This window comes from Budorcas taxicolor, chromosome 21, assembly GCF_023091745.1.
Source record: "Budorcas taxicolor isolate Tak-1 chromosome 21, Takin1.1, whole genome shotgun sequence".
Lineage (NCBI taxonomy): Eukaryota > Metazoa > Chordata > Mammalia > Artiodactyla > Bovidae > Budorcas > Budorcas taxicolor.
The window spans coordinates 21973773-22042280 of record NC_068930.1 but is presented as its reverse complement, the minus strand read 5'-3'; the positions used below and the strand labels follow the sequence as shown (position 1 = coordinate 22042280).

At 50.5% G+C, this 68508-nt stretch overlaps 3 protein-coding genes across 4 annotated transcripts; 1 reads left to right on the top strand and 2 right to left on the bottom strand.

The window, feature by feature from the left end:
• The first annotated feature begins 8579 nt into the window (after window positions 1-8579).
• LOC128066981 (myeloid-associated differentiation marker-like) lies at window positions 8580-24809 on the top strand. The gene is made up of 5 exons (XM_052660109.1): window positions 8580-9527; window positions 23571-23661; window positions 24019-24021; window positions 24350-24492; window positions 24687-24809. Exons 1-5 carry the CDS (start codon window positions 8580-8582, stop codon window positions 24807-24809), a joined length of 1308 nt encoding a protein of 435 aa, XP_052516069.1.
• A 697-nt stretch (window positions 24810-25506) lies between these two features.
• ISG20 (interferon stimulated exonuclease gene 20) lies at window positions 25507-42539 on the bottom strand. Of its 2 annotated transcripts, none has more exons than XM_052660005.1 (4): window positions 42417-42539; window positions 41873-42124; window positions 26910-27110; window positions 25507-25710 (listed from the first exon to the last, which is right to left on the bottom strand). In XM_052660005.1, exons 2-4 carry the CDS (start codon window positions 42098-42100, stop codon window positions 25624-25626), a joined length of 516 nt encoding a protein of 171 aa, XP_052515965.1. In that variant the 5' UTR covers window positions 42101-42124; window positions 42417-42539; the 3' UTR covers window positions 25507-25623. The 2 variants fall into 2 exon arrangements, with proteins under 2 accessions (XP_052515965.1, XP_052515966.1); XM_052660006.1 differs by having other exon boundaries at window positions 41873-42236; window positions 42417-42442.
• A 4039-nt stretch (window positions 42540-46578) lies between these two features.
• On the bottom strand, window positions 46579-58078 carry AEN (apoptosis enhancing nuclease). The gene is made up of 4 exons (XM_052659467.1): window positions 58000-58078; window positions 53097-53700; window positions 50115-50315; window positions 46579-49285 (listed from the first exon to the last, which is right to left on the bottom strand). Exons 2-4 carry the CDS (start codon window positions 53640-53642, stop codon window positions 49049-49051), a joined length of 984 nt encoding a protein of 327 aa, XP_052515427.1. The 5' UTR covers window positions 53643-53700; window positions 58000-58078; the 3' UTR covers window positions 46579-49048.
• Between the last annotated feature and the right edge of the window lie 10430 nt (window positions 58079-68508).

Sequence of the window (68508 nt, the reverse complement as noted above, 5' to 3'; positions counted from 1 at the left end):
ATCAGACACAGCATCCTTGTTCACTTCCAGTCCCTTCTTTCCTGGCTTGGGAGCTGCTGACCAGTCTCCCAGGCCAGGAAAATCCTCACTCAGGTAGGACTTCTAGATCTTTCCAGACTCCCACCTGGATGGCAGCGTTGGAGCCCAACACTGTGTTAATCTATTCTGTGCTTCCTCAGTGTGGCCCCACCTTGGAGTCATGCTGAATTGGGGTCTCCCTTCCTCAGTGAGGAAGAGTCACATGTGAAGGCAAATATGGGGGAGGGGATTCACAACAGTCCCTACTTCCACGTCCCCACAGCCTTGCTCTCACCCCAGGGCTCCTCCCTGTGCACCCTTGAAGCCGCCCTCCTCTGCTGGGGGCTGTGTCCCCTCAGATGGCAGCTCCTTCTCGTGATGGCTGCCGGGTGGAGAGGCCAGGACACATGTGTCTTCAGGGGCTGTGGAAGGAGGTCATGGCCCTGAAGCATGTCCTGCATCCCGGAGCCCAGGGCTTCGGGCCTTGGCTCCCACCCACGGGCCCTGCTGATGTGTGGGCTGTAGAGCAAAGTGTTCAAACTCACAGCTTTGGCATTTCCATATGGGGTTCCCCTTCCAATCTTTTGACCTTAGGGAAGGCACTTGATTCCCCAAGCCTTAGTTTTCTCATCTGTAAAATGGAGTTAGCAGCACAATCCACAGTCCCTTTCCTGAAACCCTTGGGGTCAGATACTCTTTAGAATTTGGAATTTTTCAGCTTCAGACAGGTGACATGGTACATCTACTCTCTATGACATCAGATGAAAGCACCTTGTAATCAGACACATTCGTGTTTCTACAACTGAACTTTTGAATAGTCACAAGTGAAATAACAGAGATCATAACTTGTCTCATGTGTCTTCAGGTCAGATTTTGTTAAAAAAGAATTTTTCAAATATTTGTTTTCAGTTTTGAAATATTGAAGGTTGGGATTTTCAAATATCTCTTTTCAGTTTTCAAATATTGAGGGTTGAGACTTAAAGGGTTGGGATTAAAGATAAGGACCTTACTACCCTGTATCTCCATGGATAATGGCACTCACAGCCCAGAGAGATACAAAAGGTTCATGTCTGAGGCCAGACCCAGCCCAGTTGTGGGGTTGGGGATAAGACAAGCCTCCTGATGAGGTCAAGGGTGATGGGCGGGGAGAATCATTCTGGAGTGGCTGTGGTCACGGTGGTGGTTTAGTCGCTCAGTCATGTCCAAGTCCTGAGACCCTATGGACTGCTGCCTGCCAGGCTCCTCTGTCCATGGGATTTCCCAGGCAAGAATACTGGAGTGGGTTGCCATTTCATTCTCCCAGGGATCTTTCCAACCCAGGGATCAAACTGGCATCTCTTGTGTCCCCTTCCCTCCTTCTGCTCTGTCTCCTTCCTGCTTAGTATAGCTGCCCATGTCCTGTTTTGCCTCTTTCTCTTGCTTCTTTCATCTTTTCTACATTTTCTGCTTTTTGCCCCTTTTCTGGTCACCCTTGGTTTTCTCATCTCCTGTGTCCTGACCACCTCTCCCCGTCTTCCTTCCAATCCATCAGGACCTGAGACCCCTCTCTTCCCTGTCCACTGCCCCCTCCTGCCTCCTAAGGTGCTGACTGCACAGCACACAGCCCCCTCTGTGTGACTCAGCCCCCCATCTCCCATGGGAGGGGAGTGTACAGGGCACCTGCCCTTTAACTTCAATTAAAATCTCTGAAGGTCTATAATTTTCAGTGGCAGGAATCTTGAAGCAGGGACCCTGGGCCCTGGGCCCCACCTGGGTCTCCAGGTGGGGTGTTTCAGCCCCACCTGAGGTTGGCTCCAGAACTTTTGCAGGCTCACCAAACATCCACTGCCTAGAGGCCATCTTAGAGGAAGCCAGGGGTAGATACTGTCCATCCCAGCTACTCTCTGGGGAATCAAAGCAGGAGTTGGTGAAGCAACACAAAAACTTTAAGACACCTGTCTGCAGTGTTGGAGAGGGGCAGCGATGTGGGCCTCCTGCCTCAGTGATCAAAACAGCAGGTCCTGCCTCTGCAGGGAGAAGAGCAGGGCCACTGCAGCCTTAAGGTGATGTTAGCCTGGAATTTTTTTTTTTTCTTTCTTTTTATATCTTCTGGTTAGGAGACCAAAACTTATTGGGTGACTTGTTCTTAAAGAGAAAGTTTCTTTTCAGAATTTCTTGGGCAGGTGGTTTGGGGGTTGGGGGTGGGGTGGTTGCTGCTGCCTCCATTGTGAGAGGAATTGCATTGTTTGAGTGTGAGGTCACACGCATGTGTGTTTCGTGTACCTGTTGCTTTCTGCTACAGCTTCCTGATTTTCTGGAATCAGGTAAAATAAGTAGATAATTAAAATTTTTCTTCTACGTCTTTTTGTTTCCATCAGGCCCTGCTGTCAATCATCAGGAAAAGCCTTGTTGATGGAGGTCTTCCCCATCAACTGTGTGTGCTGAAGGGCTGGGGGAGGCACTGGTCACCAAGTATGTAGGTTTGGGGGCCCCAGTTTCCCTTGCCCAGACCTCTGGACCCAAGCCATCTGCCTTCTCTCTGTCTTTGGAGACAGGCCTGTGTGGGCATCTCTCAGCTCCTCCCCCAGCCTGTCTGCTTTGGCGTCAGAGCAGATGTGACTGTGAATCCAGTCACGGACCCCAGATCTGCCTCCCTTCACTCTGGGCTTCTGTTTCATCTTCCCCTGCTTATGGTCAGCTCTCTATATGCCCAGCAGGAAGGAATTTCCTTTTCTTAAAGGAAACACGAGTTTCCTAAACAAGGCAAGAGCATTCAGGCTGCTGAGCTGGACTCTGAAGAAGTGGAAAGTCCAGAACGTGAAGGAACAAGGGAGTCTGGGAGACCTCAGACTGTGGGGGCGCCTGGATGTAGTTTCTGGTTTTGACAAGAATCACTGGAGAGCTGGACCCCTGGGAAGTGACTGAGGAAACTCGGTTGTGAGAGAGAAACATGGTCCCCACCAAGCAGAGGTCGTGGGGAAGGAGGGTCTGTGTAATCAGGGAGGGATGTGACCAATAAACAGGACCCAGCAGCCAAGAGGAAACAAGCAGAGAGGGTGGCCAGAAGGGAGGGAGCCGGCTGCCATCTCCACCTCTGAGTCTCCAGGACTGGCAAGTCCAGGCGCCCCGGGAAGAGGGGGGCTGGGAGGGACCAGGGGTCTCTGGCACCCCTCCCCCATTTAGCAAATGAGGAAACTGACTCAGCAGCAGTGAGACCCTCCTCAGCGGACGGGTCAGGCTTGCACAGAACAAGGGTGGACGCGACAGAATCCCAGCCTGGAGGATGCTGCCGCCACACTTGTCACAAGCAGCGTGAGGCTGTGGACAGCCAGCCCGGGGACAGGGCACCTGGTCCTGACTCTGACTCTGCCCCACACAGGGTGACTCTGGACAGGTGCTCCCATCCCTGGGGTCCAGCTGTACCTCCTCTATGACGAGAAGACTAAGGGGATCTCACTCATTTGTGTCTGACTCTTTGTGACCACATGGACTGCAGCCCACCCTGCTCATCTGTCATGGGATTTCCCAGGCAAGACTACTGGGTTGGGTTGCCATTCCCTTCTCCAGGGAATCTTCCCAACCCAGGGATCAAACCCGGGTCTCCTGCATTGCAGGAGGAGTCTTTACCATCTGAGCATCAGGGAAGACCCTGTGATGAGAAGCTTGAACTAAATACAAGATGATTGCACTTTCTTTTGAGTGCCACAGTGAGGGAACTGGACCGGCCTTGGAATTGTGACAAATGGCCCTTAACCTCTCAGTTCGGCTCAGTTCAGTCACTCAGTCAAGTCCGACTCTTTGTGACCCCATGGACTGCAGGACACCAGGCTTCCCTGTCCATCACCAACTCGCAGCTGCTGCTGCTAAGTCGCTTCAGTTGTGTCCGACTCTGTACGACCCCATAGACAGCAGCCCACCAGGCTCCCCTGTCCCTGGGGTTCTCAAGGCAAGAACACTGGAGTGGGTTGCCATTTCCTTCTCCAACGCATGAAAGTGAAAAGTGAAAATGAAGTCACTTAGTCATGTCCGACTCTTAGCGACCTCATGGACTGCAGCCTACCAGGCTCCTCCATCCATGGGATTTTCCAGGCAAGAGGACTGGAGTAGGGTGTCATTGCCTTCTCTGACCAACTCGCGGAGCTTGCTCAAACTTACGTCCATTGAGTCGGTGATGCCATCCAACCATCTCATCCTCTGTCATCCCCCTCTCCTCACACCTTCAATCTGTCCCAGCATTGGGATTTTTTCCAATGAGTCAGGTATTAGAGCTTCAGCTTCAGCATCCGTCCTTCCAAAGAACACTAAGGACTGATCTCCTTTGGGATGGACTGGTTGGATCTCCTCTCTGTCCAAGGACTCTCCAGAGTCTTCTCCAACACCACAGTTCAAAAGCATCAATTCTTCAGTGCTCAGCTTTCATTATAATCCAACTCTCACATCCGTACACGACTACTGGAAAAACCATATCTTTGACTAGATGGACTTCTGTCAACAAGGAATGTCTGCTTTTTAATATTCTGTCTAGGTTGGTCATAGCTTTTCTTGCAAGGAGCAAATGTCGTTTAATTTCTTGGCTGCAGTCACCATCTGCAGTAATTTTGGAGCCCCAGAAAATGAAGTCTCTCCTTGTTTCCTTTGTTTCCCCATCTATTTGCCATGAGGTAATGAGACCAGTTGCCATGATCTCAGGTTTCTGAACGTTGAGTTTAAGCCAACTTTTTCATTGTCCTCTTTCACTTTCATCAAGAGGCTCTTAGGATCTTCTTCACTTTTGGCCATAAGGGTGTTGTCATCTGCATACCTGAGGATATTGATATTTCTCCCGGCAGTCTTGATTCCAGCTTGTGCTTCAACCAGCACGGCATTTTGCATGATCTACTCTGCATTAAAGTTAAATTAGCATGGTGACAGTATACAACCTTGATGTACTTCTTTCTTGATTTGGAAATCTTTTCCCAATTTCTCAACAGGAGGAATAGAGCAGCCATCCCATGAACCATGAGGCTTGGACAGTGAGCCCGTCATGTGAGCCCACCCTCGACAATGTTTTTATTGAAGCACAGAGACATTTCCAGAGAAGGCAATGGCACCCCACTCCAGTACTCTTGCCTGGAAAATCCCATGGATGGAGGAGCCTGGTAGGCTGCAGTCCATGGGGTCCCGAAGAGTCAGACACGACTGAGCGACTTCACTTTCATTTTCACTTTCATGCATTGGAGAAGGAAATGGCAACCCACTCCAGTGTTCTTGCCTGGAGAATCCCAGGGATGGAGGAGCTTGGTAGGCTGCCGTTTATGGAGTCGCACAGAGTCGGACACGACTGAAGCGACTTAGCAGCAGCAGCAGCAGAGACATTTCCATCCTCCTGGGAAGTGAGGTCCCAGGGTTGTGTTCAATTTGATTTAGAAAAATATAAGAATATGAGGTTCTTGCACTGAGACTTGCAGAGGTCAACGCATACTTGCTTTCGTGGATGAAAAATTAGCCAGTAGTCAGGCAACCTAAGAAAGAATTGGAAATTTTATTGGAACCAACCTGAGAAGTTTAACTGGGGAGACAGTCCCTCAAGAAGCTCCAAGAGCTGTTCTGAGGAGATCAGGGTTGGAGGTCAGTGTTTGTGTGATTTGGGGAAGGACATGAAACCAGCCCACGCCTTGGTAGATTCACTCAGCAAGAAGAGATATCATGGTTCATGCTTTTAGTGCTTCCTAAGCCTGGACAGAGGCAGGAAACTGGGTTCATAGCAAAGCCTCCTGAAAATATCCAAGTATGTGAGGGCAGGTTCTGCCAGTTTTCTCAGAGTACAAAGTACAATCCCGACCTTTTTCATGACTTCCTTTCAGAATGGATTGTAGGTCAGTGAATTGCAGCAGCTAGTGACTTGATTCTTGTAGAACTGGGTGGTGGGCAACATTCTTTATCCCACAATCTATTTGTTTCCATCTTAATCTCCATCAAGGTTTGGGAGGAATTTTCCCAGGTCAGGTGAGGATTCCACTGATGGGCCACTCGATGTGCAGTTCTTCTTCTAGTTCTGGTAACAGGAGCCCAGATCCTCTGGAACAATTGTCTTACTTGTCTGTCAGGCTTCAGAAACGGTCCCTCCTGTTGCCTCTTCCCATATTCGAGTCATGGATCTTATAAAATGGTATGTAAGGTCACCTGGTCATCCTGTTTATCAGAGGCTCAATGACACATTTGTTAACGCAAGAAACAACACTCTTGTAAAGTGGTAGACTACGAGTAATATGGCTAGTGACATTACTAAGGTCATAGGAGGCAGTGTCATATAACGTCACAAGGCTGGGGTTAGAAGAGCAAAAACGGATCTTTCTATTGGGTCAGGTATTTCTGCCCTTCGGAAGGTCTGGTTAACACATACTGCGGACGCACACTGCACACTTCAGGGCAGGGAGGAGGTCAAAACAGGCAGAGAACTTTGTTTAAATTTTTCTTGTCTTGCCTTAAAATATGAATTTTATTTCATTGCTCCTTAAGATTTGCCTCCCAAGGGAACCACGTCCTGAGCCCTCCCCATCCACCCCGCCCACCCGCGGGTGAAGACTCATGCTTCCTCCCAGTACAGGACCGAGGGGCAGCAGGAGGTTGTCTTCCCCTGTCCCACCCCCTCCCCTGCCGCCACAGCTCTGATGCCTGACTCCTCCAGTCCTGGTGACTCCAGGATGCTGGGCTCTGGGGTTTGCGGCTGAGAGAGGAGACTGAGCACAATATTGGTGGCTTCCTGTCTGCCAGTTATTGTAAAGGCTGCTGGTCCAAATGCACCTGTGAGCACAGACATACAGGCACAAACACAGACAGACACACACGCTGGGCAGGCACGCAGGGACACACTTTTAAATACAGTAAACCGGGCTCTGGTCCTTTAAGCGCTAAGGGGACAGAAAGTCTAGTGTTGGGGACACAACTGCTTTTTGTCTTGGGCTGGGCCTTGCCCCCAGGTCCTGGGGAAAGGTGGGAGTGTGGAGACATTTTTAAGGGCTCCAAGAGATGGGGGCTTGGGTGAGAATAAAAATCTGCTCCATCCTTCCCAGCTCTAAGAAAACTTGGGGCAATTGGCGTATGTCGGGTTTGTGGGTTTTTCCCTTTTATCTTTGTATTGAGGTTAAATAAGAATATTACAGTTGTAGGAGAAAGGGCAAGGCTTCATCTATGACTGACAGCAGGGTTGATGGTATCCAGAAATTCCAGAGAATTAAAAAATTCATGTATATTTACATCTATTTAGATCATATTATGTGTGGGTCCTGGAGAAGCAGGAGGCAGCATCAGAAAACAGCCGACACATAGAAACACACGTTTGTGCAGCACAAACTCAAGCAACACAGTTTCCTCGACTGTGGCATCAGCAGTGCCCGCCCATCCAACACCACCCATCGACAAACTTTGAAAAGAAACTTTCCATGTAAAAATATAGTCACCCAGTAATTTTTCCCTTGAGACAATAAAATTTAAAGAAAAATTAAACACCCAGGCTAACATCACCTCTAATGCTAGTAGTGGCGATGCCCTTCTCCCTGCAGAGGCAGGACCTGCTGTTTTGATCCCTGAGGCGGGAGGGCCACATCACTGCCCCTCACCAACTCTACAAGCAGCTCTCTTCAAGACCCTGAAGTTCGTCACAGTTCATTGTTTATTCCTCAGAGAGTGATTGGGGTCACAAACACCGGCCAAGGCCACCCGAGATCAATACCATTAATTTAGTCCCCTTGTTGGAAGAACCTTTATTATAGAGTAACAGGAAAGCTGCCACTTACCAGATCTTTAACAAATCAGTTCTAATTGCCAAAGAGTGGAGGAATTTAGAGACCCATTCAGGGGGTACACTGTTCTTTAAAATAGAAAACATACATGGGTTAGGATGTATGAAAATTTAAAACTCATTTTTCTTCTTGGTTACAGAGTCATACTCTAGTTTTGCCAATCGGCCAACATGCGTCCCAGTGGACTTCTAGAAGGGATAGATATGGCCCCCTCACTTCACTTTACTTGCTCCCCCAAGACATATTTCAAATAAACAAATCTTCTTCCGGGAGAGGCACACACAGAGTCATAAACAAGCCATGTCCCACTCTTGCAGTGTCCAAGCTGACCCCAAAGTTCCAAAGGGCAAACAATTTGCCCAAACAGGAGGGAATGGGGGGCTCCCAGGGCGCACACCCTCCACTCACTCGGTCAAGAGCTCAGCCGCTCCTTCAGAGGTCAGTTTGCTTCTCTAAATAAAAAGTGAAAGTAGGCTATGAGCAAGGAGGGAAGCAGGAAACAGCTGCAGGCTACACGCTGAGGGTATAGGAGACTTCACAAAACCACCAGGCGCCTTACTGGGGACTGAGAACCTGTGGCCTTTACTTTGTTAAGATCAGCACATCTGTTCTAAAGATCAGTGGTTGTATCCTTCTGAAAACTCAAGAACAGACAGAGGGAGAGCTGAACCGGCTGAGTGAAACAGGAAACAACATCCAACTCCGGAGCCGTGTTTAACTATCCACAAGACCTTGCGTGGAAAACAAGCAAGGTTACAAACAACACTGCTGCCCGGGACCTACCTGACCATCACGAACACTATGAGCTTGTTCTCAGGTCTGGACGCCAAGACCATCATGAACCTCTTCCTCCGCGTGGGGCAGCTGCTCTCCACCCTCGTGCCCATCTGGCTGACCAGTGAGGACACTCTGAAGGTGGGTGTAATCAACTGGTGCCTGTACATCTGGTGCATCTGCTTCGGCCTGACCTTTCTCGGCTTCGTACTGGAGTTGGGCAGTCTCTTCAAACTGCCGTTATGTAACATCCAGTCTCTCCTCCGCCTGTCTGATAAGTTCCAGTACCACCTCCCCTTGTCTTGGGATGGCGTTCTCCACGCCTTTGGCTCTTATTTTGCGGTGTTCTGCCTCTCAGCTGCCGTCATCTTCGGCCCCACCTACATCCAGTTCTTTTCTCCAGGCCCCGCCCGAAATCGCGTCGTCACCGCCACCACCTGCTCCTGCGTGGCTGCTCTGCTTTACGCCATCGAAGTGGCCTGGGTCTGTCGCCGACCCAGTAGAGTGTCCTGCTTTTGGCCGACCTTCCCAGGTGTGCTCAGGAGGCTGGAGAACTATGTGGCCAACATCATCTTTGCCTTCATCAGCAACACTGACCTGTCCCTGCATCAGCCAGCCCTGGTGTGGTGTGTGGCTGTGTACCTCATCTGCTTCCTCCTGGGGGCCGTGAACTACTTTGTGAATGGGTGTGACTGTGACAATGACAAAAAGCTGCCTCTCCGCGTCCCCTGTTTGCTGTGGGTGCAGACTGTGGTCTCTGTCCTCCTCTACGCCACCGCAGTGATCCTCTGGCCCCTCTACCAGTTCCAGGAGAAGTTGGGGGAGCAGCCCCAGCGATCCAGCGATATGACCTGCAGTGATCAACTCAACATCTTTGTCTGCGTCTGGGACCAGCGACTGGCTGTGGCCATCCTGACAGTCATCAACCTGCTGGTTTATGTGGCTGACCTGGTGTATTTAGTCCGAGAAGCTTTTGTAGGTAGCTCGAATGGTAAAGAATCTGCCTGCAATGAGGAAGACCTTTCACTCACTGAATCAGGAAGATCCCTTAGAGAAGAAACTGGCAACCACTCCAGTGTTTTGCCTAGGAAATCCCATGGAAAAGGAGTCTCAGTTCAGTTCAGTTCAGTTCAGTCACTCGGTCGTGTCTGACTCTGCAACCCCATGAATCGCAGCACGCCAGGCCTCCCTCTCCATTACCAACTCCCAGAGTTCACTCAGACTCACGTTCATCGAGTCCCTGATGCCATCCAGCCATCTCATCCTCTGTCATCCCCTTCTCCTCCTGCCCCCAATCCTTCCCAGCATCAGAGTCTTTTCCAATGAGTCAACTCTTCTCATGAGGTGGCCAAAGTATTGGAGTTTCAGCTTTAGCATCATTCCTTCCAAAGAACACCCAGGACTGATCTCCTTCAGAATGGACTGGTTGGATATCCTTGCAGTCCAAGGGACTCTCAAGTGTCTTCTCCAACACCACAGTTCAAAAGCATCAATTCTTCGGTGCTTGGCCTTCTTCACAGTCCAACTCTCACATCCATACATGACCACAGGAAAAACTATAGCCTTGACTAGACAGACCTTAGTCAGCAAAGTAATGTCTCTGCTTTTGAATATGCTATCTAGGTTGGTCATAATTTTTCTTCCAAGGAGTAAGCGTCTTTTAATTTCATGGCTGCAGTCACCATCTACAGTGATTTTGGAGCCCAAAAAAATAAAGTCTGACACTGTTTCTACTGTTTCCCCATCTATTTCCCATGAAGTGACGGGACCAGATGCCATGATCTTCGTTTTCTGAATGTTGAGCTTTAAGCCAACTTTTTCGCTTTCCTCTTTCACTTTCATCAAGAGGCTTTTTAGTTCCTCTTCACTTTCTGCCATAAGGGTGGTGTCATCTGCATATCTGAGGTTATTGAGATTTCTCCCAGCAATCTTGATTCCAGCTTGTGTTTCTTCCAGTCCAGCGTTTCTCATGATGTACTAAGCATAGAAATTAAATAAGCAGGGTGACAGTATACAGCCTTGATGTACTCCTTTTCCTATTTGGAACCATTCTGTTGTTCCATGTCCAATTCTAACTGTTGCTTCCTGACCTGCATACAGATTTCTCAAGAGACAGGTCAGGTGGTCTGTTATTCCCATCTCTTTCAGAGTTTTCCACAGTTTATTGTGATCCACACAGTCAGAGGCTATGGCATAGTCAATAAAGCAGAAAGAGATGTTTTTCTGGAACTCTCTTGCTTTTTCCATGATCCAGCGGATGTTGGCAATTTGATCTCTGGTTCCTCTGCCTTTTCTAAAACCAGTTTGAACATCAGGGAGTTCACGGTTCACGTATTGCTGAAGCCTGGCTTGGAGAATTTTGAGCATTACTTTACTAGCATGTGAGATGAATGCAATTGTGCAGCAGTTTGAGCATTCCTTGGCATTGCCTTTCTTTGGAATTGGAATGAAAACTGACCTTTTCCAGTCCTGTGGCCACTACTGAGTTTTCCAAAGTTGCTGGCATAGTGAGTGCAGCACTTTCACAGCATCATCTTTCAGGATTTGAAACAGCTCAACTGGAATTCCATCACCTCCACTAGCTTTGTTCGTAGTGATGCTTTCTAAGGCCCATTTGACTTCACATTCCAAGATGTCTGGCTCTAGATTAGTGATCACATCATCATGATTATCTGGGTCGTGAAGATCTTTTTTGTGAGCCTAGCAGGCTACAGGCCATGGGCTGTAGTCAGCCACAACTGAGCAATGAACACCTTCCCTTTCACACAAGGCTAGCCCGAGGACACTTAATTCTCTTCACGGCAGTTTCCCCACCAATTTCTGACATCCCCTAACATCCTCTTCCTGGCTCCCTCTCTCCTCTCACATCCTTCCCCATTCATCTCACTCTCTTTTCTCTTTCCTTCCCCACCCAACTCTGCCAGTGCCCTGGACTTGTCGGTCTTGGAGATTCAGACGTGGAGATGGCAGCTGGTTCCCTCCCCTCTGTCCACCCTCTCTGCTTGTTTCCTTTTGGCTGCTGGGTCCTATTAATTGGTCACATCCCTCCTGATTATGAAACAGTCTGGAACCTGAGACCCTTTGCTGCAATGCTTGTATACGGACACATGTCTCCTACAGCAACAAAATGCAAACAAGTTGTGTGGGCCCCCAAAATAATTCTGTGCACGTGCTGCTGCTGCTGCTGCTGCTGCTGCTAAGTCGCTTCAGGCGTGTCCGACTCTGTGCAACCCCACAGACGGCAGCCCACCAGGCTCCCCCGTCCCTGGGATTCTCCAGGCAAGAACACTGGAGTGGGTGGCCATTTCCTTCTCCAATGCATGAAAGTGAAAAGTGAAAGTAAAGTAGCTCAGTTGTGTCCGACTCTTAGCGACCCCATGGACTGCAGCCCACCAGGCAGGCTCCTCTGTCTGTGGGATTTTGCATGTGCAGTTGGGGCCAATTCCAGACAATATACAAAGAGAACAACAATTATGAGCGGAGCACATTACTATTTCCCGATGCTGTCATTGCTATTGTATCTTGCCTCACAGTTCTTCCAGTTCTTGTTTTATCCACATTGTCCAACATGTTAATAGCAGCCGGTAGATACGTTTGGCTACTTCATTTTTAGTTAATTAAAATTAAGCAGAATTGAAAATTCAACCCCTCAGTCCTACCAGCCACATTTCAGTACCTATTCCCACATGTTGCTAGCAGCTTCTATATGGGACTGGAGGAGGAAATGGCAACCCACTCCAGTGTTCTTGCCTGAAAAATTCCATGGACAGAGGCCTGGACGGCTACAGTCCTAAGGTTCGCAAAAGTCGGACACGACTGAGCTGCTGAAGACGCCCTGTGTTGGACAGGGCAGGTATTGAACTCTTCCGTCACTGTAGAAAGCTCTCGTGGGCTGCCCTGCTGCGTATATTCCAAGGCTATGTTGTCAGATGCATATATGTGTGTGCTTGTCATGTCTTCTTCACCTATGTTCATTTTATCAATTCATAAAATAGTTCCTTATCCCATATAATGTTTGTGACCTTAAATTCTATTTGTCAAAATTTAAATCTGTAACCCAGGCTTTAGTCGATTTACATTTACCTAAAGAATCACCTCTGCGTTGCTTTATTCCCTGCCACATCGGAAATTTTCATAATCTACACAAATGTTCCAGGTTTCTGGCCAATTGAAGTGATAACAGAACCACAGAAAAGGAGGGGTTTATTCACACAAAATGGAGCCTGTCAACTTCTTGAACATGTCCACTAAGAAATTCATGCTTGTTGATTCAAGTCAGTTTCACTTTCAGATTTATTCAGCAATTTCTTTCCTGCTCCAGTTGATTTCTTACTGAATGTCCGCATCTACTGGTAAATAGTGAGAAAATATACTGTTTCCTTAAATCCCATCAGTCCCTCTTGTAGGCTGAAAAAAATATATATTCTCCAGAGAAATTTCCATGTCAAATTCCTGTACCTTACAAAAGTTACTTCATTTGGGGGAAAGAACATTGCAGATCTGATTAAGATAAAAATCTTGAGCTAAGAAGCTAATCCTGGATTTCTGGGTGAGCCCTGAATGCGATAATAGTCATTCTTATCAAAGAGATGTAGGACTGTCCCTGGTGGTCCAGTGGTTAAGACTCTGTGCGTCCACTCCAGGAGGCGTGGGCTCAATCCCTGATTGGTGAGCTAAGATCCCGCCTGCCTCAAGGTGTGGCCAGTAAAGAAGGAGGTCATAGCCCAGCACACACGGAGGAGACGGTGGTGTGAAGATGGAGGCAGAGATAGGAGTGATGTTGCCAGGAGCCCTGGAACACTGTGGAAGACCAGCAGCTACCAGCAGCTGGACGGCAAGGAATGGGTTCTTGCTCAGGTCTTCCAGAGGAGTGGGACCCTGCTGACATCTTGAGTTCAGATATCTGGCCTCCTGAACGGTGAAAGAATAACTTTCTGCTATTTTAAGCCATCAAGGTTATGGTAACTTGTTTCAGCAGCCCAAGGAGACTACAGTAAGTCCCTACATATAAATGAATTCTGTTCTGAGAGCACATTTGTAAGTCCAGTTTTCTCATGAGTCCAGCAAAGTTAGCCTAGGTACCCAACTAACACAATCAGCTATATAGTACTGTACGGTAACAGGTTTATAATATTTGCCACATAATCATACATAAAAAGCAAACATGAAAATAAACATTTTTAGCCTTACAGTACAATATCTTGACAAGCACTGTAAAACTTGGAAAGGTCAGTACAAGGCTGGCATGAGAGAGGCTGGCGTCGACACAACAGTCAAGTACCAGCTGCATCTGTGCTGCCTGTACGCTTGCTTCCGGACGTCCTGGACTTGAAATAAAGGTAATGCGCTACCGTACCTTGGGCTTCCCTGGTGCCTCAGCAACAAAGAATCCACCTGCAATGCTGGAGACCTGATCCCATCCCTGGGTCGGGTAAATCCCTGGAGAAGGAAATGGCAGCAAACTTCAGGATTCTTGCCTGGGAAATCCCATGGACAGAGGAGTCTGGCAGGCTACGGTCCCTGGGGCCGCAAGAGTCTGACACGACTCAGCGACTAAACCACCACCGACACCACCACTGCACCCGATGCAGCACTATACGGTGAAGCACACAGAGCTCAAGCCCTCGGAGAGGATGCAAGCACGTGACGCTGTGCGCCAGACAATGAACTAACTTTTGTAAACGGGCATTCGTATCTTTGAGTTCACAGCATAAAGCTTCATCTGTAGGGGGCTTCCTATAATATATTCCCATGACTCTTCTATCTTCTGCTGAAACCCAGAACTACAGCTGTATTCCTGCAGCAGGGTTTCTAATTTCTCAACTTCTCCCAGCTATAATCTAAAATATCTCTGTACCTCTGCTTTTTCTAACTCCTCTTCTGGCGTGGTCATCACTGTCCCTCCTTCTGTCCATGATTGACTCTGCATTTTTATGCTCTTCCCCGTCTCCTACACTCCGCAACCCTGGACCTTCAGTTCAGTTACCTTCTCCGAACAGCATTGCTTTGCTGTTGCTGTTTAATAATAATTATAAAATATTTTAGATATTCAGAAGCATATAAATAATATAACAATCACTTGCGTACCTGTCACCTTACAAAGGTGAAGCTCTGTGTCTCTCTTTCCAATCCAATTTACTCATCTGCCCCACTGCACTTTAAGTTCTTCTAAAATAACACCCAAACAGTTTTTTTAAAGTAAATAATGTACCAAAGCTTATAATAGAAAACCATTGTTCCCCCGGCCAAATTGCCCTGTCCTTAACAATTGCTACCCAAATGCAGGCAGTTTCAGCTCACTTAGCTCTCTTTTATAGTCGTCACCACTATATTTCAATATAGCAGGCTTCTATTGGTGCTAGTTTCTTTTCTTATTTGGAATATTTTTTACTGACTCCTTCCTATGAAATTTAAAGATAAGAAGTAAGGACTTCCCTGGTGGTCCAGGGACTAAGATGCCACACACCCAACGCAGGGGCCCAGGTTCTATGCCTGGTCAGGAAACGAGATCCCACACGCTGCAACTAAAATTCTCAGGCTGCAATGGAAATCCCCTGGAGATGCGGTAGAGCTCCATGGCTACCCTGGCGTCTTCCACCGAGTTGTGTCCCAGGACACTGTACCGCACACACGCCACAGAGAAGGGCTGGGGGCTGAATCCACGTGCCAGGTGACCCGGGCCTTCCCTGCTCACACCCTGACATCCAGGGCTGAAGTGGGTGAGGGGTGAGTCGCCCAGGCCCCTGACACCCTGGACTTGGCAGGTGTCTGGAGCAGGCCGGGCTTCACCCATAAGCCCGGGGCCCAGGCAGGGCCAAGTACAGAATCCAGGTCCTGAGGCCACGTGTGCCCTCCAGGGCCTCCCATCTGCTGGGTGGGGGCGGGGCCCTGCAGGCTTGGCCTCAGACCCAGAGGGGCTGGAGCAGTTCCCACAGGAGCCCAGGGCCCGGGAAACGTGGACACAGATGTTTCTAGAGTGCTGCTTGCTCAGCATGTTGAGAACAGGGTGCTTCAGTGAGTCTAGGAGCTGACATTCTGTCCTGGGTCCCTGGTGCCCCAAGCCCTACAGAGGGGCCCAAACTCAGCCCGGTCCCCACATCCTGCACATTCCTGTTCCCCAGACAAGCTACCCCCAACTCCTTGGGCTGGGGCTCCAGGTCTCCCCTCCCCGGCTCCCATCTCATGTCCTTTCCCCTAAGACACACCCTTCACCCTCCACTCAGACCTGGTGTCCTGCCTGCTCCCCATCCTCCATCTCTGCTCCAGACACCTGCCCTCCCTCTGTGGACACAGCTCGCAGATGTGCTGATGGCCCGGTCATGGCCCTACCTCCCTTCATCCAAGAGTTTCTTAAGGACCTGCACGGCATTGCTCACCTGGGTCCTCAGCCTCTGGTCCAGCCTGGCCCCAAGCAGGTGCTTCATAAACATCTGCTGAGCTGGAAGCCCCATGTGTGGCCACGGCTCCCAGTGTCCAGCCCACCTCCCGGGGCCCTTCCACTCCGGTGAGCTCCCCGCACCCAGCACATGCCTGCCCCTTCTGTGGGGCAGTGGAAAAGGGGGCTGCTGTTGGGCCTGTGAGTTTTAGTTCAAGGTCCTTCTCTCATTTTTTTTAAATGTTTCTCATTGGATAGCTCCCACTTTCCTACCTGAAGGGAAATTCCAGAGGCTTCTCTCAAAGTGACTGCTAGTCCCCTGGGCACATCTCAACAATGGCTTTCTACTGAGGTCCATATAGTTAAAGCTATGGTTTTTCCAGTAGTCATGTATGGCTGTGAGAGTTGGCCCATAAGAAGGTTGAGTGCCGAAGAATCGATGCTTTCCAATTGTGCTGGAGAAGACCCTTGAGAGTCCCTTGGACAGAGGAGTGTGACCAGTAAATCCTAAAGAAAATCAACCCTGAATATTCATTGGAAGGACTGATGCTGAGGCTGAAGCTCCAATACATCGGCCACCTGATGTGAAGAACGGACTCATTGGAAAAGACTCTGAAAGATTGATGGCCAGAGGAGGAGAAGGAGACAGAGGTTGAGAGGGTTGGATGGCATCACTGACTCAATGGACATGAGTTAGAGCAAGCTCTGGGAGGTGGTGAAGGACACAGAGGCCTGGCATGCTGCAGTTCATGGGGTTGGGAAGAGTTGGACATAACTGAGCGACTAAACAACAACAACAACTCAAAGGCATCTGCCATCTGCTTCTGGGGAGGCTGAATCCTGTGCTGCTGCAGCTGCTGACCTTTGACACTCCCTGGTGAAGGACAGGATAGCCTGACATGCTGCAGTCCATGGGATCGTAAAGAGTTGGACACGACTTAGCAACTGAACAATAACAATGACCCTGCAATCCTACTCCTGGGCATATATGCAGAACTGACTCATTCGAAAAGACCCTGATGCTGGGAAAGATTAAAGGTAGGAGGAGAAGGGGACAACAGAGGATGAGATGGTTGGATGGCACCACCAACTCGATAGACATGAGTTGGAGCAAGCTCTGGGAGTTGGTGATGGACAGGGAAGCCTGGCGTGCTGCAGTCCGTGGGGTCGCAAAGAGTCAGACACGACTGAATGACTGAACTGAATATTCACTGCAGCACTGTTTACAGTAGCCAAGATATGGACGCAGCCTAAGGTGTCCCTGTCATAGCCCTGAAACCCCTTCAGGCCCCTGTTCTCCTCTCTCAGTTCCAGTCCAGGCCCCTCTTCCATGGGAAGGCTGGCTCCATGCCTGCATCTCTTCTGGGTCAGAAGACACCTACTGGGCTGCCTCAGGGCCCCTGGGACCCTGGCATCCCCCTCCCCCTGCCCGTCATCTCCACTCTGCCCCAGCCCCACCCCAGTCCCGGGCGCAACCTCAGGGCTGTCGCTTCCCAGGCATCCTGCAGGGGCCTCCTCTTTCAGCTCCTGCCCTTAAAATGGGGTGATCATCCATCCATCCCCACACCCTCCCTGGGATGCCCTGAAAGGGTCAACGTCAGCATCAGACACAGCATCCTTGTTCATTTCCAGTCCCTTCTTCCCTGGCTTGGAAGCTGCTGACCAGTCTCCCAGGCCAGGAAAATCCTCACTCAGGTAGGACTTCTCCTAGATCTTTCCAGACTCCCACCTGGATGGCAGCTTTGGAGCCCAACACTATGTTAATCTATTCTGTGCTTCCTCAGTGTGGCCCCACCTTGGTGTCATGCTGGATTGGGATCTCCCTTCCTCAATGAGGAAGAGTCACATGTGAAGGCAACAATGGGGGAGGGGATTCACAACAGTCCCTACTTCTCATGTCCCCACGACCTTGCTCTCACCCCAGGGCTCCTCCCTGTGCACCCTTGAAGCCGCCCTCCTCTGCTGGGGGCTGTGTCCCCTCAGATGGCAGCTCCTTCTCATGATGGCTGCAGGGTGGAGAGGCCAGGACACGTGTGTCTTCAGGGGCTGTGGAAGGAGGTCGTGGCCCTGAAGGCATGTCCTGCATCCCAGAGCTCAGGGCTTTGGTCCTGGGCTCCCACCCACGGGCCCTGCTGATGTGTGGGCTGTACAGCAAAGTGTTCAAATTCACAGCTTTGGCATTTCCATATGGGGTTCCCCTTCCAATCTTTTGACCTTAGGGAAGGCACTTGATTCCCCAAGCCTTAGTTTTCTCATCTGTAAAATGGAGTTAGCAGCACAATCCACAGTCCCTTTTCTGAAACCCTTGGGGTCAGATATTCTTTAGAATTCGGAATTTTTCAGCTTCAGACAGGTGACATGGTACATCTACTCTGTATGACATCAGACCCCACTGGGGTCTCATAGCACCTTGTAATCATACATTAGTGTTTCTACAACTGAACTTTTGAATCGTCACAAGCGAAATAAAGATCATAACTTGTCTCATGTGTCTTCAAGTCAGATTTTGTTAAAAAAGAATTTTTCAAATATTTGTTTTCAATTTTGAAATATTTTCTCCATAGATAATGGCACTCACAGCCCAGAGAGATACAGAAGGTTCATGTTTGAGGCCAGACCCAGCCCAGTTGTGAGGTTTGGGATAAAACAAGTCTCCTGATGAGGTCAAGGGTGATGGGCGGGGAGAATCATTCTGGAGTGGCTGTGGTCACGGTGGTGGTTTAGTCACTCAGTCGTGTCCAAGTCCTGAGACCCTATGGACTGCTGCCTGCCAGGCTCCTCTGTCCATGGGATTTCCCAGGCAAGAATACTGGAGTGGGTTGCCATTTCATTCTCCCAGGGATCTTTCCGACCCAGGGATCAAACCGGCATCTCTTGTGTCCCCTTCCCTCCTTCTGCTCTGTCTCCTTCCTGCTTAGTGTGGTTGCCCAAGTCCTGTTTTGCTTCTTTCTCTTGCTTCTTTCTTCTTTTCTGCATTTTCTGCTTTTTGCCCCTTTTCTGGTCACCCTTGGTTTTCTCGTCTCCTGTGTCCTGACCACCTGTCCCCATCTTCCTTCTTCTGATCCATCAGGACCTGAGACTCCTCCTTTCTCTGCCCACCACTCCCTCCTGCCTCCTAAGGTGCTGACTACACAGCACACAGCCCTCTGTGTGATTTGGCCCCCTATCTCCCATGGGAGGGGAGTGTACAGGGCACCTGCCCTTTAACTTCAACTAAAATCTCTGGAGGTCTATAATTTTCAGTGGCAGGAGTCTTGAACCAGAGACCCTGGGCCCTGGGCCCCACCTGGGTGTTCCAGCCCCATCTGAGATTGGCTCCAGAATTTGTGCAGCTAAACACCCGCTGCCTAGAGGCCATCTTAGAGGAAGCCAGGGGTAGATACTGTCCATCCCAGCTACTCTCCAGGGAATCCAAGTAGGAGTTGGTGAAGCAACACAAAAACTTTAAGACACCTGTCTGCAGTGTTGGTGAGGGGAAGCGATGTGGGCCTGCTGCCTCAGTGATCAACACACCAGGTCCTACCTCTGTAGGGAGAAGAGTGTGGCCCCTGCAGCCTTAAGGTGTGTTAACCTGGGATTTTTTTCTTTTCTTTTTTTCCTATCTTCTGATCAGGAGGGCAAAAATTACTGGGTGACTCTGTTCTTAAAGGGGAAATTTCTCTTTAAGTTCTCTTGGGCAGGTTTCTTTGTAAGGGGGTGGGGGTTGGTGCTTCCATTGTGAAAGAAACTGCATCGCTCGAGTATGAGGGGGCACACACATGTGTGTTTCTGTGTGCTGACTGCTTCCTGCTGCAGATTTTTGATTCTCTTGGACTCAGACACAATGTGATCTACAAAATACATATAATTTAAAATTTTTTCTGGAGCTTCTGGTTCCCAAAGATCCTGCTGTCAGTTGTAGAGAAAACCCTCTTCCCTTCCATTTACAATGTCCTTTTTAACCTCAACATAAAAATGAAAGAAAATATAACCCCCCCAAAACAAAATCTGCATACTCTAATTGCCCCAGATTTGCCTAGAGCTCAGAACAGTCCTAGCCAATTTCCACCCTCAGCCAAACTTGGGTCTCTGGGAGCTCCTCCCACTGACTCCCACCCACCCCTGAACCAGAGCCTATGGGTGTGAGCCAGCCTGTGACACAGGATGTTGGGCCCCACCCCAGTGCCAACTTCCTATCCCCTAACTCTTAAAGGGGCCATGACAGCACCTGGATGCCTCTCTAGAAAGATATGTTCTGTGAGCATGCTCAGTGCACATGTGTGTTTATGTGTGTGCATGTGTGTGTGTATACATGTGTGTGTGCCCGTGTGCTCCTCGGCATTGAGACCAAAAACCCTTTACAGTAACTGGTGGCAGTGAAGCCCCCACAAATCACCAGTCTCAGCCACAAAGCCTCAGAGTCCAGCATCCTGGCATCACCAGGGCCAGAGGGGCTCCAGGCAAGCAGAGCTGTAGGGGAGGAGAGGGGAAGGACCCCACCCCCACCCACTGCTGCCCCTCACTCCTGTGCTGGGATGAAGCATGTGATCTTCACCCAGAAGCAGGTGAGGGGGAGGGGGAGGGCTCCCAGGAGCCCTCAGGAAAACTCATCTATTAAAGCAAGGCAAGAAAAATTTCAATATAAAATTTTTCTTTCACTTCGGCCTCCCCTCTCCCCTCTGGTGTGCATTGAGCATCTGTGCTACGTGTTAACCGCACTCCCCAAGGGCAGAAATGCCTGAACCGCCATAAAGGTGAATTTTCCTTGTGCAAGCCATATAACTCCTTAGATGATAACGCTACTTACTCAGTGAGCACCTGGCTGATGTCAGTAACTGTGTTACCAGCATTCTGCTTATTTTACAAGATTCTTGTTTCTCTTTAACAGATCTAGGATTGAGCCTGTGATAAAAAAAATAACGGTGACTAGATTCCTCCGAACGATTCATATAATATATGGTTTTATAAGATCCATGATTGTAATAGTGTGGCTCTAGATACGGGAAGAAGCAACAGGAGGGAACCATTTCCTATAGGCTGAAGAGGCTAGTAAGACAGATGGGCCGGAGGATTAAGGCTCATGTTGGACTTCTATAGTGGTTCAGATGGTAAAGAATCTGCCCGCCACGCAGGAGATCCAGGTTCAATCCCTGCGTCAGGAAGATCCCCTGCAGAAGGGAACCCCTCCATCCCCATGACCTCTGCCAAATATGCTTGCTGGTGAACGTGTTTCTTGTCATAACATGATTCCGCCGAAACTTGCCTGTGGTCCAAATCTCCAGTGATGCTTGTCAGAAACACACATTTCAGGCTTTCCTGGTGGTCCAGTGGTGAAGAATCTGCCTGCAGTCACATGTTCGATCCCTGGTCCAGGAAGATTCCACATGCCTCTGGGCAGCTAAGACCGTGGGCCACAACTACTGAGCCTGTGCTCAGCAACAAGAGAAGCCAGCGCGGCAAGAAGCCAGCACACTGCAATTAGAGAGTAGCCCCCACTCAGCACAACTAGAGAAAGCCCACACAGCAACGACGATCCACCGCAGCCAAAAATAAAATACGCAAATAAATAAAAAGAATTTTAAAAAACCCTGAGGGATGGGATGGGGAGGGAGGGGGTTCAGGATGGGGGACACATGTACACCCATGGCTGATTCAATATGGCCAAAAACACTACAGTATTGTAAAGTAATTAGCCTCCAATTAAAATTACTTTATTAAAAAAGAAACACCTGAACTGCTTCCAGGCGCCCCCACAGTCTGAGGTCTCCCAGACTCCCTTGTTCCTGTACATTCCTTGACTTTCCACTTCTTCAGAGTCCAGCTCAGCAGCCCAAGTGGTCTTGCCCTGTTTGGAGAGCTTGTGTTTCCTTTAGAGAATGCAAAATCCTTTCTACTGGACCTACAGAGAGGGTGACCCTAAGCAGGGGAAGGGGAAGAGGAAGCCCAGAATGAGAGGGAGGAGGATTCTACATCTACGGATGGATCCAAAGTCACATATGGTCCTGCCTCCTGTTAAGTGGCCCCACAGCTCTGGTCTGGTCCCCCAGGGATGAACCTTGAGTAGTTGGAGAGCCCAAGAAATCTGGTATCTAGTTTCAGTTCTACCACAGGACAAGTCACGACCACAGATGAGTCTTGTCCCCGATCTGAACCTCAGTTTCCCATTTGTAAAATGAGAAAATTGGACTAATATGGTTTTTAAGCTGTGTTCTCTGGAGCCCGAGGTTTCTGATGAGGCAGTGGGGTTTCAAGGTGGTGCTGACCTCACCTAGCACTTTCCCTAAACAGAGCAGCCTTGTCTAAATCAATTGCCTACTCAAGATCTCATTTGAGACTAAAATTGGAAAGGTTGAAAACAACCCATGTACTCATCTTTAGGATGCTGTTTAATAAGCCAAGGTACAGACAAGAGAGGGAATACTATACAGCTGGAAAAATATAAGGATGCTCTCAAATAATGATCGTAAATATCTCCAGGATATGCTAAGTAAAAGGAGTAAGATACAAATCTACATGCAGTATGCTATTTTTTATGTAATAAATAAGGGAAAAAACAAAAATAAATACAATGATTTGTATTAAGAAGCTTGAGAAGGACTCTGGAGAGTTTAGCGAAGCAGTGGTCCTGGAGGGGTAGGGGAGATGAAGAGAGAGTGGATGGAGCCACAGGTAAAACCAGGTTTCTCAATGTGTGGCTTTTTTAGAATATACTTATTTTGAAACATGTAAATATATTATCTTTTTAAGAAAACAAAACTGAAGTTTGAAAAAATGTATCAGGTGGAGAAGGGTCAGGGGAAGGATGGTGAGCAAATGGTCTCCATGTTCTCTGCAGCCTTGATGGACAGACTGGGGGAGGAGCTGAGAGATGCCCACACCAAAGAGAGATGCCTGTCTTCAAAGGCAGAGGGAAGGGAGGTGACTTAGGTCCAGGGATCTGGGGCGGTGGGGGGCGCTGTGGCCTCCAAGCCAACCTACTTGGTGACCAGGGCCTCCCCCAGCCCTTCAGCACACACATTTGATGGAGAAACCCCCAGTGCCCAAGCCTCAGGCCCTTCCCTTGCTCTCTGCCTGGCCTGGGCTCCCTGTCTCCCAAGGCAGCGGCCAGAGGCTCCCTCCTCAGCCAGCCAGCCAGCCAAACCTGGGGTGGAACTTGTGCTGCCGCAGAAGGAGGGGGGATTTGATCTGTCAGTTCCCTACATGATTATAAACGCGCAAGCTTCTTTTCCTTTAATAGCATTCAAGCAGCAGACCTATCACTTAATCCCTGTGTGACTTTGGCCAAGTTATTCAACCTCCCTGTACCTCAACTTCCTCATCACAAAGTGAGCAGAATAACAGCCCCTACTACACACAAGATCACACATGTGTAGCACCTAGAACAGTGCCTGGTGCCCCAAGAGCCCCGATAAGTGCCGGCCACTGTGTCACTTGGTCCTGGTGCTCGGCCGTGTGACAGGCACTCGCTCAGGGAAGGAGAGGAGCTCTGTCAGGTGGGGGAGCTCAAGGAGGAGGATGCTGAGGTCAGACACGAGACGTCTTATTCCAGCATTGGGTAAGAACGGACTCATCCTTCCTTCCTTCTTTCCATCACTCCATCCATCTCCTCACCCACTGGAAGACACCAGGGCCTGCGGCAAGCTCTGGGAATAACGAGATCACAGTGGAGCAGCCCTGACCTCAAGGATCTACAGGAGAGTGAGGAGGAGGAGAGAGAAATCCAGCCAGCACCACCACAGGTGTGTGGGGACCCAGGTAGGTCAGGGGTCCAGAGGGCCCTCAGGAGCGGCTCTTCCTTTATTAGGATCGTGGTGACGGTGCTGTTCATGGGTCCCCACATCCTCCAGTCCGATGCTGGGCACCCTGTCTATGGGGTCTCAGTCCCCTTCTCAGCCCTTTGATGGAGGAGACCCTGATCTCACAGAGGGAGACATGGAGCCAGGAGGGCTGACTGAAGCTGGGGTCTCTCTAGACCATCAGCCTGTCCTTCCCCGTGACGGGGCTTCCTCCACTGAGAGCTGGCTGTGCAGGAGGCAGGGGCCCGGGGTGAGGGCGGGGGCCACAGCACACGCTGTCCTCTGGGGTCCGGACCCTCACCTTTGCGCCACCTAGGAGGTAAGCTCCCCCGCCAGCTCTTCCCTCCCCTGCGGCATCCAAGCCCCAGAGCCAGAACCAGGACTTCAGGTTAGAGATTTCCTTTGTGAAAGCTTTTCCTCTGGGAACCCTGGCTCCTCTTCTTTCCAGGAAGCCTGAAGCCCTGGAAGGACTCGGGCTGGGAGTCACCGAGCCTGGGGGTCACCTTCCAAGCCAGGCAGCACTACTGCCTCGGCTGCCCTGAGTCTCAACTCAGCAGCTGATGAGGGCATCTAGAGGGTCCCTGGAGCTGCCCTCCATTCGTGTTAAAGACCCAGCCCCTCACACTGCCTGCCAGAGGGTCCCTCAGGCTGGTTCTACCTGCCAGTCAGTAAAATGGTTCAAGGGCTCCACCTGGTGGCCACTCACAGCCAGACAAGCAGCTGCACCCAACAGGTTCCAAAGTTCATTAACAATCAGCAGATGTCCGGACTCCAAAACGTGGGCAACAGGGTAAGGGAGAATCCAGAGAGGTCAAATTGCACTTCCCCCTCGCCTTCCCTAGCCAGGCTTTCAGAGGCCAGTGGCACAAACGGGAGGCTGCCATTGTAAAACAGACTGAGTGTAAAGCCCCGGAGTTTGGAGTCGGATGGGCCCAGATTCGAATCCTTGGGTTTAACCTCACCTGGAGCCCCTCATCCCTGCAGTGGGCTATTGAGAACACATCCAACAGGGCTGCGCCCTCTCTCTGCATGAAGGCAGCCAAGGGACTTGGAGAGGGTGAAGCTGGACCAGTGACCATAGTCCCCCTGGTAGTACACAGCCCTTAGGCCAGTGGCTCATCCTCGGCTGCACAGCACAGTCGCCTGATGTGGGAAGCGCTTCTCAAAGCATGGTCCCTGGATCAGCACAAGACATCAAGGGGGTACTTGTGGGGAATGAAGATTCTTGGGTTTCCCCCGCCCAGCCCTGCTGAATCAGAAACTCTGGGATGGGGCCCAGCAGCCCCCATGTGATGCTCAAGTACCAGGGTGATGAAAAGGTACCTTATGTGACTTGAATGTCTTACGCATCAGGATCACCTCTGGAGGTCAAAATACTAACAGGTACCTACCTCACCCCCACGCCCCACCCCAACCCCCACATCCAGGGATTCTGGTTCAGTGAAGCTGAAGAGGGACCCAGTCAGGGATTAAAATAACAACTCTGCAGATTATTTTACTGCACAACGTTGGACCTGGGTATTATCCTCAGGAAACAGTTCCCCTTTCTGGGCATAAATGCAGCTAGAAGGCAGGTGGAGGTAATTAATTGTGTTAATTGTCACATGGACTTCTTCTCAGACTCGTAGACTCGAGACGTTCAGGAAACTGACACTCCTTAACACACATCCCTTAAGTGACGGGAACACTTGAGCCCCCATCCCAGTTCATGCTCGCTGCCCTCTCAAGTGCCAGGTGGGATCCACCAATGCCCGGCTCAGAGAGAAGAAAGAAAAAGAGGAGGATCCAAGGGAATGGAGAAAATATAGAGCTATTTTATTGCTAAAAATGTATTTTACAAAAGCGACAGAGGTTTTGTTCCGAAGAGACAGAAGGCCTCTTGTCCTCGGGGAGGGGCTAGACTCCACCAGGCGGGCAGCCCTCACTGCTCTCGAATTCTCCTGGAGATGCGGTAGAGCTCCATGGCTGCCCTGGCATCCTCCACCGAGCTGTGGCCCAGCACACTGTCCTGCAGACACAGGACAGAGAGGGGACAGGGGATGAATCCAGGCGCCATGGGACCCGGGCCTTCCCTGCTGACAGCCTGAGGTCAGGGCTGAAGCGGGTCAGGGTGAGTCTCCATAGCCCCTGATACACAGGCTCAGCTGGTGGCTGGAGCAGGCCAGGCTTCAAGCAGTTCTCACAGGAGCCCAGGGCTCGGGAACATGGACACAGATGTTTCCAGAGTGCTCCTTGCTCAGCACGTTGAGAACAGGGCTCTTCAGTGAGGCCAGGAGCTGACACTCTGTCCTTGGTCCCTGGTGCCGCAAGCCCTGCAGAGGGGCCCAAACTCACGCCCGTCCCCTGCCTCCTGCACATTCCTGCTCCGCAGACAAGCTGCCCCCCAATTCCGCAGACTGGGGCTCAGGCTCTCCCCTCCCCAGGACCCTCTCTCCTGCCTCCTCCACTAAGACACACCTGCACCCTCCGCTCAGACTTGGTGTCCTGCCTGACCCTGTCCTCCATCCCTGCTTAGGACACCTGCCCTCCCCGCTCAGATGTGTTGATGGACAGGACATGGGCCTCTCTCCCTTCAACCAAAGGTTTCTCAAGGGCCAGCGGGACCTTGCTCACCCAGGTCCTCAGCCTCTGGTCCAGCCTGGCCCTAAGCAGGTGCTTCTTAAACATCCGCTGAGCCCAAGTGGCCGCAGCTCCTAGTGTCCAGCCAGCCTCCCTGGGCCCTTCCACCCTGGTGAGCTCCCAGCACACGCCTGCCCCCGCCTGGGGCTCAGATTTGGGGCCCCGAGAGCACTATCAGCCGTGGCCTGATGGGCGCTGTGTGTAATCGGTGCGGCTCCGTGGGGACACCCGAGGTCTGCGCTATACACAGTTTCCCGAGGTGGGCTGGAGGATGAAGCCTCAGTTACCCACAGGGAAACGGGCCTACCTGAAAACACCCTAAATCACCTTGATGGGCTGCCTTCCCTTCCCTGGCCCTCGGCCTCACCCTACAGGCTTCCCGGGTCAGCGCTCAGATAGATGCGGTGCCTGCCAGACAAGAAGCCTGCACCTTCTCAGAGCACATAGCCTCTCAGGACTACATGGGGAAGTTGGGGTGAGCAGAGCATCTCTGGGGCCACATATGTGCTCTGGAGGCACTGGGGGACTTTAGAGTCCTGCAGGGAAGGCCAGCCCCCCACCCCCGCCAGGTAACGGGGTGGCCCTCACCTGGATGCGCCGCCCGAGGAGGCGCTGGCTCAGCACGCGCAGGGAGACCCGCCGGCAGTACTGCAGGCCGGCCTCGCGCCACAGCTGCCGGTCGGCGGCCGTGTCGTAGATGGCGTAGCTGCCCATGTTCTCCTTCAGCACCTTGAAGTCGTGCTTCAGGTCGTGGCCCACCACCAGCTTGCCCTTCAGCACCTGCAGGATCTGGCGGAAAAGACACAGGCCTCACACGTCACCCAGGGCCCTTCCAGGTGGGTCTAGGACAACGCGGTGCCATCAAGGGGGCTGGCCCGGAGCAGCCCCTCCTAGACTTGCTGTGTGAGCATGAGCAAACCACCATCCCTCTCTGGGCTTGGGACATATCTATCAGGGAGAAAAAGAGGCTGGAGCAGGCCCTTCATCACCTTCAACAGTTTAGTTCTGCCCTAAGGCCTATCCCAGCTTCTCTGGTGGTTGCCTTGGGGGTTTCCCTGGTGGTTCAGGTAAAGAATCTCTCTGCCTGCTAATATAGGAGACGGGTTCAATCCCTGGGTTGGGAAGATCGCCTGGAGAAGAGAATGGCAACCCACTCTACTTTTCTTGCCTGGAGAATCTCATGGACAGAGGAGCCTGGGAGGCTACAGTCCGTGGGGTCACAAAGAGTGGAACAAAAGTAAGTGACTAACAGTTTTCCCATGAGCCAGGCACTCGCTGATGTTCATCACATACATTATGTTATTTAATCCTTTCAACAACCCTCTTGTGGCAGGTGGGATAATAACCTCCCAGAGATGCCCACTTCCTAATCCCTGGGACCTGTAAACATGTTACATGGCAAAGGGAAATTAAAGCTGCAAATGAACTTCAGGTTGCTAATCAGATGACCTTAAAAGACGGGCAGTTTCTGAGACTTCTCTGGTAGTCCAGGGGTTAAGAATTCAGCTGCCAAATGCAGGGGACACGGGTTTGATCCCTAGTCCAGGTACTAAGAGAAAGCCCACATGCAGCAACAAAGACCCAGAGCAACCAAAAGTAAAACTACGGAGAGTTTTTGGATGATTCAGAGGGGCCCAGCATAATCACAAGGTCCTTCTATGTGAAGGTCCGAGAGATCTGACTTGAGAACTTGACGGTCTGTCTCTGGCTGTGGAAGTGGAGGAAGAGGCTGAGAGTCAGGAACACAAGAAGCTAGGAGCTGGGAAGGACAAGGAAACGAATCCTTCACCAGGCCTCCTCTGGGGTTTCCCTGGTGGCTCACAGGGTAAAGAATCTACCCACAATGCAGGAGACCCAGGTTCGAGCCCTGGGTCAGCAAGATCCCCTGGAGAAGATAATGGCTACCCACTCCAGTATCCTTGCCAGGAGAAGTCCATGGACAGAGGATCCTGGTGGGCTACAGTCTACATGGTCACTAAGAGTCGGACGTGACTGAGCACCTAACACACATCGGAGGCTCCAGAAATTAATACAGCCCTGTGGACACTTAAGTCTCAGAGGAATGAGACCCCATTGGGTTTCTGAACCACAGAACCGTAAGATGATAAATCTGCATTATTTTAAACCACCCAGTCTATGGTTTTGTTATAACAGCTGTAGAAAACCAGTACAGCTATGAGGGAGGGCTGTGTTTAACTGAATTTTGCAGTAGAAAACCACTGAACTATCAAGAAGTAGAGTAATTTACTCAAGGTGATTCTGATGATTTTTAAATATTTGCAGATTCCTTGACACTCCTCTCAGAACAGACAGAGCCTAGGACTTCCTTGGTAGTCTAGCCATTAAGGATCCGCCTGCCAATGCAGCAGGCATGGGTTCAATCCCTGGTCTGGGAAGATCCCACAGCTGCTGAAGCCTGAGTGTAGAGCCCATGATCTGCAACAAGGGAAGCCTGTGCACCACAAACACAGAGTAGCCCCTGCTCATCGCAACTAGAGAAAGCCCACTCGGGATGCAGGAATGAAGAAGATCCAGCTCGGCCAAAAATAAGTCAAATTTTTAAAAGAAAAGGAAACATGCCATCTGATTCCCTTCACCTTGAATATGAGACGATCTGTCTGATGTCTCACCGGTCGATGGAGCCAGTGTCCCAGGATCCCTGAGTCACCCTGAAACCACCATGCTGCGGAAACCACCCTGAGTTATGGAGTTGTGCCCAAGGAGCCCCAGCCACACGACAGGTGGGTGAGCGATCCATCCCGTGATTCCAACCCCGGGCCGGCCAGGTGCCTCAGCCGATCAGCTGTCCCTGTCCAAGCCCTGCCCAGATTGCAGATGCGTGGGTGACATAAATACTGACATTGTTTAGAGCACTTGGTTTTGGGGTGACTTGCTAAGCATCATTCGATAACTGGGACAGTCACACAGGTAGTTCATGGCAGGACCAGCCCTCAAAGCCAGCGGGCATGGCTCCAGTGCCTGCTGGTCATACCATGTTATATGGAAGAGCCTCCTGCTCCCAGCCTCTGCCAGCCCCCCAGGCAAGCTACAGGGGGCGACCTGGATGTGCCCCAGCCCAGTGCCCTGCCCATGCGCCCAGGCCACCCCTCTTGCTTCTGTTCTCACCCCCTTTCCCACGGTGGCCAAACGGACAGCCTCAGTCACTGGCCACACAGAGGCGTCACCTTTCCTTCTCTTGGCTGCCCCTGAGGAGGACAGGGTTGGGGGAGTGCTTGGGGCAAGCTGTCCTAGGTGCCGTCTGGGCAGCAGCTCATAGCCATCTCAGGCCCACCTTGGATAGCTCTTCAGCAGCCTTCATCTCTTCCTCTGTGCCCAGGAAGGAACCTCTAGGTGGCTAACACCCTCCAGTGTCTTGCTTCTGCTTCTAGCTGCTTCCGCAGACATCAAGTGGGACCTTTGACTTGCTCCCCCTTGTGGCCACTTTGCAGAAGAGAAGCCGAGTCTCCCAGAAGTGACTTCCTGGCAGTCCAGTGAAGAGTCCACCTTGCAATGCAGGGGATGTGGGTTCGATCCCTGGCTGGGGAGCTGAGACCTCACACACTATGGAGCAAATAAGCCAGCATGTGTCAACTGCAGAGACCACCCACTTCAAGGATAGATCCTGGATGCTGCAACAAAAATCCTGCATGCCGCAACTAAGACATGATGCAGGCAAATAAGTAAATTTTTTTAAAAGTGAGGGGACCTGTCCACAGTCACAGCACTGGAGACAGGGTGGGTCCATCCCACCATCAGCCCCTCCATTACTGAGGTTTTGCTGGGAATGGTGGCTCAGGCGGTAAAGAGTCTGCCTGCAATGAGGAGACCTGGGTTTGATCCTTGGGTTGGGAAGATCCCCTGGAGAAGGGAATGGCAACCCGTTTCAGTATTCTTGCCTGGGAGAATCCCCTGGATAAAGGAGACAATCCATGGGATCACACAGAGTCAGATACAACTGAGCAACTAACACTTCCTCCAGACAGACCCCTGCCCAACCTAGGGACTGGAGAAAAAGCTCCAAGAATGAAGCTGGGCCACTCCTGAGAGACATCAGTGCTTGTCACACTTGGGCTTAGGGATCAGCTAGTCAACCTTACCAAAATCTGGCTTCGACTGGGGGATTCTGCCTTTCTAACAGGTGGTGCGGATGCTGGAGGTCTGGGGGCCTCCTGAGCGATGAGGGCACACAACCTCTGAGCAGAGGCTGGAGGAGAATGCTTCATGTGAAGGAAAGGGCTAGGGCAGCACGCAGGGGAAGGGTCGAGGCCCAGGGCCAGGGGATGTGGCTGTGCTGGGCAGCTGGGGGTCACATACCTTTCCTTGCTGACATCTTTTATGCTTCTGAACAGTGGGCCTGTTTTCTTGTCTAGGAGATGACTCAGATCTAGTTCACAGAAGCCCTGAGGGGGCTGTGACATCCCAGAGTCAACCGCAGTAGCTGATCCCAGGCTAAGAGGGCCAAGTCATCGTGGGATGTATTCCCGGGAAATTCATCACTTCCTGAGGGTCCCCACGGGGGGGCGGGCATGGTTACATTCAGGACCATGAAACTCATCATGAAGTGGACAAGAAGTAGAAGGATGAAGAGGCAGGAAAAGGAGGAGACCTGTCTCTTCAGCAGAGAGATGTCAACTCTTCACGACAAAGATTCTGGGACTTGCTGTGTGGTCTCAGGGAGGTCAAGGACCATCTCTGGGTTTCAGTTTCCCTCTTTGAAAAGGGAGAGCCTGGAGAGGTGAGCTCCACGGACTTTTTGAGGCGAGGCAGAGGGAAATCCAGGGTGGTGTGGAGGTGGGCTGGCAGGGCCTCCGGGCTGTGTGAGCTGCTGGCTGCCGACCTGCCCTGAATCAGTATCATGAGGCAAATGTGTCCTATGCACTGGGTGGAGGCTCAGGTTCCTGGAAAGAACTGGAGGGGGTGGGGGAAAGGGACATTCATCCACCCGTTCTCATTGCCTGGCTTTGGGTCAGGTACTTTCCACACCTCATCATGAGGCCTCACAACAAGAGTGTTCTTAATGGCATTTTACAGTGGAGAGGGCTGAGGATCAGAGAGGGTAAGAGGCTTGCCCAGGTCACACAGCAGGTGAGTTGACTGCTGAGATGCCGTGTCCAGACCTGCCTGAACTTGTCACTATCATTACAGTTGTTATTATCACCATCTGTTGAGAATCTAGGGATTGTGTTAGCATTATTAATTTCAGAGTTGAACTTAATAATTTCTGTTTGGGCAATAGAATAGATATATGAATGGCTAGGGCTTCCTAGCCCCAGGTGGCTCAGTGGTAAAGAATCTGCAAGGAGACACAAGAGATGCATTTTCCATCCTTGGGTTTAGAAGGTCCCCTGGATGAGGAAATGGCAACCCATGCCAGTATTCTTGCCTAGAAAATTCCATAGACAGAGGCACCTGGAGGGCCACGGTCTATAAGGTCGCAGAGAATCAGACATGACTGAGCGGCTGAGTGCACACACACATGTGTATGGCTGAGGCCCTTCACTGCTCACCTGAAACTGTCACAACATTGTTTGTTAATTGGCTATGTGTGTGCTCAGCCGTGTCTGACTCTTTGTGACCCTATGGACTGTAGCCTGCCAGGCACTTCAGTCCATGGGATTCTCCAGGCAAGAGTACTAGAGTGCGTTGCCATGCCCTCTTCCAGGAGATCTTCCCTACCCAGGGATCAAACCCAGGTCTCCTGCATTACAGGTGGATTCTTCACCAACTGAGCCGCTGGGGAAGTCCCATTAATTGGCTATACCCCAATATAAAATCTGTGGGAAATTCTGAGAGAGATGGGAATACCAGACCACCTGACCTGCCTCTTGAGAAATCTGTATGCAGATCAGAAAGCAACAGTTAGAAGTGGACATGGAACAACGGACTGGTTCCAAATAGGAAAAGGAGTACATCAAGGCTGTATATTGTCACCCTGCTTATTTAACTTATACACAGAGTTCATCATGAAAAACGCTGGGCTGGATGAACCACAAGCTGGAATGAAGATTAATGGGAGAAATATCAATAACCTCAGATATGCAGATGACACCACTCTTATTATAGAAAGTGAAGAACTAAAAAGCCTCTTGATGAAAGTGAAAGAGGAGTGTGAAAAAGTTGGCTTAAAGCTCAACATTCAGAAAACGAAGATCATGGTATCCGGTCCCATCACTTCATGGCAAATAGATGGGGAAACAGTGGAAACAGTGTCAGACTTTATTTTGGGGGGCTCCAAAATCACTGCAGATGGTGACTGCAGCCATGAAATTAAAAGACGCTTACTCCTTGGAAGGAAAGTTATGACCAACCTAGATAGCATATTGAAAAGCAGAGACATTACTTTGCCAACAAAGGTCCGTCTAGTCAAGGCTATGGTTTTTCCAGTGGTCATGTATGGATGTGAGAGTTGGACTATAAAGGAAGCTGAGTGCCGAAGAAGTGATGCTTTTGAACTGTGGTGTTGGAGAAGACTCTTGAGAGCCCCTTGGACTGCAAGGAAATCCAACCAGTCCATCCTAAAGGAGATCAATCCTGAGTGTTCATTGGTAGGACTGATGTTGAAGCTGAAACTCCAATACTTTGGCCACCTGATGCGAAGAGCTACTCATTTGAAAAGACTCTGAAGCTGGGAAAGACTGAAGGCAGGAGAAGGGGACAACAGAGGATGGGATGGTTGGATGGCATCACTGACTCAGTGGACATGAGTTTGGATAAACTCTGGGAGTTGGTGATAGACAGGGAGGCCTGGAGTGAAGTGCTGCAGTTCATGGGGTCGCAAAGAGATGGACACAACTGAGTGACTGAACTGAACTGAACAATGCAAAATAAAAACTTAAAAAAAAAAAACAGTGATGTAATAACCCGAAATAAAATATCATATAACAGAAATAATTAATTAATTAATAATTTCCACTGCTGAACCCATGACAGCCCTCAGTAAAGATTTCTGATTCCAGAATATGGGTCCTATAAGGTGGGGATTATCATAGCATCTTACCCACAGGGACAGGGGGTGCTGGGTGGTGTGCACCATGCCACTCATTAGGGGAATGACAGGCCCAGGAGCAGGAATCTGCCTGCATCCTCTTTCCACTGTGTTTCCCCTCTAGTCCAAGTATTTCCCAGATGGGCCTGATCAAAAAATCACCGGGGGCCCTTGTTAAAAGACAAGACAAGTAGGGCAGGGCCCTACTCCAGACCGGCTGAAGCATCATCACCAGGAAGGGGCATTAGCAAATGTTCCAGGGTATTCCTCCCATCTGCCAAGTTTGGAAATGCCAGCTCTGATGTCTGTCCAGCCCCTCAGAGCCCGCTGCTCCCATCATGCATCCGTCTTTCTATCTGTCCGTGCATTCATGCCTGGGGCCAGGAGAGGTGATCATAAGGCACTCTGAAGAATGCTGCCCTTGTGGAGGTCCCCTACTCTCATCGTCAGGAGTGGCCCTGGACCCCCTCTTTCCTCCTGTCCCCTGCCAGGCTCTCCAGGTGTCCTGGCCCCTAGCTTGGGTCTGCTTCTTACAAGGCTGCTTAACCCATGGAAAACCTGGATGACAAAGTTGTCCTCCTTCACCTGGCTGAGCCCCAGAAAGACATTCCAGGTGTGGGGACCCCAACAGGGTCCTTGACCCAGGCAAGGGCTATGTCACTGGTACAGCTGAAATCACTCCCTGCTCACAAGCCACCGTGGCTTCCTTTCTTTCTGTTTCCCACCTAAACTATGATGACTCACAAGGTTCAGTTTCTCTATGTGTGAACTCATTCTCATTCTCCAACTCATTCTCCAACCCGTCACGGGGTGGATGCTACTCACTATACCAGGTTAACATCAGAAGAGCATTTATTTACAAAAGTATGTCACGGACTTTCCCTGGTGGTGCAGTAGATAAGAATCTGCCTGCCAATGCAGGGGACACCGGTTCAATCCTTGCTGCAGGAAGATCCTACATGCCGTGGAGCATCTAAGCCCACGCGCCATACTGAGCCCCCACGCCTAGAGCCTGCGCTCCACAAGAGAAGCCACTGCAGCGAGAGGCCCACACACAGCGACGAAGACGCAGCGCAACCAGAAATAAGACAAATAAATAGAAAACTTAGGGGTTTTTTAAAAGTGAGTTACCAGTTATTGACCATCATCATTAGATTAAAACATGAGTTAAAAGAGTGTTGAGGGGCTTCCCTGTTGGTCCAGTGGTTAAGAATCTGCCTTCTAGTGCAGGGAACGTGGGTTCCATCCCTGGTTGGGCAGCTAAGATTCCACGTGCTAAGGGGCAACCAAGCCTGCGAGCCAGAACCAGAGAGACGTCCATGCACCACAATGAAGAGTCCGTGTGTCTCGACTCAGAGCCAAGGCAGCCAAATAAATAAATTTTTTTTTAAAAAAAAAAGAGCATTGACCTGTCAGGTGAGAGCTCTGAATCTGGGCACTGAGTTGTAGCCCAGCCTGCTGTGTGTCCTTAGCAAGTCACTGCCCCTCTCTGGACTTCGGTCTCCTCACAGGTTCCCTCCTGTGCTGACAGCCTGGCTTATGGGGCTCTCTGCAGACCAGGGTTCTCAAGCTTGGAACTACTAACATTTGGGACCCGATACTGCTTTGTTGTGAGTGTGTGTTCTGTGCGTTGTAGGATGTCTAACACCATCTCTAGCCTCAAGCCATTGGATATCAGTGACAGCCTTCCCCGCCTCACTTACGACAATCAGAAATGCCTCCAGATGTTGCTAAAAATGTCCCCTTGGGGGCAGAATCACGGTGCACTGAGAACCACTGTGTTAGATGACAGTCAGACCTTCAGGTGTCAGAAGATAACAAGGCAATTACCTTGCATTATAAAAGCAGTGTTGGAACTTCCCTGGTGGTTCAGTGGTTAAGAGTCTGCCTTCCAATGCAGGGGACATGGGTTCGATCCCTGGTCAGGGAACTAAGCTCCCAAATGCTGCAAGGCTACCAAGCCCACATCCCACAACCACTGAGCCCAGACAACCTCCACTACAGACCCCGAATGCTCTAGAGCCTGTGTGCCCCTTCAAAAAAAATACCACATGTGACAGCAAAGATCCTGAGTGCAGCAATGATGACCCAACACAGTCAAGTAAACAAATATTTAAGATAAATAAAAGCAATATAACACCATTACAAAAACTAAAAAAGAGAACAGGGTGCGGGAGGTCCCCTCGAAGCTTCAGTGCCTTGCGGCCACATTGCTCCTGGGTGTCCCAGGTGGGCTAGCGGGCTTAGCGGCTCCTCAGAGCCTGCCTGGCTTCTACGACCTGGTCGATGGCTCACTGCTAGCCTGGTCCACTCGCCATTCCCGTGGGAGGAAGAGACAGGTTGGTGAGCCGCCTTTGGAAAATGCCTGCAAGAAACCTCAACTCACCTGAGAGGTGTCACCTGGCCTTGTGGGTCTGATAAATGGCTAATAGACTTCTGCCCTTTGGCGAGTCCCCCTATACATCTCGGGTTCTATGAGCCTGGGCTTTGGGATTAAAATACTGAGGATGACTAGTGGGGTCAATGTGTCTCGATGTCTGAGTTCATGAAAACAAACGACGGGGCTTCTCTGGTGATTCCGTGGTGAAGAATCTGCCTACTAGTGCAGGGGAGACAGGTTTAATCCCTAATCCGGGAAGATCTCACAGGCAGCAGAGCAACTAAGCCCATACACCACATCTATTGAGACTGCGCGCTGGAGGCCGGGAGCTGCTACTACGGAAGCCGTCTTACCCTAGAGCCCACCCCGTGCACTGCAACTAAAGGGTAACCCCGCTCGCCACAACTGGAGAAAAACCCTTGCAACAGTAAATATCCAGCACAGACAAAAATAAATAAATAAAAAATTTAAATAAATAAATATATATATATATCTTAAAACAAAAAGAAAATGATGGCAGTTGCCTCATCCCTCAGCTTTACTCTCATGCTGCACTGACACTGTGTGTACACCAGGCACAGAGAAGACTCTTGAGAGTCCCCTAGACTGCAAGGAGATCAAACCAGTCAATTCTAAAGGAAATCAACCCTGAATACTCACTGGAAGGACTGATGCTGAAGCTGAAGCTCCAATACTTTGGCCACCTGATGCGAACAGACGACTCATTGGAAAAGACCCTCATGCTGGGAAAGATTGAAGGTAGAAGGAAAAGAGGGCAACAGAGGATGAGATGGTTGGATGCCAACATCGATTCAGTGGACATGAACTTGGGCAAACTCCTGGAGATAGTGAGGGACAAGGGAAGCCAGGCGACCTGCAGTCCATGGGGTCACAAAGAGTCGAACACGACTTGATGACTGAAAAATACCATCAGGATCTTAGCATTCACAGTTCAGTGAATCCACAGGATTCACACCCTGATCACAGGATTGGAACATCGCAGAGGAAGTCCCAGGGACAGAATTTGAGTCTTTGCTCCTCCCCTTCCTTGGACAGTCTGCTCAGCCTTGTGTCTTAGTTTGCTCATCTATAAAACGGAGTGATGAGACTACCTTCCAGGCTGTGGTGGGGAGTAAAGGTAGTGGTGTGTTGAAAGCACTTAGAACAGGGCCTGGACACCTTGGTGGATACACCTGTGCTACTTTCTCACATCACCCCTATGTCACAGAGAGGTTTGGCAACAAGCCAGAGGACATGGGGCAATCAGGAGGCAGAGCTGGGACTGGACCCACGTCCAGCCAAGTCTGAAGACGCTGTGCTTGCTCCCTGCCCCCTGCATGTATTACTGCATCTTGACAGCAAAGGCCAGCATGAAGGCAGAGGCAGTTCTGGTCCACGCAGCTGCCAGGACTCCTGTGCATGTTAAATCACCTCAGTCGTGTCCAACTCTTTGTGACCCCATGGACTGCAGCCCACTAGGCAAGAATACTGAAGTGGGGTGCCATGCCCTCCTCTGGGGAATCTTCCTCCCAACCCAGGGACTGAACCTGCGTCTCTTAGGTCTCTCTCCTACGTTGGCAAGCGAGTTCTTTACCACTAGTGCCACCTGGTAAGCCCCAGGACTCCTGAAAATCAGTTCAACTCCAGTCCCACAAACATTTCAGGGCACCTGTTATGTTCAAAGCACAGTCTCCAACCTGGGGTAGATAAGATACCCTGCAGGAGCTGCAGAGCTAGGCAGACCCATGTGGGGGGTGGGCAAGCTCTAAAGCATGCTGTCTCTGGGACTTCCCTGGCGGTCCAGGGGTCAGGACTCTGCAATTCTACTGCAGGGGCACGGGTTTGATCCCTGGTAGGGGAATTGAGATCCTGCATGCCAAGTGTGCAGGCTATAGCAAGGAGGGTGAGACTCCCACGTGGATAGAGTGGGGAGTGGGGAGGGTAAGGAGGGAGGAAGAGCACCACACAGGACTCCCCTGGCCTGAGCCTGCCAGGATGGCAGTATTTCTAGGGGAAGGAATGGGGAACGGGAGGGGGACGGGATGGGGCTGAAGTACTGGGGGGTGATGGCTGAGCTGAGAGAGATGCCAGAAAAGGTAGGTAGGTGGGGTTTGGGGGACCATGGACATTGGGTTAGGGGGACTCTAGGCAACGGGCAGCCTTTGCAGGTATTTGAACAAGGGGGTGGGGATGAGAGTGGGGACTGTGATCTGAGCCAGGCCTGGGGAAGTTCCTCTGGCAGCCCGGTAGGAGAGATAAGCAGGGAGCTTACCCTGCGCAGAAAACAAGGACCAGAATCTAAGCCCGTGGTTCTCAGGGGAAGTTGCAGAGGGGACTGGATGTAAAATTTGAGTTTCTGCCCTGCCCTCTCCAGGAGCGGAGCACATGGAGTGACAGTCAACCCTGAACCAGGCACTGTGCTTAGAACTACAGACCACATCGCCACACCCAGCGTTCACAGGCCAGGGAGGACACACTAGCTCCTCCTTCACTGGAGAGACAACAGAGGCTCAGAAAGCCTCAACAATAACTTGCCAAACGTCACACCAGCCAGTGACCGAGCAGGAAACGCGAACCCCAAGGTGGGTTCCAAGATCTGCCCTGCCTTTAATACCGCCTCCCTCCTGGCACGGCTGTGAGTGTGTGTGTGTGAGTGTGTGTGCTCAGTTGTGTCCAACTCTTTGCGACCCCGTGGACTATAGTCCCCAGGCTCCTCTGTCCTTGGGATTTTCCAGGCAAGAATACTGGAGGGGTAGCCGTTTCCTTCTCCAGGGCATCTTCCCGACCCGGGGATTGACCCTGTGTCTGTTGCATCTTCCGAATTGGTGGGCGGACTCGCTGCCACTGGAGACACCTGGGGAGCCCTCTTGAATGGCTATTAAGCGCCTACTCTGGGCAGCACTCTGTGTTACACACCGGAAGGGCATCATCTCCTGCTGAAAAGCAAATGCATTTCAACACCAAGTGTGGATGAGGACCGAGCTGTCCTGACTCCCAGGCCGGTGCCTGAGGGCGTCCAGGGAACTACATTTCTCTGCCGCCTCCTCTCCCCTGCTCTGGACTCTTCTGCCCCTTCTTCCACCTTGGGGTGGGGAGGGATGGGGAAGGAGGAGAAGAGATGCCATGCCGCCCACCTGACTGCTCAGTGGGGATCTGAGTATGGGCAGCTCCACACAGGGGCCCTGGGCCTCCCATCGGCGCCAACAGCCCCACCTCTCCTCCGTGTTGCCCTCCCCTTCTTGTTCTCGGTCCTAACCGTTCCTTCTTGCCCATCCTCCGGATGCTGCCGATGACTAAGATCCTTGCAGCTGCTCCTCAGTCTCTCTGACTCTCCTCTCTACTGTCGTCTCCTTCCTCACTCCCATCCAGTCTCCCCAGCACCCCAGTTCAGGTTTTCCTGACAGTGGTTTTGATCCTGCCATGCTCTCGCTCAAGAACCTTCAGTGGCTCCCTATGACACACTGAGTTGCAGGCACTGAATCCTCCCACCCCTTTGGCAAACAGTACCAGCCTCAAGCAGCCTTTCTAGAACCACCCTGATGTACTGTGGGCTCCTCTGGGCTCCGTAGTATCCTGTTAGCAACTCTAGAACAGTGCTGTCCAATAGAAAGAAACATAACGTGAGCCACGTGTGTAATTTTAAATCATCAGCAGCCATATTTTAAAAGTTAAAAGAAATAGGTTAAATTACTTTCAACATGTTTTATTTAACCTAACATACCAAAACATCATTTTAACATATATTCCATGTTAAACATTATTGAGGCCTTTTATGGTTCTTTTTTTTAATTCAGGCCTTTATAATCCAGTGCATATTTTATATTTACATCTCAGTTCAGACCAGCCACTTTCAGCGTGCTCACTAGTCACAGATGATGCTCTCTTGGACACACAGGTCTAGAGGTTTTGAGCCTTTTACATTCTATTTATCTGAACTTGTAAGAGATACTCAGTGATATGGGTTGAATATGTTCCCCCTCAAATCCACTTGTTGAAAGCCCCAGCCATCTCAAAATGTGACCTTTTTGGAAATGGGTCATGGAAGATGTTATTGTTATGATGTCATAATGGAGTATGTTGGTTCTGTAACACAGGGGTGCCCAACTACCAGTGCATTGCCTGTTAGGAACCAGGCCACACAGCAGGAGGTGAAAGGAGGCTCAAGCAAAGCCTCCCCTGTATTTACAGCCGCTCTCCATCACTCACATTACCACCTGAGCTCTGCCTCCTCTCAGATCAGCGGTAGCATTAGATTCTCAGAGGAGCGTAAACCCTACCGAGCTTGAATCATCCTGAAACCATCCCCCCAGCCCCATGGAAACATTGTCTTCCATGAAACCAGTCCCTGATACCAAAAAGATTGGGGACCACTGCCCTAACAAATATGACCGGTATCCTTATAAAAGGGAAATCTGGTACAGGGGCATACACAGAGGAAGAATGCCGTGTGAACATGAAGGCGGAGATTGGGGTGACATTTCTCCAGACCAAGGACAATCAAAGATGGCCAGCAGGATAAGAATCTGCCTGCCAATGCAGGGGATGTGGGTTCAATCCCTGGTCAAGGAAGATTCCACATGCCACAGAGCAACTAAGCCACAAATATTGAGCCTGCAACTACCAAGCAAACGCGCTGCAGCTACTGAAGCCTGCACGCCTAGAGCCTGTGCTCCATGCCAGTGAGAAAGAATAGCCTGTGCACCGCAACGAAGACCCAGGGCAGCCCAAAATACATGAACAAATAAACAGACGGCCAGCAAACCAACAGAGGCTAAGAGAGAGACGCAGGTCAGGTTTTCCCTCCTCAGAAGGAGCCTTCTGACACCTTGGCTGGGAACTTCTAGCCTCTAGAACTGTGAGAACAGACATTTCTCTTGTCTAAACCACTTTGTGGTACTTTGTTTCCGCAGCCCTAGCAAACCAACATTTAGTTCAGACACTCTGTTTCCTCATCTGTAATATGTGAACAAGGGAAGAATCCTAACAAGTAACAGGTTTATTCTGGGGTGTGTGTGTGTGTGTGTGTGTGTGTGTGTGTGTGTTTTGGGCATGCCACTCAGCATGTGGGATCTTTGTTCCTCGACCAGGGATTGAACCTGCACCCCCTACACCGGAAGTGCAGGGTCTTAACCACCGGACCACCGGGGGAAGTCCCTAGTTAACCGGTTTTTAATACTTCTGTAGGCACTCTTTCCAAGCCCTTTCTCAGTCCTCACAATAATCCTGTGAGATTGCTACTGTTATCACTCCCGTCGGGGAAATGGGATACAGAGTGTTCAAGGAACCTGCACAAGGTCACTTAGCAGGTAAGGGGCAAAGCCAGGATTCAAACCTGGCCCTCTTAGCCCTGACCTAACAGCTGCAGGGGACGCTCCTGGCAGGCTGCTTTGTGAGGCGTGAATGAGCTCCCGGATGGAACTCGCGGAGCTTCCGGTGAGTAGCCAGTGCTCGGGAAACAGTGGCTATTGTTGTGGCCTCCTCTGGCACAGGGAGCGTGCACATGCGCAGTACGTGGGACTAAAGTGAACCCTGGGCCTTTGTGTTTTTCCTGAACTTCCCCAAACTGAGCTCACCTTCCCAGAAATGACTAAACCCTGGTGCCGCTTCTAGAGAGGTTGAGTTTCCTTTTCACTGAGTGATTCAGAGAAACAGAAAGTAAACTGGAGGTGTCGCAAGTTGGAGCGCAAGAGGACTGGGAGGCTCTGGCACGCCCCACCCACCTGGAAGGACGGATGGCCTGTGGGGGTCTGGGAGCGAGCTCTCCCGGGGGCTCAGGGAGGGGCCCCTGCCGGTAAGGGCCTCCAAAACCCATCCATCCCCACTTCCCCTGCCGGGCTCCCCGGAGGCAGCCAGTGTAGGGGAGAGAATGGGGAATCTAGCCCCCAAATCAGTGTGCAGGGAGCGTCAGGCAGGACGGTGTCCCCATCATGAGACCAGCAAGGTGGACCAGATGCCGTGAAGGCTGCTCCTAGAGGTGAGCCTAAGGTTGTCTGATGTCTGATCCTTGGGGATGCGCTGGCCACACCAATGGGTTTCTCACGCCCTGGTTGGTGCAGGGGTGGTGGGGAGTTGGACATGGCTGGAATTACAGGTCACAGGTCAGCACCCAGGGGAAGCACCAGAGGAGCGTGTATATGTGGGGGGCGTGTGCGTGTTGGCCCGGCTGGCATCCAGCCTTTTGCTTACCTCCAGCCTGGCCACGGCAAACGGGGTGGCCCCCTCCATGTTCCGAGCTGTGATTCCACTGACCGGGGTCCTGTAGTCAGTGATGTCGCCCTCGGGCCGGATGAACTTGTCGTACAGCACGGAGCCGTGGTAGTCCACAAGGCTGCAGCGAGCCAGGCCGCTCTCCCGGAAGGGCCCCAGCCCCACCATCTCACAGTCCATGGCTACCACGTCCGCGCTCCTTGCCATATTCCACCAGGACCCTCAGATGTGCTGGACGGGGCGGCAGGAGAGCCATCATTCAAAAGGCCGGCCGAGGTCCCAGGCGTCCTCAGCCACCTCCCAGGCAGCCTACACCTTCTGCCCTGCCCTTTGCCACAACCACCTGGCACAGAGAGAAGCTGGCTGCTTGCCACCCCAACCAGCCTCTTCACTCGGCGATCCCATGGCCTCACCCGGGTCCTGCCAGGCAGCCTCGGGAACAAGATGCCCCCCACCCACCACCGCCCCTGGCCACCGCCCCGGAGAAAAGTCTGGAAGCCCCCATCCTGTCCCCCACTCTCACCTGCCTGCCTCTCTGATGTCCCTTTCTCAGCTACTGCAGTTGCTCTTAGCAGTGACTCATCTCTGACTTCAAGCCGGGAATCCTGACCCTGTTTCAGTTTCTGGTTTGCTATCAAGTGAAGTCAGGGGCGGAGGCCAGGCACGTGGGCTGGGCTGCCTCATCTCCCAGGGCTGCCGGCCTGTCGGGAGCTCCATAGCCTGAGTCAGGACTGACGAAGCTGGCCGCTGGCTCTGTGTCTGGGTGTCCCATCTTTCTTTGCCCCTGCCCCTCCACCTACTCCCTCAAGCCCGCCCCTCCTCGGTGACACGGCTGATGTTGAGTGTTGTAGATTGCAACATCTGTCTCTTGTTTCTCACCCTCTGCTCAGAAAAGAAACATCCCCGGGACTGGAGCCTGCGGACGGTCCCACAACTTCTGGAGCCGTCACCAAATCTGATGCTCTGTGAAGTCTTTCACAGGGGCAGGGAGAACTGGCTCTTAGGACACTGAGGTTACTCACTGGGAAGGGCAGGAGAAGATCGGGACGCAAGGAGGGCTAGCCCCCACCGCTGACCCAGCAGAGGCAAGGAGGCAGTGAGGGAGCCCTAGGGCCTCCACCGGCTCAGGGGTGTCTCAGAAATGGTCATGTCTGCCTTTGAAGGGCTCTGCCTCCAGCTCTGCTGACACTGTTTGAGGACAAGGAGAAGCAGGCCTGGGGGGAGTACCCACCAGCCTGGCTATATTACCTAGGGATTATAAGCCTGGTGTGCTGCGGTCTATGGGGTTGCAAAGATTCGGACATGACTGAGCAACTGAACTGAACTGAACTGATGCTCTGAGAAACGGAGTATCTCCTGCCATATCCGTAGACAAGGATGTCACCATCTTCAGCAGGGTAGCCCTCCAGTGTGAACTGGTGAACCCTAAGGGCACTCAGGAAGGTAAGGGTACCTGCAATCTAACAGTCATCAGAGTGTAGCCAAGAGTACCTGCAATCTAACAGTCATCGGAGTGTAGCCACTCTCCGATGGTGAGCCCAAGGGAGCTCAGGATGTGAAAAGAACACAGGATACTGGCCCGGGATAGTGGAGATGCATGTGAAAGGAATGACTCCAGACAGCCCAGATGCTTGTGTCTTCCCATGCGTAGAAACACACTGAATTCCTTAAGTTGGGATATCTGTGCATGCATGCAAGCTATGTCAGACTGTTCACATCCCTATGGACCACAGCCGGCCAGGCTTCTCTGTCCATGGGATTCTCTAGGCAAGAATACTGGACTGGGTTGCGTGCCCTTCTCCAGGGGATCGAACCCACGTCTCTTACATCTACCTGCATTGGCAGGCACAGGTTCTTTACCACTAGCACCACCTGGGAAGCCCTTGGGATACTGGTTTTCTTTAATTAACAATAATCTTTTGAAGTTCAGACTACCCACAACTTTTGCAAAACTTTTGTTACGAAAGTTAAAAACTTTCCGTTTGTTTTTTTTGCGAAACTTTGTTTCAAAACCTCTGTGTAACCTGACTCCTCCCCTCACCTCCTTGGAGCAGCTAACTCTTTCAGGGCCACTTCAGATGCCCTCTCCCTGGCCTGAAATGAAAGTCACTCAGTTGTGTCCAACTCTTTGCAATCCCATGGGCTATACAGTCTATGGAATTCTCTAGACCAGAATACTGGAGTGGGTAGCCTTTCCCTTCTAAGGGGGATCTTCCCAACCCAGGGATCGAACCCAGGTCACCCGCATTGCCAACAGATTATCAGCTGAGCCACAAAGGAAGCCCAAGAATACTGGAGTGGGTAGAAGTCCTAAAAATCCCACTGAATAAAACATAACTCTCAACTTTTAGATTGTATTTTTTTAAGTCGACAGCTCTCCCAGGCTAGGACTCTGACCCTTTAGAACAAGTCTAGTACATAAGGAGCACTCAGTATCGATTGAATAAGAGTTACAACTGGGGCAAAAATAAAATCAGCTTTAATGAGGAAATTGTCTGTAGGTACTGGGGTGAGTCGATCACCCCCATCTTACTTCCTACCCCAGATCCACATGGAACAAGATTTGCGTTCAAACTGTCACTAAAATTTGTGGCTTGGAAAGGAATTTCCCCAGGTTCTTAATGTATTCACCAAGAGACATCCAGCTTCATTTAACAGACCTCAAAAAGAAAACCAGATACTGAAATGTTTGAAGAGTACGGCATTGTTCCTGTGTGTTGTTCTTGGTTCAAATTTGAGTTAGAGGTTTTGGTTTCCATTCTGAATGAGCAACTTTTCTTTGAATTCAGACTGTCTGGGGATTTCTTGTTCCTCAAATGCATAAAGGATTGTTACCCTGATTTACGAGAAGATGCAAAATTCTTGCTACTTGAACATACATTGAAAAGTAACTCCCTAAAGAAGGCTGAGCCCTGAAGAGTAGACACTTTCGAATTGTGGTGCTGGAGAAGACTCCTGAAAGTCCCTTGGATAGCAAGGAGATCAAACCAGTCAATCCTAAAAGAAATCAACCCTGAATATTCATTGGAAGGACTGATGCTGAAGCCCCGATACTTTGACCACCTGATGCAAAGAGACAACTCATTGGAAAAGATCCTGATGCTGGGCAAGACTCAAGGCAAAAGAAGAGGGCGGCAGAGGATGAGCTGGTTGGATAGCATCACCAACTCAGTGGACATGAATCTGAGCAACCTCTGAGTGCTGATGGACAGGGAAGCCTGGCGTGCTGCAGTCCATGGGGTCGCAGAGTCGGACACGACTGAGCGACTGAATGGCAACTGTGTGCTAAGGTTGGACACAGGAACTGCTAAGAGCCTAGGGGAGGAATGCCTGACTCCAGCCAGGCGATGGGCTGCAGGGTTCCTAGTGGTGATGCTGCCCAGGTTTATCTAGTGTCACTCATCAGCCAGACCAAGTCCCCAGATCTCTTCGGGTCAGGCGACAGCAGGAAAGTGAGTCACTCCTGGCACAACTCTCAACCTTAGCTGACACATACCCTGCCACAGTTGGCCCATTGGTAGGTCACATCCCTCTCCCTACAGGCAACCTGCCCTTTGAAACCCAGCTCTCACAAACCCCTAAAATATGTATGTGAATTCCAAAATTACGTACCATAGATGGAACCACTTCAAACAGTCAGATATAGCAATTCCATGTGGTTCAACTTAAAACATATCAAACCGTACTAGTGGAATGAATACATTTTTAAATACACAGACACAAAAAGAATGAATTAAAAATAAACTATATACCAATAAACGTGAAAAATTAAACATTAAATCAGGGGAGTGCAAATCGAAACCACGGTTAACCACCTCACGCCTGTCAAAATGGTTATTACCAAAAAGATCACAATAACATACTAGTGAGGATGTGGAGAAATTGGGACACTCGTGTAGCCATTGGGAATGTAAAATGTGCAGTCACTGTGTAGAACAACGTAAGATCCCTTAAAAAATTAAGCGCAGAACTACCATGAGCCAGCAATCCCATTTTTCTGGGTGTATATCCAGAAGAACCGAAAGCAGAGTCCTGGAGAGATACAGTAGCATTATTAACAATAAAAATGCTTGTCCATGGATGGATGGCTAAACAAATGACGGCATGTACATCCAAACGAATGTTACTCAGCCTTAAAATGGAAGGCAATTCTGACACACCCTACGACCTCAGAGATGAACTCTGGGGACGTCTTAAGTGAAGTAAGCCAGACACAAAACGGCTAATACTGTAGGATTCCACTTTTCATTGCTCAGTCATGTTCCGACCCTGCAACCCCATGGACTGCAGCACACCAAATTTCCCTGTGCTTCACCATCTCCTGGAGTTTGTTCAAACTCATGTCCATTGAGTCAGATTTCACTTATATGAGGTATCTAATCAAACACACGAAAACAAAGTGGAATGGTAGTTGCCAGGAGCTGAGGGGTTATTGTTAATGAGCATAGCGTCTGTTGTAAGATAATATCAGTTCTGGAGACGAGTTGCATAACAATGTGGGTATTAACACTATTAACTACACTTAAAAATGGTTAAGATGGTAAATTTTAAGCTGTTTATTTTATATTTAAAACTAAAAAAAAAAGAATTTAAGATAAAAAGTGAGTGCATAGCTTCAAAGAGAAACAAGTTTAGTAAACTTATGCTCTATAAATGATAGGGCAGTTACATAAAAAAAAAAAAAACTACATAAATTCTGTAGCTCTAATATTTTCCTGCCACATTCCAAAGCACCATCTTAAAAGCCACCCACCTCAAAGGCCAAAGCACCCAGCAAGACTCGGTGCCCTGAGGTCCCACAACCCCTCCACCAAGCCCCCTCCCACCTCGGCTGGAGGATTCAGAAGGCCATTTCACCCATTTTTCCAGTTGAGTTTTATTCCAGAACGGTTTTACAAAGCTGATTTTAAACCCAGTACATCTCCACATGCGAACTGCTCCATCCCTCAGCCGAAAGCCCAAAGCCCTTAAGCAACTGCTCAGCTGTGAGTGTGGCATCCGCTAGGCTTTTCGGGAGCCTAGAACAAAGTCTTGGAAGCTGATCAGCAGCTGGTCAGTGACTCAGCCAGCACCCAGAACAGTCTGCGGCCCTGCGTTTGCTGTTATGTTTTCAGGAGTGTCTCTCACTCCCTGGCCCTGCTGCTTTGCTCAGATTGATACAGCAGCACAGGGAAGAGTGAGCTGTGCTCGGTGGCCCGTGCCCCACCTACTGGAATAGCCACAAGAACAAGTCCTGTCTGGGCAAAAAATGCACAGCGTGAGAGATGTTAAGTTTTATTTGGGTGCAAAATGAGGACTGCAGCCCAGGAGGCAGCATTTCAGAGCTCTGATCTGAGCAGGCGAGGAGTGGAGTCAGGCTATATAGGAGTTTTGAAACATAGGGCAAGTGGTCCAAACATCAAAATACGATGCTACTTAAAACCAGAAATCTCGGGTTGAGTTTAGTGCTTTTCTATGCATGGGAAGATGCGAGAGTCTGGGTTCAAGCTGAAATCACTCCTTTGATTTGCGCCTCAGCTCTCTGGGGCCGGTATCCTGAGCGTCACATCCTGAGTGTTCTCAGGGCTCTGCTGCAGGGAGTGGCTAGTCCGATGACTGCTAGATGACAGGTATTCTTTTCAGCCGAGTTTCCTCAGGGTTCACCAGTTCACTGTTTAAGGGCTGCAATCTGCAATTGCTGGTGACTGTGACTTCCTTTGTTTACTGTTAAGGCTGGAAATATTTGGGGCCAAAGCCCTCAAATGGCCCCAGGGTGTGTTCAGGTGTTACTTGGAAGAACCTAACACTAATCCTTAAAGAAAAAACAGCTCAAAAAAAAAAAAAAAAGAAAACACAGCTCACAGAGCCTAACAACCCTGTGAGGTAGGTGGTACCCTTATTCCCATTTTACAGATGAGGAATCAGACTTAGGTGAAGTCACACACTTGCCTAGGTCTCAAAGCTATTAAGTAGTGAGCTAAGATGGGGCTCAGAGTTTCTGTGTGACTTGAGCTCTCAGGTACTCCAATACCACAAAACTGGTCCTTAGGGAAAAAGGACAGAGGGGTGGGGGATGAATCCTGACAGAGAACGTTTTTAGTAATTTAGAGAAAACCCACCCACTCACCCAACCACAAGTGGCTGGGGGCACCCACCCAAGTGCAGGCACTACACAGCGGTCAATGCCCAGTCTAACCCTGGCAGACCTGCCCTCTGCACCCCTGGAGACCTGTGGTCTTGCTCTCAATAAAGAAAGACCCCAGTGGGCAATTCTGCTGAGGGGCCCCAGAGTTTAAACCGCTCTACTGTTTCTCAGACTTCTGCTTCAGGATCTAGTGCTGGGTGGGCAGGAGGAATGCCTGCCTTGGGTCAAGATACACATGCCAGCCTCCACCCAGAGCTTATCTGCCTTCCCTCCTCCCAGAAGAGCACCCGGTGACTCCTGCCCGCAAGCAGGTGAGGACCCAGCTCCCCGTGATCTGAGGTCTCTGTTGTTCCATTGCTGCCAGAGTTCCAGTTCAGAAAGGGACAAAATGGCCTAGAAAGTGAAGTCGCTCAGTCGTGTTCGACACTTTGTGACCCCATGGACGGTAGCCTACCAGGCTCCGCTGTCCGTGGGATTTTCCAGGCAAGGATACTGGAGTGGGCTGCCATTTCTTTCTCCAGGGGATCTTCCCAAACCAGGGATCAAACCCGGGTCTCCTGCACTGCAGACATTGCTTTACCGTCCTTAACTGTATAGCCTAAGGGCATGTTTATTTTCTAGAAAGTGACTCTGGAGGAAGAGGTAGCTGGTGACAACAGGAAGAACACTTTGCCCCAGGTCACTGGGTGGAGATAAGGGAACTCTGGAATATTGACACCCCTACCCACCACACCCAAGGAGGGAGACCTGATCCCTTTAGAGAGCACACCATGAGGGTGGGAGTGGCCTGATGTCATCTGTCGGTGCATTCCCTACTTCTGCTGGGTTCTAGCCCACCTGCCATTTTCATGGGTGTCTATAAAGTGCCATTAGCAAAACCACAGGAGTTGGGGAGGAAGGGCTGACAGCCCTGGAGAGGGGAGGGCTGTGCTGTGGGCAGGTGGTCCCGACTCTTCAGACTGCGGGGGCAGCCAAGCGTCCTGCCCCAGGCGCTCTCCTGGTCCCCGCTCCCCAGGGGAGCTTCTCCACCCTCACTCCCTCCGGCCCGGCACCTCCCCCGCGTCTCCGCTGGCGCCCTGGGCCGGGTCCTCCGGCCAGTACTGGTCCTGCATGTACTGCTCCACGTCCGTGCTGCTGTCGGGCTCTCTGTCCTCAGGGGGCGCCCGGAGGCTGCTGGCCGCCTGCTGCTCCCACTGCACCTCCACCAGCCGGTAGAGCTCCATGGCGGTCATGGCGTCTTCTACGGACGAGTGCCCGTGCTGGCCCACCTGCGGACGAGAGCCCACATGTCACTGCCCGTGGTTCTGGGGGGCAGTCAGCCGCCCCAGGCTCTGGGTCCAGGCCCAGGGACGTGTACTCTCAGAACCCAGGTGCACAGCCTCGTTCAGTGAGAAGGACATGGGTCCCAGTCACACAGAAGAGTGCTGGAACGCCAGCGGTATCACAAGCCATCTGTTTCACCTATTTCCTTAAATCTAAAAACTGGTTTAAAAGTCCCTGATTCTGGGCTTCCCGGGTGGCTCAGTGGTAAAGAATCTGCCTGCCAATGCAGGAGACGTGGGTTCATTCCCTAGTCCGGGAAGATCCCACAGGCCGCAGGCTTCGCCCATGCCCTGCAGAGAAGTCACTGCCTTGAGAAGCCCGGGCACCGCGACCAGAGAGCAGCCTCCACTCGTCGCAACTGGAGAAGGTCCGCAGGCAGCAGCGAAGATCTATCTCCTCGACGCAGTCCCAGGGAGAAAATAAATACATTGCACCCAATTCAAAGGCTCGCGGAGCAGATGGAATAATGAATGTGAAACACAGGAGGACCAAGAGTGACCAGGTACCCCTGACCGCTCCTGGGTGTAAGAGGTGGAATTCTACACGTGAACGAGAGGACAGAAGCAGGACTGGGTGGGAGATGGATCTAAAGAGAGCAGCCTGGGAGCAGGTGGCTGACGGTCACAACCTACTGGAGAGGAGGGTGGAGAGAACACACCCAGGGTTATGTGTACACCCGGGAGTCCCTGGACCAGGCTGGGGAAGTGGCAGGCCCCGCACTGCCTGCCCATGGCCCCTGGCTGCCCCCTCCCGCTCCCCTCCAGCCCCACGCACCTGGATCTTCTTGTGCAGCAGCTGCAGGGCCAGGTCTTTCAGAGAGACACGATTCCGGACGTGGAGCCCTGGCTGGCTGAGGAGGCTGGGGACGGAAGTGGTATCCCGGGTCTGGCCCCGAGGGTGGATGTACTTGAGGGCCTGGAAATCGTTGTGCAGGGCGTGGCCCACCACCACCTTGCCCTTCAGGAGCTTGAGGATCTGTGAACAGAGGAGGAGTCAGGAAGGGCCACATCCTGACACCCTGAGCAGTGGTCCAGGGACCCCTGTGAGGGGAGGCAGTGTAGACAGGGGTGACCTGAGCCCCACAGTTAAGCAAGCTGCTCAAAGTTTGAATGCAGACCCTTGACTCACTACTCACTATCACCAGGGGCCTGTTTAAGCTTCCCCCACACCTGCAAAATGGGAAAGCTGGCAGCCGCATTGGTGGGGTGGCTGTGAGCACTAAGGAGCTCTTAGATGGGTAGGTTACCCCAGACAAGCATATTTCCTCCTGGCCCAGCCTCTTCTCAGCCTGGAAGACTTAGCCACCCCCAACCCCCTCCCGCCCACTTCCGCCCCCAACTTCCACCAGCTCCTCTCACGGCAGGTCTCAGCTTTAAACATCGGGAGGCTGCCCCGGCTGTCACCAGGACCCCTGCTGTCACCAGGACCCCTGCTGTTCTCTCCTTTGGGGGATTAACCATGTTGTCTAAGTACACGTTCAGCTCCGCATGGCCTGTTCAGCTGCCCCTCAATGTAAGCTCATTGTAAAATGCAGGGACATGTGTGCCTAGACCAGCGGTGCCCAGTGACAGCTCAGCTCACAGGAGGGGGTCCGGGGAGACGTGCCAGGTGAAGTCACAGAACTGTGCCAGGCACTGGAGACAGGCGACCAAGGACAGCTCTTTCAGCACCAATGCAGCAGTCCTTGTCTTCTGGATTCTGTCCCTTTGCCCCTCTGCTGTCCAGGACTCCCGCCTCTCACCCTCGGAACCTCTCTCTGGCTCAGCTCAGACCATCTGCACAGGGTGAGCCTCTCCTTCCTGCCTTCCAAGGGAAGCCAAATCCAGGCCTACGGGCCTGCAAACCCCTTGAACCCTCTTCCCTGGGCTCGCATCTCCTTATCACCTGCTGCCAGCCTCCCACAGCCACCTCTGCTGGCAACACACGGTTTATCACTAAACTCAGCTTTCATAGCATATGGATAGGCACATTTAGACTTCAGTGGTAGGGATGGGCCACCACCCCACACACATACACACAAGCCACATGGTGGGAAAGGACTCAGCAGACCCCATTCATACTGGCCCAGAGCGTGGGCCAATCCAGCACGGGCCTGCTCTTGGCAGGCCAAGAGACATCCCTAGGAGCTGGGGGTCACCATCCGTCTGCCTTCCTGCTGCCTCTATTCCTAATCAGCTCACTTGAAACATCCTTTTAAAAGAAATGCTTACACTGTATCTGCTGTGAAAAAGGAAGACACAAGATGACTTGTATCAATATTCCCTAAATGTACCTCATCCCAAGAATAAACCAGAAATGTTAAGTATAGCTTTGCTATAATGCTTGGTTTAAAAATGCAGAATGGTCCAACCTGGTTGATATGACTTGAGAATAATGCAGATGTTGCCCTTGATAAACACTGAGTGAATGCAGAAAGCATACCCAGTTTAGCAGAGCCACGGGGGAATCTCAGAAGTCTACCAGCCAGCTTAGCTCACCTCCATGCTTCCCATACCCTAACTTCAAGTAACACCCTTAACCGCTCCACCACAGCACAAGCCACCATCCTCTCGACAGCTACTTCCCTGAGTGCTCCAGGTCTTATCAAGGCAAGTTCAGTTCAGTCGCCAAATCAGGTCCGACTCTTGGCGACCCCAGGGACTGCAGCACATTAGGATCCCCTCTCCTTCACTATCTTCCGGAGTTTGCTCACAAAGCACCATATCAGTAAATTTATACTTTCCTTAACCACTGAACCTGTGCAAAACTGTGCTTCCACTGTTTCCATAATTGGGACCTCCTGTTTTATCTGGGGGGTCATTGATAAAGTTTAAGTGTTGTGTCTCTAACCCCATTTTCCCCATCAGCTCTAGGGTATTTATCATGCAGGTTTGTACAGCACGATGGTTTTTAGAAACACACATCAGTTCCCTCCCAAGACCTAGAGACTTGCAGGATCAGAATCTCTAGGGAGAGGATCTGGGACAAGAATCCAAGATTGTTAATAAGGATTTAGGTACATTTCCTATGCTCAAGGGTGTTTGGGAGTTCCTGGCATGTTAGTGTGGCCCCAACCACAAATTAGTTTTCCTCAAAGCAATGAGTCCCTTGGACAGCAAGGAGATCAAACCAGTCTATCCTAAAGGAAATCAACCCTTAACATTCATTGGAAAGACTGATGCTGAAGCTGAAGCTCCAATACTTTGACCACCTGATAGGAAGAGCTGACTCATTAGAAAAGATCCTGATGCTGGGAAGGATGGAAGGCAGGAGGAGAAGGGGACGACAGAGGATGAGATGGCTGGATGGTGTCACCGACTCAATGGACATGAGTTTGAGCAAGCGCCAGGAGGTGGTGAAGGACAGGGAAGTCTGGCGGCTGCAGTCCCTGGGGCCACAGAGTGGGAATATGACTTAGTGACTGAACACCAACAAAGCAATGGAGAACTAACATAAAAATACCAAGATATTACCACCTGGAGGTGACAGCACTAAGGGCCTTACACATTTCATGCAGACACGTAGTACTTTTATAACAGGAGAGGAAAATGCGGAGTGTAAGCTGCTTCCCATCTTGTGGGAAAGGCACAGCCTTTCCACACACACCACCACGCGGGACAGCCAGCAATTGCTCCATGCAGGTAAGGCAGGATTTCTACTCACCCTTTCCTATGGAGAGGAAACCCAGAAGAAGCTTAGTAAGGTTCCCAAGGTCTCTCTGCTTCCAGTGGCTACGTGTTAGCTCAGACCCGGGCTCAGCCCCCGCCCTGCCCTCACCTCTTTCTGGGCCACCTGGAAGGGGATGGCTTTGCGCATGTGCTGCCGGGTGATGCCGCTCCAGCGCGTGCGGTAGTCCACGACTGGCATCTCAGGCCGGACGTACTTGTCGTAGAGGACCTCGCCGTAGTAACTCACCACGGAGCAGCGGGCCAGCTCGCTCACCCGCCCTCGGGGTCCCGTGCCCACCATCTCGCAGTCAATGGCCACGCACTTGCTGGGCAAGGGGCCGGCAGAGTCCCTGGGGGCTGGCTTTCTGTTGCACCCAGCACCTTCAGATTCAGCCCGCGGACGCTGCCTGGCACTGCCGGCCACTTCTGTGCCTGGCGGGGCCCCGGGCAGCATAGGCAGAGGGGAGGGTCCTGGCTCCCGGAGTGGGCTCAGCAGCCCCTGCTCCAGCAGCAAGGCCTTCCGGGCCATGAAGCGCTGGTGCTGTCGGCTCTTCCTCTTGTGCTTCCTCCGAAGCACATCCTTGGCATTCCGGCTGGCCAGGGAAGGGCTCAGGCACTGCACTGACTCAGGAGCTTCCTGGGGTACCATCCGCATCTGTGCACCACTCAGGGCCAGGGAGGCCTGGGAGGTGATCTGCCAACAGGGCAGCAGCCTGGGAGAGAAACAGGGCAGAGGGGCGAGGTGAGAACAGGCCCGGCCAGCCCTGCCCCCCCCCCCCCCCAAACCCGCTCCCTCCAGCCAGGGCGCAACTGCTGTACAGTGTCTCAAGATCCCAGACAAAGCCAAGGACCTGCTTTAATGATAACTGCACTCATAGGGTCAACATCACCTGCAAAATCACTGTCTTAAGTACTTTACATGGAATCACTCAATCTTTCCCACAACTCAGAAAGGTATTATTATCCCCGTGTTGTAGGTGCAAAAGGTGAGGCATGAAGGCTTAGTAATTCATCCAATTAATAAACAGACAAAGGCTGATGTGAACCCAGAACCCAGGCTTTCAAATTCCACGCCATAGCCTACCTCCAACATTGTTAGCTTAAACTAAAAACTATGAAAAACTTTTAGAGAGGTTTAAGAGAAAATAAACAAAATGAGACAATAAAGATTACAGAGATGTTACATATATGCAAAATCCCATTTTGGATAAACAAACAAAAGCTTTATGCAGTGTAAAGGTAGAACCTTTCCTACCCATAGTAGAACCTAGAGAAACTATTTCACAGGAAGCCCACAACAGTTGTATTTTTGATATGTGTTAACCACAATGACATATCTATCAACTGACTTTCAAATTCACTCGTCATAACACTGTCTACAAACATTTAACGTAGTTGGACTTGTAGTGTAATCATGGAGGCCTACGGGCATAGGTGTGTGCTGGTAAGCCAGCTCAAATCTAAAAAGGAGAAACAGAAAAAAGCCCTGCTGTACAGTGCTGTAGACTTCCGTGGTACCTCCCCCAAGCTCTCCATGCCTGAACGCTGGGTTGACAGGAGATGCTGTCACACACCACGGTCACAGGAAACAGCTGTCTGCTCCTGTGGGTTTACAAACCCCATGCAGTAAGACTGGCATCTTCCCGATCGTCAGGGATGTAGCTTGGGAAGCCTCATCTCATTTGCTGTGCTAAGTCATAAGTCAGCTGGTAGATTTTGAACAGACCACAAAACCAGCGCTTTGAAGTAGTCAGAGCAGGGACTAACTCAGCTCAGAATAAGTACCTAACCAATTCAGGTTCTTTGCATGTAAACCCACCCTTCCCTTGTGAATAGGAAATGGTAAAATCCATGTGTATTTTTAAAAATTATTATTATTTTAACAGTTACTGGAGTATAACTGATTTACAATGTTGTTATTAACTTCAGCTGTACAACAAAGTGATCAGTTACACACACAAATATTCCTTTTCATGTGCTTTTCCATTATGATTTATCACAGGATATTGAATATAGTTCCCTGTGCTATACAGGGGGCTTCCCCAGTGGGTCAGTGATTAAAGAAAATCCACCTGCAATGCAGGAGGCGAGGGTTCTATCCCTTGGTCGTGAAGATCCCCTGGAGGAGGGCATGGCAACCCACTCCAGTATTATTGCCAGGAAAATCCCATGGACAGAGGAACCTGGCGTGCTGTAGTCCATGGGGTCACAAAGAGTTGGACATGACTGAGCATCTGAGCAGCAGCAGCAGCGCTATCTATACTTGTTTATCCATCCTATATGTAATAATTTGCATTTGCTAATCCCAAACTCCCAATCCTTCCCTTCCCCACTCCATTATTTCAGTCTCCTGGTTCATTAATCCGTCTTTCATCTAGACTGTGTACTTTGATGTAGCCTTTAAAATCTTTATAGGTGACCAATTTTAGTTGCAACTGTATTCATGAAAATGCTGTTTCCTAGTACATCTGATTAAAATTGAGCTGCTCATTCTTAACTCCTGAATCAACTATTCTTCACAGTATCAAAGGGATTTTCTGTGGAGTCAGTACAGTGTCATATCCTAGGCTTTCGACTGGTTAGTATATATTTTTATTGTGGCCAAATCCCCATTACGCTACATATTTACATTTATTATATGTATATATTACAAACTCCCTGCATACACCCACACACACACATAAATATATGAAAGGACCCATGACTGTCATCAGGCCAGGTATTTAAAAAGCAGAAGCGCTAAGTTAGAGAAGGCCTGGCAGTGGAGGAGATACTTTCAAGGGTTTCAGAAAGGTCTACCAGTCAGCCCAGGAAGGGAAGGGCATGCAGACAGAAAAAAACATGGACACAAAGTCCAAGAGGCAGGACAGACTCATGGTGGGAAAGCAAGGATTTGGATGCAGCAACTGGAAAGAAAGGAGGTAGGGGCGAGGAGACGGGGACAGTCAGGGAGAACTGTCCCTGGAGAAAAGTCAAAATTGGGGCTTCATCCAAAGGTAGGTGGGAACCATCAATCTCCAGAGTTTTAGGGAGAGGGGGACAGGATCACAATTGCCTTAAAGGAAGAGAATTGGAGAAAGAACATAGGACTCTGCACAAGGGCAGCAGAGATTAAGAGAAATGGGAGGAGAGATGAACTACCTACCATGCGGTGATGCCTGGGCCAGACGGGAGTCTCCATGACATCCTCCCTCTGCTTCCTGATCCCTTCCCTCAAGAACCCTTCTCCTTTTTAAAGGGGCTCTCAACTATAATCACCTTCTTCATATTCACAAGTCACCTACTGAGGCTGACAGATAAAGAACCTCAACTTGCCTTGGCCAGTAATGGGGAGAATGAGGTCTAAGAAGACAGAGAGCCGCTAATAACTGCCTTCTGTAGGGGAGGAGGGACCTTGTCCTTCTCTGAGATGGCCAAGGACCCTGCAAGGTCAGGAGGCCTGGACTAGGGTCGATGACCTCCCTAAACCTGTTGACAAAGTTTCAAAGAGGCCAGAAATTGGTGGCATGGTGGTAAAGAATTCACCTGCCAATGCAGGAGATGCAGGATCCCTGGGTTGGAAAGATCTCCTGGAGAAGGAAATGGCAACTCATTCCAGTTATCCTTGCCTGGGAAATCCCACGGACAGAGGAGCCTGGAGGTCCGTGGGGTTGCAGAGTCGCATGGAGGAGGGGGAAAAAAGGTCTCGGGGCTCTTTGTTCCAAGAAATGAAAGCAGTCCTCTTCTACCTGTCCTGACTTAGCTGACACATCAGAACCAACAGTTAATCATCAAGGGCACACAGTCCTCATCTTGGGCTGCCACACGGAGCTCAGTGAAGCTAGGAAGAAGCTTCGCTCAAACAACAAATGTTTCAGTGAAGCAAACAAATCTCTCTCCCGCCCAGAACCAACATCTGAATCAGCAGCCAACAGGCCTTTGGGCAAAGGAACTCCAAAGTCAGAATCGCCAGTGGCCTCAGGGCCACCAACTTGCTGGCTATCAGGAAGATGGGCAGTCTAGACCCTGCTCTGGCACTAAACAGCTAGATGAACAGGACCAAGACACTGTCTCCTAACTCAGGGGTCCCCAACCTCTGGGCCACAGACCGGTACCTCCTGTCAGATTAGCAGCCCCATTAAATGAGAAAGAATCATAAGGCACTTGAATTATCCAGAAACCATCCACCCTGCCTTCCCACTCCATGGGAAAATTTGTCTTCCAAACCGGTCCCTGGTGCCAATAAAAGTTGGGGATGGCTGACCTAACTTAAAACTAGGGTTTATTAAACCCAGCGTCGAACTAGGTTGCTGCTGCTGCTGCTGCTGCTAAGTCGCTTCAGTCGTTCCCGACTCTGTGCGACCCCAAGACCGCAGCCCACCAGGCTCCCCCATCCCTGGGATTCTCCAGGCAACCCACCTCCAAAAAGCAGCTCATTATCAGAAACAATTAAGACGTCTGTTTAAAAAGTCTGATTTCCAAGCCTACCCCCCACACCTTCTTAACTGCCATTTGGGGAAAAGGGCCCTCGAATCTGTATTTCAGACTGCGCGGCCCCGCCCCCCGCAACAGGACACTAATAATCGCCGGAATTTGAGAAAAGCCGGCTCGATGAGATCCCCTGTGCTGCTGAAAAGTTAAAATGAGACAACAAAGTCCGAGGAGATCCTGCTCAGTCTCCCCTGGCCGCCGGCGTTCCGGGAGTGACGTGCGGGCGGCCCGGCCTCACCAGGGAGGGACTGAAGCACTGGTCACTCAGGGGTCGCGGTTGCCCGGCCAACGCCCACCAGGCCCGGCCCCACTGCCCAGCGCCACCCACTCAGACCAGAGACCCTAGAGCAGGGCGCGACGCGGGCCAAGAGGCGCCCCGGGCCGGGCCTGCACTCCCGGGGCCCCGGGAGCAGAGCCGGCCCGGCCGGGAGTCCCTGGCCACAAGTCGGGGGCGGACACACCTCGCGGGGGCCCTCCGCGGCCTGGACATGTCGCGCCAGCCCGCCCCACCCCGAGATCCCCGGCAGGGTCCCCGAGATCACCTGAAAGCCCCACGAGTCCCCTCACGCCAGCACGTGGCGTCCAGGGAGCCGGCAGCCGCTACACGCCCGGGCAAGCCCGCCGCGGCCGCCCGCCTATTGGCTAGCTGGACGGCAGCTCCCGCCTAAGGCCTCTTCTGATTGGTCGGAAGCCTGGCTGGCTGCCGGTTGGCACTGGGCGCATAAGGGGCGGGGACTCCAAGAGGGGCGTGGTTTGTGTCCAGGAGGGCCCCACCCGCGGAAAATTTTAAAGCCGACTGGAGGGGACTGTGGCCTTTTTTCTCGCCAGGGTCCGCTCCCACCTAGGTCCCCAGGCTCCAGTTCATCCCCCTCCCTGGGTGAGGATGTGGAGTCTTACGAGCTCCGTGCCACTAAAAGTAGAATGACTTACTGTGTACACACCCACATTTGAAAAAGGTGGCCCCTACCTCCTCCAGTGTTGAGGAGACTGGGTGAAAGAGTAATATACCTGATAAGCACTAAAGAAAGATTTTTTAAAATTAGGATTGCTCCTTCGGCGCAATTTTTTTCATTGGTCCTTTTGCAGTACTTTATTTATAAGTAATACGTTCCTGCCAAGGGCTCCGCAATGGGATACATAGAATTAACTTCGTTGGTGGAGATTCTAGTTGCTCACAGTTTGGCACAGTAACAGAAGTTAACAGCTAACTTACTGCAACGTGAATAATAAAAACAATAATAAAGAGCTTGCATTTATTATTGAGCATTAACAATATGCCAGGCAAAACACCCGTTTAGTCTGACGAACTCTGAGATATTATCTCTGTTTCACAATTAAGGAGACTGACATTTAAAGAAATTAAGGAAAAACAGCTCGAATCCAAACCAAGACCCTTACCTATGAAGTCAGATTCCTTCTAACTCCATTTTGCAAGCAGCAGTGCCATCACAAGGTAACGAGAGGTTCAGGGGTACCTGGGCCTATTTCTGACCAGAATACGGATTTAAGGGAAGCAGGACAAAGGATAAGGCCGCTAGAGAGATGAGCATTCCTACTCAGATTCCTGATGGTTTGGAGGAGATGGAAAGAGTTTCAGCCAGAGCTGGTTCACCAGCAGATCTACCTTTGAGGGAGCTCACTCTGGCTGCAGTATGAGAGGAATGGGCCATGCCTGGAGAAAAAGGAGTGGGAGCAGGTGACTGTGGACACTACGGCAGGATAAGATCCTAATGGCCAAAGTGGTGCACGTGTGTGTGCCTGCTCAGCTGTGTTTGACTCTTTGCAACCCGTAGACGGCAACCCACCAGCTCCTCTGTCCACAGGGTTTCCCAGGCAAGAATACTGGAGTGGGTTGCCATTTCCTTCTCCAGAGATCTTGCCGACACAGGTATCAAACCTGCATCTCTTGTGTTCCTGCCTTGGCAGGCAGATTCTTTACCACTGCACCATGTGGGAAGACCAACCAGAGTGCTAGGTAGGGAGGATAAAGAGCTTGGGACAGATTCCTGAGCTCCTTTGGAGGCAACGTTGAGAGGACAGACAGAGAAGGGAAGGAATGCAGAGCAGCTGTTTTCAGACAAGGTGACTTTGTCAGAGGCAACTGTGGGGACAGGAAGGGTTTTAAGAGAGTCAGTTACCAGAACCTCGACTCCTGTGGGACTAGACCTGGGAATGGAACTGGAGTCTTTGAAGTCCAGCTTCCGTCTCCCCTTGTATAGTCAGCTGTCTCCCACTTTGCAAAGGAAAGTCACAGACACACACCCAGTCTAAACTTTGCTCTGCAACATTGCCCTAGGAAATAAAGGAGTCTCCCAATCCTGAATACGAATTGGGTTTCCCAGGTGGCTCAGCAGTAAGGAATCATCTGCCAAGCAGAAGACATGAGTTCTATACCTGGATCAGGAAGATCCCCTGGAGAGAGAAATGGCAACCCACTTCAGTATTCTTGCTGGGAAATCTTATAGACAGAGGAGTCTGGTAGGCTACACGGGGTCACAAGAGAGCTGGACACAACTTAAACTGAACAGCAACAACAATGGGTTATTATCCAGGACTGGCAAGAAACCCTTCTACCAGTCTATTGGTTTCTGATTCTTTGCTTTTGCTATGATCCAAGGAGGATTTAATCAGGTTGTCAGCTAATAGGTCATTAAAAACATTGTTTTGAGGCTGGATAATTATCAGGAATCAAAAGAACTGAGAGTCATTGCTAGGAAAACTTCCTTCCACTTCTGTCTTTTATCTGAACAATGTTTATTAGTGCTTACATCCATAAAAACAAAATGGAAGGCCCAACTCTTTCTCATTCTCGCAAAAAGTATATTCATCCCTGGATTTACAAATTTGATGGAAAAAATAACTGGTTCAATCTATCTCCTAAAGGGACACATTTCCAATGGCATTTCTAGTGAAAATTTACTTTTTATGTTTAAAGATTATTGCTCGGACAATGAAATGCTGTGTATTTATCATTTGCTCATTTCAATACAAATAATTGCAACAATATCTCAATCCGGAAGGAAAAAATATAACACTGAGACCCCTATGGGTCACAAGACAGAAAAAAAGAATCACATTTGGAAACTTTATGGGTCACAAGACATTTTTCTAGCGTTAACAAGTTCAAATGGATGTACAATTTCGCGGCATTAAAATGTGATCAGGTTCTCCAGAAAATATTACCAAACATGAAAACAGATGATGCTAGGATAAAATGCCATAGCAGAAGGTGAATGGAAATATAAGCTGAAGAAGAACAAAGAATGTTGCACATAAATAAAAAAACAAATCCAGATTAAGTAAGGAGAAACTGTTTGAAAGGATTAGTGGGGTGGATGATTGGGAGGAGAGATTTATTGCAATAGAGAAAATGCTCTGCTAATTCTTAAGAGTTAGGCAAAAAGAGTTTCCTTTTATAGGGAGGAGAAAACAGGGCCAGAAAGAATACATTGTGGAAGGAAGAGTGACCAGATCCTTTTATATCAGTAGATATTAGATTTGGAAATTGTTTTACCCTGCTGCTGCTGCTGCTAAGTCGCTTCAGTCGTGTATGACTCTGTGCGACCCCACAGACAGCAGCCCACCAGACTTCCCCATTCCTGGGATTCTCAAGGCAAGAACTGGAGTGGGTTGCCATTTCCTTCTCCAATGCATGAAAGTGAAAAGTGAAAGTGAAGTCATTCAGTCGTGTCTGACTCTTAGTGACCAGGCTCCTACGTCCATGGGATTTTCCAGGCAAGAGTACTGGAGTGGGTTGTCATTGCCTTCTCTGTTTTACCCTGAGGCCAGCCTATTCTCTGGAGGGATACAGAGGGATTATAAACTGGCTCTGGGTGGGCCAAAGTTCAAGGGACCTGAGGGAAGAAAAGAAGCTTAACCAATGTTTGGTTATAAGCATTTTATTCCAATTGATCCATAGGTCCAACAGTTTAGTTAATCACCAATGAGGCAAAAAAGAGGAATTTGGAGTGGCGGTGCCAGGACTCAATCCAGGAGTCTTACCCCAGTCATATGGGGCACCGTATTTCTTTGCAGTAACTATTTTCTGGAACACAAAAAGGATAGGGGAAATTTCTTCACCATTGATGTTCTCCAGGAGCACAAGGCTCAGATAAAATTTAACATTGTAAGAGCTTTTTTCATGTATTTTAAAAAATGGTTAATGTTGGTATCAAACTGCTATGATATATATAGCAGTTTGAAACAAATCTTTAAAATGTTTTAAAGATTTTTTTACATAGATCATTTGAAAATTCTTATTAAATTTGTTACAATATTGCTTCTGTTGTTTATATTCTGGTTTTTTGGCCACTAGGCATGTGGGATTTTAGCTCCCCAGCCAGGGATCAGACCCAAACCTCCTGCAAGGGAAGACTAAGTCTTAACCACTGGACCTCCAGGGAAGTCCCTGCTGTTCAGTCTCTCAGTCACATCCGACTCTTTGGGACCCTGTGGAGGCAGGCCAGGCTTCCCTGCCTTCCACTATCTCTTGGAGTTTGCTCAAACTCATATCCATTGAGTCGGTGATACTATCCAACCATCTCATCCTCTACCTCCCTCTTCTCCTTTTGCGTTTAATCTTTCCCAGCATCAGGGTCTTTTCCCATGAGTCGGCTCTTCACATCAGGTGCCCAAAGTGTTGGAGCTTCAGTTTCAGCATCACTCTTCCAATGAATACAGACACATTAAAAAAAAAAAAAAGTCAATATTTCCAATACATCTTTTATAACTACCAAGGGTTATGACAAAACATTATCAAGCAAAAAAGTTGGAAGTCCACAAGTATACAACATGGATGGCCCAATACTGGCATATCTTGTCTGTGAACTCCAAACTTTAGGGCCCTCACCCTCCCATTCCTTAAAGGAACCTACCTTCCCCTTCCACAAAGAGTGGGGCTCCCCTATAACAGACCCCTTTGAGCCTTGGCTTCCCCCTAGGCTTGATGCGGGAAAGCCCATGATCCAAGTCCTGCCCTTTCTCCCTCTACCTTGTCAATCAAGCAGCACCTGAAACGTTTGACTTGACTTGTGTTGTGCCCTTACAAACCATCAAGCCAAACTCTCGAAGCAACATTCTGCCTTCCTTGCATGCCTATTTTTAAGTCTTTTTTTCCTTTTTTAATGTGGACCATCTTCAGAGTCTTTATTGAATTTGATACAATACTGCTTCCATTTTATGGTTTGTTTTTTGGCTGCAAGACATTAGGGATCTCAGTTCCCCGACCAGGGATTGAATCCACACCTGCCTGCGTTGGAAGGTGAAGTCTTAGTCACTGGACCACCAGGGAAATCCCTCATGCCTGTTTTGAGGACTATCCGGGATGCTATGGGGATTCCCATGTGGCTGCACCCGGTGCAGACAGGAGGGTGGGTGTCCATCCAGCCATTGTTTGCGGCAGCAGTTCTCTAAGGGTGGTCCTCAACCAGCAGCCTAGGCATCGCCTGGAAACAGGTTGGACCCACTGACTTAGAAATTCAGGGGTGGGTGGGGCCCAGGCGGTCTGTGTTTTAACAACCTGATTAACAGCTTCCTGACGCATCCTCAAGTTTAAAATCCGATGTGTTAGAGGGTATGAAGCTGGCACAACTCTGGGAGCCAACGTAAGTAACTTACTCATTCTATTCAAGCACACTCCTGCTCTACTAGCATTCTTGACCCCACGGTGACTTTGCACCTATCTGTGGTACCTCTGTATCTTCCCCTGATTTCAGACGCGCGCAGCGCGCAGCAGTAAGCGGCAGCAAGTGGTAGCTGGAAGCAAGGTCTTCAGTTTTCCAGACTGGGAGTCCTAACCCCTGGACCACAGGAGCCAGCAGTTAGGGCTAAGGTCCCTAGTCTTGCCTGTCTACTCAAGAATGAATTCAGGCAAGGAGACACAAGGTAAAGAGTAAAAAGTTTATTGAAAAGAAAAGTACGTGTGGAAAGACACCTGGGCGAGCTCGGAGAGACAGCCGCACCTTTGAAGTTTGAATCTTTTATAAACAAGGGGACAGTTTTCCAGGTCTTTGTATTCCCTCAGGCCAATCATCTTGCTTTGTACCACCCGCTACACTCTGGTTAATTTGTCTCAGGACCCTCCCCTGGGGTGCACACGCACACCTTACTAAGATGGACCTCAAAGTGAAGGCTTCTGGGAGGAGCAAGACTCATTATGGCCTGGAATTATCCTCTGACTTTTGACTCCAAGGAACCTTTCTGCCCATGTGTTCTATCTCCTTTATCCTTTACTCAGAGTTTTTGCCTCTCTTTATCCTTGCCACGATTATTCCCTTGAGGTGTTTACAAGAGAAAGGACTGGCTATTTACCCGATTTCTGTTGCTACTTCCGTTTCCACGAGCAAACAGGGAGCTGATTGTAAATTCCTCTGCTGGAGCCCACCTATCTCAGGAAATGCAAAGAGGAGGCTGGCTGATTCGGAATTTCCCAACCTGGAGCCCATCTATCTCCTACCTCACCCCCAACTCCTGAGGTTTCCAGTATTTTTAGAACCGCGTCAAGGCTCACGTGACTGATTTTTCATTTATTTATTTATCTTTGGCAGTGTTGCGTCTTTGCTGCTGTTGTGAGGGCTTTCCTCTACTTGCAGCAAGCGGGGGCTGCTCTCTAGTTGAGGTGCACGGGCTTGTTGCCGCGGCTTCCCTCGTGGGAAGCACCGGCGCAAAGGTGTTCGGGCTTCAGTAGTTGCCGCTCTCGGCTCTAGAGCACAGGCTCAGTAGTTGTGGTACATGGGCTTAGCTGTTCCATGCCATGCGGGATCTTTCAGAATCGGAGATCGAACCTCTGTCTCCTGCGTTGGCAGGCGGATTCTTTACCACTGAGCCCCCCGGGGAAGCCCCACATGACTGATCTTTAATAGAAAACTGGCAAGGTTTGATCCAGGGGAATTTTATTCTCCACCATTAGTTTTTCCATTCTAGACTACATTTTCTTCACTTAGAGAATTCATCTGTAATTATTCCTCAGGTTTGGCTGAACATTGGAATTGTCTGCGGAGTTTTAAAAAATGTTGACACTTGGGTGACAGCCCCAAGATTCCGATGTGACTAGTCCGCAATATGAACTGAATTTTGGAGGTTTTTTAAAGCTCACTAAGTGGTTGTAGTTTGCAGCCAAGACTGAGAACAGGCGCTAAAGCGCAGATACCTGAAGGACCCAGCAGAGGGCGCTGCCTTCCTGCTCATCCTTGGAAACGCGCGTGCTCATCCGGCTGCTAGCTACAAAAAAACCCCGGCGATGCGGTTTAGGCAAGGGACCCCAGATACCTGATCCTTGGATCAAGAACCATTTTTTTGTTCTGAGACTCCTAGAAAGTTACCTTAAGAAGTAATAAGCTGTCTGCTTTTCTGAGTAACCTAGAGGTAAGTCAGACAACCCAAGTCTTGGTTTCTGCATTTTTAAAATGGGAAATTGTGGGAAGGGGAAAGGGAGGTGGGAGACTTGGTCTATAGTCGTTCTTTAGATATATATTGAGCCTCCTGAAGTGGGCAAAATACTCACCTGGGGGGAAGGATAAACATTTAAATGGGATCCTGGGTTGGGAAGATCCCCTGGAGAAGGAAATGGCAACCCACTCCAGTATTCTTGCCTGGGAAATCCCATGGACAGAGGAGCCTGGTGGCTTACAGTCCATGGGGTCACAAAGACTCAGATGTGACTTACACTTTCAACACATGGTGGATCTCATTTGTTCCTAGTTCAAGGATGGGGACCTGTGGGTACCCTCAGATACCAGAAGAGAAAAACTATGAAAGAAGAGGCAGAGACTACTGTTGAGCACTTACATGTACGCTTATATATTATCACACCTCTCTCGATTAATTATCATAACCTGGCAAGGTGGATACGATCAGTTCCCTTTTATAATTAAAGACATCTGAGGCTCAGAGATGTTAAGTCACATACCTCAAAGTCACACAGCCACTAAGTGATGCATCCAGGATTGGAACTGGGGTGTGTCCGACTTGGAAGCCAGGCATCCCTACCAACCCCTCTAGGAAGTGCCTCGCTCCCTCCGTTTTGCACCTTGCCCCGTAGCAACAGCAGCACTCTTGTCCATCTCTCAAATCAGGAAAGCACTCACGACCCACCCTGCCAGATGTTTGTTTCACAGAGGCAGGATCTCTCTCCCATCTGTCTCCATAGCAGCTCTGGATACTGAAGACCGCCTGGGAGAGATTTGATCCCCCTCCTCTCCCGCTTCTACACTTCTGCCCCCTTCTACCCAGTCCAGCCCCCTTTCCTCCAGTGAAGGACATGCACCTGCTGAGTGACAACAATTTGCAGCCTTCCCAAGTGTGAATGAGATTTCTAATAGGACTGGCTGCCCACCTGCTTCAGGCAGGATTGGAATAAAGAGAATTTAAGAGGCAGGAAATGGGCACTAGGAGAGCCAGCTCAAAGGAGCTGAGACAGTGACCACAGCAACCTCTGGATGGATGTGAAGGACTAATTGGTTCAGAGAGGTCAAGTGCCTGGCCAAAGGTCACACAGCTGGCATGTGGCAGAGGCAAACATGAGCTCAGCAGTGGTTGCAGTTTTAGGGTTCCCTAAAGGAGTAGAGCTCCCAACCCAATTTAAATTGGCAAGATGTGTTAGTCTTCTTTAAATAAATTAAAAAAAAAAAAAAAAGACTTTCCAAGAGTCTTTTTGCCTCCCGAGGCTGCTGACCAACACTTCCCTTTTCTGACCCAAGGATCCCAGGAATGCCTCCTCCAGGGTGGAGAGAAGGCAGGGAATATACTTTGAAAGGACTTTGTTGTATTGTTCAGTTGCTAAGTCTCGTGTCCGACTCTTTGTGACCCCATGGACTGCAGCATGCCAGGCTCCTCTGTCCTTCACTATCCCCCAGAGTTAGCTCAAATTCATGTCCACTGAGTCAGTGCTGCTATCTAACCATCTCATCCTCTGCCACCCCCTTCTCCTTTTATCTTCAATCATAGAAAGGACTGAGGAGGACATTTGAGTTTGCTGGCTGAAAAATTTGTCCTTGTGGAGAGAATCATCACTGGAACTTGGCGACCATCCCAGGGCAAGGCAACGCCTCCCCCCGCCCCCCCAGAGAGACATAGACAAAGGCTGGGAAATGGTTTTGATGACCACTGCTTCTGCCATAGTGGGGGACTGCTGTCCAGGCTCAGCTGGAGTCGTGAGTGTCCTCACCTCAGTTTTCCCCTGGTGATGCGTCTGGACTCAGCAGCGCAGAGGCAGTTTCCGGGGTCGGGAAGAAGGTCTGTCCACACAAGTCCACCTCTCCCCCCGGGTAGGCAAGGCAAGGTCCAAGCGGGCCAGGGCCAGGCGTGTCCTCCAGGTGACCGCAGCGCAACAGCATCGCAGGCACCAAGGTCATGAGCACGTGCCTCCTTGGGGAGGATGGAGACCCTGGCCACCCCTCGCCCCACAATCTAGTCAGTTCTTGTTTCTGGAAGAGTCTGCCTGAAGCGTGCTGCCCAGAGGGGCGCTCAGGGTAGTTTCGGAGATGCTTGCTAGGAGACAGAGAAGGCGCAGAAAGAACCTAACGGAAGGACAGCCGCAAAGGGAGTGCCCGGCCCCGCCCCCGCCCCGCTGCGGTGGCCGGCACCATGCGGCAGACTGGGACTTGTTGTTGAGTGCAGGAGACAACAACAAAATCACTAGTCTTCCAGATGGGGCTGGCTGCTCTACGGCGGCAGCGTACACATGGCCCATCCCGCCAGGCGTTCGTGACGCTGGACTCACCCCGCGCCAGCCAGCCTGACCCTGCAGCCGCACCAGCTTGTGTCCAAGCCCGTCCCCTCCCCCACCCCAGAATTCTCCAGAGCCTCGAATCAGTTGTGGGGAGTAGGGATTGTTTCCCTATTTTCTTTTTCTTTGTAGGGTTCCATGTTCTATAATGAGCATACTTCCTTAATAATGATAGGGGGTTGTAATTTTTAAAGGGTTGCAGCAGGCGGCTCATCTCTCAGCCTTGCTTGGGTAATCACAAAGCTCTGTGCTATTATGGAGAAGGGAAAAACAAAAAGCTCCAGGTTATGGTGACCTGTCTCTACCAGGAACCCCCATCTCTACCCAAGTCTACAGTCAAGGCCTTGGGTGACAATCCCCTCTGTACTCACAGAGCCACAGCTCTGAATGAAGTGGGAATAGGGGTGCTGGGCCTCACAGACTAGAAAGGGGAGGAAAAAGGGGAAGCAGTGCGGGGGACTGGGTAGAAGGGGTTCTAGTCCTGCCCCCCCACCTCCACCCTGTCCCACCCACCCCCCAAGCTGGGCTCCGTGCTTCATTTCCCCAGGCCTGGACCCTGATGGAGGGGAGGGAAAGGGCCCCTGCCAGCCAGGCAGGCCACTAATTGTCCTGGCAGGGGATATCCGCTTCTTAATTAGCCAAAGCCACAATATCCTGGCGGCTCCAAGAGCACGGCCCTAATTGTATTTCTGCAGCAGCTGAAGGATAATTACCCTTCCCTTTCGGTGCTGCTTTTAATTCTTTCTCTTCTTAATTACAGGCTCTTCCTCTGTAGCCCAACCCTCCATCTCTGGGCTGGTTCTCTCCGCCCAGAGTGGGGAAGGGCTGGCCCAGAGCAACTGAAGAGGAGGGGATGTGGAGGAGACCAGCAGCACCCAGCTGGGAGGCCCAGCCCCTTCCAGCAGTCAGCCTGATATAAGAGAGGGGAGAGGGGTGTCCGTCCCCAGGAGGCTAAGACTGGCCCCCCTCCACTCCCTAGCAAGGTGCTAACTCTGCAGCTCTAAGGTGCAGGGCTTTGAGGGCTCCCCATCCCAGCTAAGTCATCAAGGAAGAAAGAGGGATTTATTGCCATTAACTTCTTGTAAAAGAAAATAACTGTCTGTGTGTTTTAGTCGCTCAGTCATGTCCGACTCTTTGTGACCCCTTGGACGGTAGCCTCCCAGGCTCCTCTGTCCATGGTATTCTCCAGGCGAGAATACTGGAGTGGGTTGCCATTTCCTTCTCTAGGGGATCTTCCCAGGTCTCCTGCATTGCAGGCATATTCTTTACCTTCTGAGTCACCAGGATGGTTAAGACTCCAAGCTTTCACTGCAGAAGGTGCAGTTTC

Bases quoted from the DNA above. Each gene is read 5' to 3' on its own strand.
- LOC128066981 (XM_052660109.1), top strand. From the start codon at position 8,580: ATGAGCTTGTTCTCAGGTCTGGACGCCAAGACCATCATGAACCTCTTC. The intron at 9,528-23,570 runs GTAGGTAGCTCG...ACGAGATCACAG, and splicing joins ATTTAGTCCGAGAAGCTTTT to TGGAGCAGCCCTGACCTCAA. The intron at 24,493-24,686 runs GTAAGGGAGAAT...TCATCCCTGCAG, and splicing joins TCCAAAACGTGGGCAACAGG to TGGGCTATTGAGAACACATC.
- AEN (XM_052659467.1), bottom strand. From the start codon at position 53,642: ATGCGGATGGTACCCCAGGAAGCTCCTGAGTCAGTGCAGTGCCTGAGC. The intron at 50,316-53,096 runs GTGAGGGCAGGG...CTCTGTTCACAG, and splicing joins TCCAGGTGGCCCAGAAAGAG to ATCCTCAAGCTCCTGAAGGG. The intron at 49,286-50,114 runs GTGCGTGGGGCT...TCTCGTCCGCAG, and splicing joins TGCTGCACAAGAAGATCCAG to GTGGGCCAGCACGGGCACTC.
- ISG20 (XM_052660005.1), bottom strand. From the start codon at position 42,100: ATGGCAAGGAGCGCGGACGTGGTAGCCATGGACTGTGAGATGGTGGGG. The intron at 27,111-41,872 runs GTAAGCAAAAGG...CTTTTCCGCCAG, and splicing joins TTGCCGTGGCCAGGCTGGAG to ATCCTGCAGGTGCTGAAGGG. The intron at 25,711-26,909 runs GTGAGGGCCACC...CTGTGTCTGCAG, and splicing joins TCCTCGGGCGGCGCATCCAG to GACAGTGTGCTGGGCCACAG.